The 72,089-nt window shown below is 33.6% G+C and overlaps 5 protein-coding genes, 2 non-coding genes and 1 pseudogene across 7 annotated transcripts; all 8 read left to right on the forward strand.

Annotated features, from left to right (window-relative positions):
• The first annotated feature begins 11,611 nt into the window (after positions 1-11,611).
• Positions 11,612-13,199, forward strand: LOC115230126 (T-complex protein 1 subunit theta-like). Its single transcript, XM_036499515.1, has 3 exons — positions 11,612-11,818; positions 11,849-11,989; positions 12,404-13,199. The coding sequence occupies exons 1-3, from the start codon at positions 11,618-11,620 to the stop codon at positions 13,127-13,129; spliced, it is 1,068 nt and encodes a 355-aa protein (XP_036355408.1). The 5' UTR covers positions 11,612-11,617; the 3' UTR covers positions 13,130-13,199.
• Positions 13,200-16,447: 3,248 nt separating this feature from the next.
• Positions 16,448-17,127, forward strand: LOC115230131 (alpha-actinin-4-like). Its single transcript, XM_029800348.1, has 2 exons — positions 16,448-16,638; positions 16,669-17,127. The coding sequence occupies exons 1-2, from the start codon at positions 16,504-16,506 to the stop codon at positions 16,975-16,977; spliced, it is 444 nt and encodes a 147-aa protein (XP_029656208.1). The 5' UTR covers positions 16,448-16,503; the 3' UTR covers positions 16,978-17,127.
• An 850-nt stretch (positions 17,128-17,977) lies between these two features.
• On the forward strand, positions 17,978-19,253 carry LOC115230127 (60 kDa neurofilament protein-like). The gene is made up of 3 exons (XM_029800344.1): positions 17,978-18,231; positions 18,413-18,599; positions 19,104-19,253. The coding sequence occupies exons 1-3, from the start codon at positions 17,978-17,980 to the stop codon at positions 19,251-19,253; spliced, it is 591 nt and encodes a 196-aa protein (XP_029656204.1).
• Positions 19,254-19,984: 731 nt separating this feature from the next.
• LOC115230128 (deoxyhypusine hydroxylase-like) lies at positions 19,985-20,918 on the forward strand. Its single transcript, XM_029800345.1, has 2 exons — positions 19,985-20,255; positions 20,662-20,918. The coding sequence occupies exons 1-2, from the start codon at positions 19,985-19,987 to the stop codon at positions 20,916-20,918; spliced, it is 528 nt and encodes a 175-aa protein (XP_029656205.1).
• A 358-nt stretch (positions 20,919-21,276) lies between these two features.
• On the forward strand, positions 21,277-21,350 carry Trnai-aau. The gene has a single exon. It is a non-coding gene; the product is annotated as a tRNA-Ile (tRNA).
• Positions 21,351-40,415: 19,065 nt separating this feature from the next.
• Positions 40,416-41,674, forward strand: LOC115230130 (annotated as a pseudogene).
• Positions 41,675-52,921: 11,247 nt separating this feature from the next.
• Positions 52,922-59,302, forward strand: LOC115230129 (phospholipid phosphatase 2-like). Its single transcript, XM_029800346.1, has 4 exons — positions 52,922-53,091; positions 58,492-58,654; positions 58,827-59,042; positions 59,087-59,302. Exons 1-4 carry the CDS (start codon positions 52,922-52,924, stop codon positions 59,300-59,302), a joined length of 765 nt encoding a protein of 254 aa, XP_029656206.1.
• Positions 59,303-64,905: 5,603 nt separating this feature from the next.
• On the forward strand, positions 64,906-64,977 carry Trnah-gug. Its single transcript has one exon. It is a non-coding gene; the product is annotated as a tRNA-His (tRNA).
• The last annotated feature ends 7,112 nt before the right edge of the window (positions 64,978-72,089 follow it).

Consider the following 72,089-nt stretch of genomic DNA (forward strand, 5'->3'; position numbering starts at 1 on the left):
CCTGAGCCTGGGCAACAGGAGTGTTGGACGAAACGGACTATTCAGTATTTTAAGAAGAACTTTTTAAAATTGCACTAGAGACCAAATTTCAGCAATCATTCGTTGTTTTTCAAAAAAAACAATGGCTACTCGCGCGATAAATATATTCTTCAAAAAATGATGGTTATTCTGGTAAGAATCAATAAATTAATGAATAGATTCTTGTAGTGATTTACTCATTCTCCAAATTTGGAATTGTTGATATTGCAAAGACAAAAAATGAAGAAGAGATTACTGAATTGTTTCGGAAAATTTTTTATGGATATCAAACACCAACAATTCTGCATACCGACAATGGTAGAGAATTTAAAAATTCTAAAATGCATGCGATGTGCCTCGAGTTGGGCACTAAACAGATATTTGGTAGACCTCGTGCCCTTGGATACAAGGTCAAGTTGAAAGGTAGATACAAGGTAATTTAACATTAAGATTCAATCAATCAATAAAAAAGTGGATTTCGTCAACAAATGCTTCAGTCTGTATAAACAAAAAAACTACAAATATGAAAATAAACAATAAAATATTAAAAATATCAAAAAGATGTGAAAAGGAATACATATGAATGGAGATTAATTAATTGATGAAATAAATACAAATTCACATGCAAAATAAACTTTATGCAGAATATTTTACAAGTAGTCAAGTTAATCAATCTTCAAACAAATAAAAAACGGAAATATTATAAAAATAAAACATTTATAGCACGAAATAATGAAATAAGAATTAAAAACAAAAGCACAACAAAAGAAAGTAATATAACACGTGTAATAATTTATTGTATTTAATTAAATAAATTAAAAACATTTAAAAAATAAAATAAAAAACTTTTAACGTAAATCTATTTGAATTCAACTAAGAACGTTTTTTCAGCCGGTTCAAATAATAACATATTACATATCCCTTCTAAGTTTGATGGCATACCAAATTATTGCCTTTACTCTCATTCGATTAAATTTTATTAAAATAAAACATGTAATTAAATTTTAATATTATTTTTAAATTTTGAATAGTATATATCATCATGGACAGGCGCTATGTGGAGAGATTGTGGACTGGTGTCGATTGGCGTCGAATATTTAACTACAAGCTAAAAACAATGCCCATAACCACAGTCCTCCCCGACTCAATCAAACCAAGTATGACCACACCTAATTATAGCCGACTATATCGACGTTGAAGAAATTAATAAAAAGCCTAAACCCTCTGCAAAATGGACACATTCTTATGATAGAAACACACGCCATTACTTAGCCTCGAGCTTAGAAGAGGCAAGAAGTCGTCCTCTTTTCAAAAATGGCTATTTATTTGACCATTCTGTTGTTTTAAGGGAAGGTATCAGTAACATGACGAATATTGGCAGGAGAACCAATAGCTCAGAATCTGACGAACACATTACTGTGCCACACATCACTAAAAACAGAATCAACATCCTATTTAATTGTGGGTAACCATCATAAATAATTTAATAGAAACAACAATTAAAATATTTAATATTAAAATCAAATATATATGACACAAAAAATGAAAAACTCCCAAAAAGACACAATCCAGCTTATCAAATCTGGAAATTCAAATCAGAAACTGGAATTCCCGCCTCTCGATCATTGTAATTATTTCCCGCCATTATCCAAGTCAAATCCTGTTGGAAAATCTTCTGGGCCTTTGCCAAAGCTGTTCTCAGGCCTCGGAAAAGGGAGGGAGGGTCAATCTGATACATAACTATAATTTGTCCCTTAATCTATCTCACAATCCTCTTGTGAGAGTAAACGGGACTTTTCCATTTGTTTTAATGTCTAAAAGTCCACTTAATATTAATATGGAGAATTTAATTGGTTTATTTATTATTTTTTAATTAAATATTATTTAAATAAAATATAAATAGGGTCGGCTGATGTGGAGTCAAATATTCCTGATATATACCCACTAAACCCTACAATTGATCTCATTAAAGAGTGTCCCTCAGGTATATGAGTGATTGGCCTATTAGTAGAATATGGACTAATCACTGACCACAACCCTTTGTTGTATCCACATACTATATTTGTGGACTGTTCTGAAGATAGACTTCAAAGCGGTCAAAGATCGGCTAATGCTTTGATGTATTGCCACGCGATTTGTCTGAGTATTGCCAGGAGGAGATATGGAGTAGTCTTAGAGGGACTGATGAGTAGGAGGGAGTCACTGGCCGTCTGGCTGAGCCTGTGACTGTTCAGTGTATAAGCAGTGACGGGATTCGATTTCACTTTATGGTGTATCAGATGAGGGCAGTGGGGTCAGGGGAGGTTAAGAACGTGGCTGTGGTGGACAGTCAGAACATGCTATTCCATAAAGTCCTCCCCAATAAGTCAATGTTGAGGAATACAAAGTACGAGAATTTGAATATTACTGTTTTCGACAAATTACTCTCATTTTATTTGGCCTAATATCATTTATTTTAAAATATTTTATTTATTCTATGTTGTGAAAATAGACAAAAACACTTTGTAAAATACCAGAACTGTAGACTCCACCTCATTCATTTAATATTGTTGGCGGGAAAATTTTGAAATTTATTTATATTTTTAATTATTTAATTTGTAAATTATTATTAAATAAATAGTAGTTATTGTGGTCCAAGATGGACACTCAACAGAATTGTGTCAATATGGGGTACAACGGTGACCTGTCTCTTAATGGAAGCGTCGTCTATGACGGAGATGGCAACTCCTGGCTGGTAGTCTGCACTCCTTCGACCCCCATTGCCCCCCAGCCTGGCTATGCCCCTTTCAAGTCACTCAACGATGCCCTCAGACGTCTACAGGAAGTCAAATATACTCTGGACAGACAACAGCCCCATTCCACCACCCCTGAACACTCCCCGACACCAAATCTGGGGGAAATAGCCCGGGACATCGAGGACCGACTGAGGTCTACATTGTGGAGAGTGTCGACTGTATAATGACTGGTTTATTGGTAAGAGAGAACAACACCCGGAAGATGAGGTTATGCTCAGTCGACAGTATTTGGAGGACGAGACTGCCTTCGTGATGGAGGAACGGTGGAGAATACTCAAAGAGAGCTCAGCTAAGGACGACTTGATTCCACTATCCTCTATGACTCACTGCTATAGAGATAAATAATCTTAAATTGTTTTTTAATAAAAATTGTTGAGATTGGGATTCGATGTTGAGAACATCTTGTTTACGGGTATTAATCAGCAAGTTATGTGTTATAAAAACATGTAAAATGAAAAAAATTACATAATTTATTTGAAAAAAATTTATTTGAACTGCAAATTGTTATAAAATTGCCAGTCAGATCTATGCATTATTGAAAGTTTAGGAGACGATGTTGATCCTGATTTATTTAGTCTTACAAGAAACTGAAAACTTTGTTTAGACTCACGTCGTCGAATTCCTCAATGGTTTATAGAATGTCGAGATTGTCTCCATGCGTTTAAACTCATTTAAGAAAAAATTTGAACAGTTTTTAGAAAGGTTATTTTTAGTGAAAGTGGAAACCACTTTGGAACATTTAGTTGATTGTTTTTTAGCATGAAATTATGTGTGCTTTTTTAATTTACTCACTAAATTTTGCACTGTTTGATATTACATTTCCGGAATTTGTTTCCGAAATTTGTATTAATAAATTTCCTACTTTCACTCAATTTGAATTAATTAAATGGTGTTTAAGCATAGTGGAAAAATTTAGAACAAATAAAGCAGTGTTTTAATTAAAATTGATTAAATAAATAAAATTGAAAATAGTATAAAGGTTGAAAAATATTGTTTGTAAAAAAAAGAATAGAAAATTTAAATAAATATACAATGTACAGACGTCGAAGTTTCTTTTAAATTAAATATTAAGTCTTAATTTAGAAATTAATGTTTATAAATTATTTCCATGTTTAATATTTCTATGTTTTCGGAAGTATTTTTCGCTTGCGGAGAAGTACCAATTCCTACTTTTCACAGTTGCGACTTCCGGTTCCTTGTGTGGAAAGGCAATCAGCTTCGTTCAGGAGATCAAGTCTTGGATATCTACATTTACAGGCGACACCCGCGAATCGAGATGGTTTTTTGAGCGGATATCTCTTCGATAGTATGCTCTAATTCTTTCTCGATCGCGTCAGCTTCTCGCCTGGCGAACTAGAGATGTAGGTTTATTAAATTAATGTCGCATCTTGATTTTTTCCAAATTCAAAAATATTAAAAAATCATATTAAACTCAGAATTGTTTTTATTTTCAATATATGGGTGATTAATAGCTTATATTAAGCTGATAAAGATTATTTTATCGATAGTCGCATTTTTATAACTTTTTTGCAAAAAAGATTTTTCAAGTAAAATAATGACATACAGAATATTGAGTGATCTCATGTGTAGGCCCTAACTGTTTATTAGTAAGCACATTCACTGTGGATGGTCATATTTATTGACAACAATTAATGAAATATATCAAAAGTAAAGTCGGGATCAATTCATAGGTACAGTAAAATATATTAAAACACGCAAAAATACATTTTTGCTCCACTTAACTTCTCTTTACTTTGGAAAAAATTAACATTTTTGCCAAATTTTTAGAATTGTGCAGAGCCTTAAAATTCTAATCAATACGTTTACTTCAATAGTCTTCCAAAAAATTATTTTTTGATTCAATAATTTTTATTTTAGAATGGATTTTAATAAAATTAGTCATATAAGTATAAATAAAATAAAAATTTTTAAATGTATGCCATCGTACTTGTGCTGACCTATTTTGTCATAAGTGATAAGATTTACATGGATAACTCAGAAAATCAATCTCCAGAAGAATTGGAATGGCAGAAATTTATTCGTGATTTCAGTTATATATTGTAATCTACTATTAAAGACAGAACATACACTGGGGACGAATTAATTGAAAGAAAAAAAATTTTCATGAAAAACTTGGAAATAATAAATGAACACAATTCTCAAAAAACAAAGACTTTCGAAATGGGAGTCAATCATATGGCTGATATGGTTTTCTCCACTTGGTAGATTTCTAGAATGAACAAGAACTTCAAAATTTTCACGGTTTTGGGGATCAAATGACACTTTAACCTTTCAGTCTTTAAAGAACTAAATATCTTAACTAATAATTTCTCTAATTCTAAAATATTTTTTGGGTTAATTATTTAACAAATTCGTTAATCATTATCCTATTACATCAAATTCGTCATTTCCAGTGAATTGTGATGATGACTTTAAATTTCAATTCTTAGTGTATTCAGTTTCAAGTTTATTACGGATACTCTTTTTTAAAATTCATTTCAGTTTCGTAGCTGTTTGTCTCCAAAAACTCGTCATTGCGTATTTCATCCGAATAAATCCTTAGTATGTAGCGCCAGATTATAAATGGATAGATATGTAACAATATAATTTAATTATTTTCTTTTTTTGGATAAATTTGTATTATTTTGATTAGTTTTAGATCCTGATTTGTGTGTTTGCTAAAGCAAAAATCAGAAATGACAACACTAAAATATTGTGGTCTTCGACTCCTGACAACACTAAGATCCTTGGCGTGGTCTTCGACTCCTTAATGACGTTCTCAAGTCACGTGGAGGAGGCCCTAGCTAAAGGTCTTCGGAAGTGGAACGTCTTGAAAGCTCTGTTAAAGAAGAGTCCCTTCCCCCTGAAAGCTGTGTCAGCAAGGTCTACCAACAAGTGATTGCCCCGACGGTTGAGTATTCATGCTCAGCCTGGAGTTTGCAATTGCTTGTTCGAAAGCAAACGTTTGAACTCACTCAGAAGGAAGATTATGCTCCACACTGACACCTCAGTTGGCAGCCTTGCTTCTGAGGAGGCGACGCAGAAGAATGGACAGGGTTTCCTATGTTTCTGCAAGGAACTGGGAAACCCATTCAAGGAAAAGGTGCCCCATGCAGAGGAATTTCAGTCGGTTATAAAGAAATGAACTCCGATTGAGTTCCTCTGCAGAAGGAAGAGAAGGCGTTTCCGGGTTACGGTTGGGTCATCAGAAGATCATGTAAGGAGAGTATGGCTGTTGTTGGAGGCAGGGATCACCTAATTAGTTAGTTCTGACCTATCTTTCTCGGTGATCTTGGAGTTAATAATTTTATTTACTTCTAACAACAATATATATGTCGTCCATCAAGGCGCTCAATTCTATCATTTTGTGGGGAGTAAGAAGCTTTGCAAGTTCAAAGAAACCGAAATAGTCGAAAATGAGTAATAGTGAAAGTCGTGAATTAGTCTATACCAGTGTTTCTAAATTCGTTTTCATTTCGCAGCCCAAAATTTTAAAAACCAACTGAGCACCCCCGTTTTTATTAAAAAAATAGTCAGATTCTTTGAAATTTCGCTTTCTTTTAGTTTTAATTAATTCTTCGGAACGCGGTTTTTTGTTTGCTAATGCAATTCTGAGATTTTTTCAGGGCTAAGAAAGTTTCTATTCTTATTTGTTTATATATAGTAGAGATAAAAATCCAGATTCGCATAGTCAAGTTGTTGCAAATGGTACCAGAACTTTTCTTTGCAAGTTTAGGAATCTAACGCAAACCGAACCAAAAAACCTCTAAAGAATTGATTGGTTACAAATTATTAGTGATTTAGATGCTTGCAATTCAATTAATTTGTTTTTAACAATCTTTTCTATCATCTATTTTTTATTTTTAAAACAAATCGATTAATGTTAATGTATCAGAATTTTTAATAACTAGCTCAGCAGTTCGCTTCGCTCACTGCGAGCTAGCTCCTGCGGAGGCCCTGCTCGCTACGCTCGCAGTTTCCTTAATAACTATAAATTTATGTAGATATATAAATGCGACCTGCTTTGATATAACCTTATTCTAAGGCCTGTGGATAAACGATGTTTGCAGTCCGTCCATCCTTGGCAAATATAAATAAATTTCTCTTCTACCTACCCTTGAGCACCCCACATACAGCTGGCCATGTGAAAAGCACTCGTTCTCTAAAAATAAGCCTACTACCTTTAAGACTGTCCCTGGGCCTTGTTTATTGTCATAGCAAAACTTATCTTCAGCGGAAATTGTAGTCTCTAAATCTATCGCAGGCCCTTTCATGGTCCATAATAACGTCGACCGATTTATATATTCTTTCTCTGCCAGGGATTTTCATTAATAAATCTAAATTTATATTAAGTACCTCATCATTAAGTGGAGCTAATATAGCTCGTTCACGCAGCCAGTCGAAATTCACGTAGTGTTCAGATAGTTCGGAATAGACGGCATTGAATAATTCTTCTGCTGTTTCTACGAAAATACATAATTCTTCCGGTAGCCTAATTTTCTGGTCGTGCATTTCTGAAGTGATTGCCCCATTTCCAATATCTAGAAGGATTTGTGGGAATATGCTATTAACGCCTTGTAAATGTGCATGTACATTTACATCTAAGCTTACCTTTTTCACGTGTGTCCACAAATATGACGATTTGAGGCAGGCATTCAATTCATCCGCAGGCGTCCCTCTTTGAATAATTGGCAGCGTCTGTCTAAAATCACCTGCCAATACAACTAATGCTCCCCCAAACAAATGGTCGCTACAATTCTTGATATCTCTATATGTTCGGTCAACTGCTTGAATGCGCCTTTATGAGCCATCGTACATTCATCCCAAACAATTAACCTAGAATGCATAATTCTATTACCCGTAGTTGAGTCTAACAGCAGTCCTGACCTTGTTCAGCTGTTGTCTAAGTTCCCTCACCATTTAAGCACATCTTCCCTCGTTTCTCTTTTTTTGTTATATGGTTCATATTCTCTTGTTTGTTAACATTCTCAGATCTCTCTTTATAGGACATTCTTATGATTTTGTAAACGCGAATCAGTAATTTATATTAAATTTTCTACGTAAATTTATTTAGTGAAATTTATGTAAAGTGTATTATCCAATCAAAGCCATTATACTTAATTGCCTCTATGTTTAAAGGAATTGAAACTTTAGCATAATCGAACTTGTCTGTTTCGGTAAAGAAAATGATAATCAGCTTCATCTTTGTAGTATTATAAGGAAAAAAATTAAAGCCTGTTAATCAAGGAGATTTAAATATAGGCAAATTGAAATTTACATGACTAATTTAAATTTTATTTGCCTCTATCTTTTAAGAAATCTAAACAGTAGCATAATCGAATTTGTCAGTTTCGGCAGTTAAAAAGGATCAATTATGTAAATCTCTAATAATTTGCTTTTCCTTTTTAGTGGTTTTCAAAATCTGATAATTGCACAGTCTATTCATGGTCGATAACAATTAGAGCTTTTATTTTATTTTTTAACGAAAATTTAACAAAAAAGAATTTATGTCATCGAAAAAAGATAGCTAAGCTAATTAATGGCCTCACGAGGCTTGAAGGTTGTGGAGGACCTCATCATGTGAGTCGAGGACTTTCTTGTCGTTCATTTTAACAAAAACGCAGAAAATATTTTTTTTTAATTTTTGGCTTGAAGGTTTTGGGGGACCAATCATGTGAGTCGAGGACTTTCTTGTTGTTCATTTAACAAAAACGCAGAAAATAATTTTTTTTAATTTTTTGGCTTGAAGGTTTTGAGGGACCACATCATGTGAGTCGAGGACTTTCTTGTTGTTCATTTTAACAAAAACGCAGAAAATAATTTTTTTTAATTTTTTGGCTTGAAGGTTTTGAGGGACCACATCATGTGAGTCGAGGACTTTCTTGTTGTTCATTTTAACAAAAACGCAGAAAATAATTTTTTTAATTTTTTGGCTTGAAGGTTTTGGGGGACCACATCATGTGAGTCGAGGACTTTCTTGTTGTTTATTTTAAAAAAAACGCAGAAAATAATTTTTTTTAATTTTTTGGCTTGAAAGTTTTGGGGGACCACATCATGTGAGTCGAGGACTTTCTTGTTGTTCATTTAACAAAAAACGCAAAACGCAGAAAATAATTTTTTTAATTTTTTACCTTGAAGGTTTTGGGGGACCACATCATGTGAGTCGAGGACTTTCTTGTTGTTCATTTTAACAAAAACGCAGAAAATAATTTTTTTAATTTTTTGGCTTGAAAGTTTTGGGGGACCACATCATGTGAGTCGAGGACTTTCTGTTGTTCATTTTAACAAAAACGCAGAAAATAATTTTTTTTAATTTTTTACCTTGAAGGTTTTGGGGGACCACATCATGTGAGTCGAGGACTTTCTTGTTGTTCATTTTAAAAAACGCAGAAAATAATTTTTTTTAATTTTTGGCTTGAAGGTTTTGGGGGACCACATCATGTGAGTCGAGGACTTTCTTGTTGTTCATTTTAACAAAAACGCAGAAAATAATTTTTTTATTTTTTAGCTTGAAGGTTTTGGGGGACCACATCATGTGAGTGAGGACTTTCTTGTTGTTCATTTAACAAAAACGCAGAAAATAATTTTTTTAATTTTTTGGCTTGAAAGTTTTGGGGGACCACATCATGTGAGTCGAGGACTTTCTTGTTGTTCATTTTAACAAAAACGCAGAAAATAATTTTTTTAATTTTTTACCTTGAAGTTTTTGGGGGACCACATCATGTGAGTCGAGGACTTTCTTGTTGTTCATTTTAACAAAAACGCAGAAAATAATTTTTTTAATTTTTTACCTTGAAGGTTTTGGGGGACCACATCATGTGAGTCGAGGACTTTCTTGTTGTTCATTTTAACAAAAACGCAGAAAATAATTTTTTTAATTTTTTACCTTGAAGGTTTTGGGGGACCACATCATGTGAGTCGAGGACTTTCTTGTTGTTCATTTTAACAAAAACACAGAAATAATTTTTTTAATTTTTTGGCTTGAAGGTTTTGGGGGACCACATCATGTGAGTCGAGGACTTTCTTGTTGTTCATTTTAACAAAAACGCAGAAAATAATTTTTTTTAATTTTTGGCTTGAAGGTTTTGGGGGACCACATCATGTGAGTCGAGGACTTTCTTGTTGTTCATTTTAACAAAAACGCAGAAAATAATTTTTTTAATTTTTTGGCTTGAAGGTTTTGGGGGACCACATCATGTGAGTCGAGGACTTTCTTGTTGTTCATTTTAACAAAAACGTAAAGTTATTTTTTTTTTTAACAAAAACGCAGCGAAAATAATTTTTTTAATTTTTGGCTTGAAGGTTTTGGGGGACCACATCATGTGAGTCGAGGACTTTCTTGTTGTTCATTTTAACAAAAACGCAGAAAATAATTTTTTTAATTTTTTGGCTTGAAGGTTTTGGGGGACCACATCATGTGAGTCGAGGACTTTCTTGTTGTTCATTTTAACAAAAACGTAAAGTTATTTTTTTTTTTAACAAAAACGCAGAAAATAATTTTTTTTAATTTTTTGGCTTGAAGGTTTTGGGGGACCACATCATGTGAGTCGAGGACTTTCTTGTTGTTCATTTTACAAAAAACGCAGAAAGAAAATAATTTTTTTAATTTTTTGGCTTGAAGGTTTTGGGGGACCACATCATGTGAGTCGAGGACTTTCTTGTTGTTCATTTTAACAAAAACGCAGAAAATTGACTTGAAGGTTTTGGGGGACCTCATCATCGAGGATATTCTTTCTTATTAAAATTTTTTGACAGGAAGGTTCTTAGAGGATATCAACCTTTTATTGTGCCTCATTATCGAATAACTACAAAAGGGAAGGTTTTGACAATTTGATCTGGTTTGTAACAATTTGAATGTGGGTGTGCACAGACAGACAGACAGACACACAGACAGACAGACAGACACACAGACAGACAGACAGACACACACCATACCATTTTATTATTAAGATTATACGAAGAAAATATCCTTCAACTGAATTTTTATAAAATTCAAAATAATTTCTGATTTCTTTGTTAATTTTTTTATCAAAAATCAAGTCGGAATCAATATCAACTTGATCAAAAATTGGCAAAACTATTGTCTGAATACTGCAAATCTACAAGAAAAGTTTATTCTTGAAGGCATTTAGACTGTTAAAAGCATTAACAAAAGGTCTGGACCCAGAACTGTTGTCACAATTTCCAACGAACACTTTTTAATAAGCGTTTCCGCAATAGTATGCGATTTCTTTATTGCTAAAAGTAACAGTTTGTCAATGGATATAAATACATGTTTCGGAAGCGTTCCTTTAATATCTTCTCGGACTTTTTTAGCCTTGAAAAATTCGAAATCCTTTCCTGAATAATTTCACTGTTTTTTTAATATCAAATCATAATTTAAGTTCCCGATAATCATTTCTCTTTCTGCTTACCAGGTCCCCCAGTTTAATAAGGAATTTTTAAATTCGTTCATATTAACCAAATGAGCAAATCAGAAATATATAAGAAAATTAAAAATAATTTAATAATTGATTATAAAATATTAAATCCTAGTACAACATCGTGTCCACGTTGTGCACGTTAATATAAATTTTAGTAGATAAAAATGTCACTCCGAGTACCCGTCCCTGCAGGAATTGAACGAATGATGAAACAAGGCTCCCAAGTATCAATCCCCCAATAACCCATCCCAGCGTCACACAGGACTAGAAGACGGAGTATATCGCAACATTGAAGCATGTATTCAACTTGCAAATTACATAAACACAACTTTCGGCCCAAATGGCAATCCTACTAAATAAAAATTCCCAGGAAGAAGTAAAATGGTGATAAACTATCTCGAAAAATTATTTGTGACCTCCGATGCCTCCACAATCGTGAAAGAACTCGACGTCCAACACCCTGCCTGCAAATTAGTCGTGATGGCCATCCAACACCAAGAACGAGAATGTGGGGACGGGACAACCCAAGTGCTCCTTCTTTGTGTCAATCTTCTCGAAAATGCAGCCAAACTTTTAAAATCAGTTCGATTTTAGTTTTTTTGACATCCAAAGGGACTTCCTCTTAAAGATGTGATTTCAGGATTTCAAAACGCTTTGGATTTTTGTTTAAAGACCCTCCCCGGTGTTTTCACGGTGAAATATTTTTTAGAGTTGGTTGTGGACTCCCCGGTGGATCTCAAAGACAAAAATTCCGTGATTAAAGCCATCCGTACCCCAATATCCTCAAAACAGTGTGGATTGGAGGATTTGATCACAGATTTAGTGGCCGATGCCTGCAGTATTCCAAAAAGTGAATAAAAACGTAATTTAGTGTCAATTTTGCCACCATCTGGCAAGTTCAGTGTGGACAATGTGAGAGTTTGTCGCATTCTGGGGTCGACGGTGGAATGTTCCCGAATAATGGAAGGGATGGTGATCGAGACAAAACCCGAGAGTGTGGAGACAAGTGTAGAAGGTGGAAAAATATTGATATATTCGTGTGCATTTGACGTGGCACAGACCGAGACGAAGGGGACAGTTTTGATCAGGACAGGAGAAGAGTTGGTCAATTTCAGTCGGAGTGAAGAGAGGAGTATTGAGGAGGTGAATGTGGCACTATATTTGTAGCAAGTAAAGGCAATTGCTGAGACTGGTTGTAACGTGGTTGTGTCTATTGGGAAGGTTGGGGACATGTATCGACATTTTGCGAATAAGCATGGACTCGTTCTTATTAGATTTACCTCAAAGTTTGACCTCCGTCGACTTTGTTTGCTGACGGGAGCCACTCCTCTCCCAAGATTGGTGGTGCCTGATCAGGGGGAGTTGGGGAGGTGTGATTCTGTCCATTTTGAGGAGATTGGGAGCACTCATGTTGTCCTTTTCAAGCAGACAAGTTTGGTGTCGACTGTCATCCTGCGTGGTTCATCTGACCATATTATGCTGGATGTGGAGAAGGCAGTGGATGATGGGATCAATGCCTTCAAGTCCCTCACGAGGGATAATCGGTTATTGCCCGGGGGAGGGGCTGTGGAGTTGGAATTGGCCAACAGACTGAATGTTCTGTCGTGTCCTGGTGCATTGGAGCAGTGTTCATTGGCCATGCTTGGAGTGGTGAGACAGATTGGAGACAACGGGGGACTGAAGGGAACAGTCAATGCATTACTTGGTGAGCATGTGAAGGGGAGTGTGAATGCGGGGTATATTGCGGAGGGGGATAGTCTTCGAATGGGGGATGTTGTGGAGGCTGGATTGTTTGATTTGTATAACACTAAGCATTGGGTGATAAAGAATGCATTTAATACTGCTATTACTATTTTGAGGATTGATGAGGTGAGGGGTGTTTTGTATTTGTAGGTCATCATGTCTAAGCCAGCTGGAGGACCCCGACCGAGGGAGACGGGGACTAATGCAGTGAGAGATACTGGACCGGAAGAAGACTAGATTAGTCCATTTACATTCTTTTGATTCCTTTAATGCTTTTTGGTTATATTCTTGTCTTAAACTTATGATTATGTTTGTGATAAACTAAAGTTCATCATTTGTCCTTTAAAAACAGTTAATTATTTTTTATCAGTTTCAAATGAATAATAAAATATAGTATAATGTTAATTATCATATTTATGATATTTCAAAAGTGCTAGTTCAAGAGCCAGAGAAGACTCTTGGGTGATATTAAAGGGCCGCCATTAATTAGTTAAAGAAACTGTGTTTTAGCATGTTTTTTGTGCCAATGGTGTATTTATAAGTTCATATTTGTCAATTGATGAACGCATGATATTTGCTAAATTTAAATACTGTCGATATTAATCGAATTTTATGTTTATTTAATATTTATCACATCCCTAAAAGAGGATTAATTTCATAAGGTTTTAAACAAATCTTTCCTAAGTTTTTTCCAATATTTTAAAATTTCTTTACGCTGCTAATAATTAACTTGTAGTTATTATCAAATAGTTTTTTTTGGAAAAAAAAAATAGTAAAAATTTTTGTCATAAACTTTAGGACTGATAAATAATTGAATTTTTGATTGAATAAAACAATAATTAAAAATTATATTAAATTAAAAATATTTTAAACTTTAAAAATAAAAATAAATACAATAATTACAGCGTAACTGTCGCGTTATTCGTTGTCATGAATTCAAATGAAGAATGTTGGGACAGATCGACCGTTCTCGATCCTACATGGGAAAGACAACAAAAACGTGTATAAAATCTAAAATCCTTATCATTCAAAAATAATGCTCTTATTTATACCTAAAATCCACTTATTAATAACTCATTTAATCCATTCTAATATTTTAATCATCATATTTAATTACTTATATTATCCCCTGAACTATTAAATTACCCATATTAAATTATGACGTTATTATTAAATTCCTATTTAATTTGCGGTCAAATTCCTTAAGATAAAATTCTTTTTTGATTATAACATGGACAAAAATTTCAGTACATAAATTATTTTTATACAAAAATAACTTTGCTGATACATATTTTATTTTAATAGGCCTTCACTCAATGGTGTAACTCACATTTGAAAAAACTTAATTTAAAAGTCGAATGTTTCGACACTGATTTTATGGACGGACGTCTTTTGATTAAATTACTCGAAGTGATCTCCAACGAGGGACTCCCAAAGCCGGAGACTCGCGGAATGAGATTTCACAAAATTGCTAATGTCAATATGGCACTCGAATTTATTGAGAGTAAAGGAGTTCAAATTGGTCTCCATTGGGGCGGAAGGTGTTTTCTGACATTTAAAATAGAAATTGTGGACGGAAATTTGAAAATGACTCTTGGAATGATTTGGACGATAATTCTCCGTTTTGCAATACAAAATATTCAAGTAGAAGGTATTTTCTATACAACCAAACCACAGAGAGTTCTGCCAAAGAGGGACTCTTGTTGTGGTGCCAACGTAAAACCGCGGGGTACCGAGGAGTGGACGTCAAAAATTTCCATTCGAGTTTTAATAACGGAATGGCTTTTGGGGCTTTGATTCATCGCCACAGACCAGATTTGATTGATATTAACAGCTTTGACGTAATCCGACTGTATTACACGATTGTAGTGTTCTACTCCTCGCAAGAATCTAAATAATGCATTTTCCACAGCAGAAAAACACTTGGATATTCCCCGAATGTTGGACACTGATGGTTTGAGTATTATTACGTAATCCTGAGACCTTTTACAACCGGGGGGTGCGGATGAGCATTCAGTCATGGCTTATGTCTCTTCTTTCTACCATCGTTTTACATCCGATCAGAAAGTTGGTTATTATTGACATTGAACTAAGGCTACGAAAGCAGCGGAGAGTGTCAGTTTGGCATTAAAGGTGAATCAAGAAAGTGAATCAATGATGGGAGACTATGAACGACTGAGTAGTCGGGTAGTCCGTTCATGGCAGTGACATTCAGTTACTTGATTGGATTCGGCAGACTATAAATTGGTTGAATAGTCGTCCTGATGAGAACTCGGTCGACAAGGCTCTCCAAATTTTAAATTCATATCAAAAATATGGACTGACAGAAAAGCCGTCCTACTATGCTGAGAAAATAGAATTAGAGACGGTTTACAACACACTCCAAACCAGATTAAAATTGGCGGGAAGGCCATGTTTTCTGCCAACTCAGGGGAAGCTCATTTCGGTAGTTGAGGTTGTGTTTATTTAAGGATATTGAACGAGAGTGGGGCAAGCTGGATGTGGCAGAACTGGGATTTGAGGATTGGATATTCCAGTTGATAGAAAGGTGTAAGTTCAGTCGACATGTTTAGATTGCGATTTCTGTCTCATTTGGTGAATAAATTTTACAAGCGTTGTGTGGCATACGAAGTGTGGCTTACTGATAAAATGACAGAAATGCCTAAAATCAAGCCACGGAGTATCACCGTGGGGAATATAAAGGTATTCTGTCCCGTTAGGTCTTTCAGCCAATGCTCAATATGGCAAAGGCAGTGAACGAAGCACTCAGAAGGGAGGACCAGGGGAGTGACCCTCTCAGAGAAATTTCCGAAATTGCAGCCTTTCTTAGGTTTTTCTACTCTTTTAATGGCCAATAGGGAACAAGGGTATTACGACATTGCGAATATTGACAAGACTGAGAATAAGTTGATAGAACAGCACTCCCTTTTATATAAGACTAGTCAGACTGTGATTAGTCGACTTGAGGTATGGATATTGGCTCTAAATTAGAATTCTCAAACTATTTTGGAAAAGGCCGACGTACTGCTCATGGAATATGCCAAGCGAGTAACGGTTAGTATGTTTATATATATCAATTATAGGCCTTCAAAAAGTGGTTGGATTCTGTAAATGAGGACATGGAGGACACCCACATAGTCAATAACGAGGACGAGGCACTGCAATTGCAGACATCCCATCGAGAATTCGAACAAAGTCTCCCATCTGCCAAAGCTCGATTGGATCAAATTCAGTCACTTGTTACAGAAATAAGCAATTTAAGCCAAGAATCGACCATTTCTCCTCTGACGGAGACAGTCTACACAGTCGTCAGTATTAAAGTTGTGTTTATTCAGTAATTTCCGTAGTCCGTTGTGGCCGCCTTCGACAAAATGAACAAACTGCGAGAGGAAAGATCAAAAGAACTCGAAAGGGAGGTTCAAAGTCAGAGATATGTATTTCCTCATAATTGAATCACAAAGATCAAAGAGATCAAAGAAGACTTCCGCAACTCCTCAAAAGCAACAAATGAGTGGATTATAAGGATGGCAGGCGAGGTGAAGAAGGTCGAGCAAATTGGATCGAGTGACCTCCAGCCTGAGTTGGACTACCTGATTCAATGTGAGCAAAAAGTAGCCGAATTTGAGCCCCAGTTGAGTATTCCAGAAAGGCATTATCAAGTATAAAGAACTGTGTTTACTCAAACATAGAAAATTGTGGATGTGAATGTGTTTGACACACGAAATTTGGGTTATAGTATTCAAAAGTTAAAAATGGACTACGAAAAACTCCGGTCGTACATTTCAGCCCAGTACAGGGAAATAGAGAAGGAGAGATTAGCCAGAGTGGCTTCGACCGGAGTGTCTCAAGAGGAGATTGAATATTTCCAAGCCTCATTTGCCCATTTTGATGCCAACAACGATCACAAACTCAACTTTGAGGAGTTTCGCAGCTGTCTTATTTCAGTGGGATATGACCCTGCTACTGTGGAGAATGTATATTGGTATTGTAGAGTGTAGGACACTGCTTTCGCTGATTTAATGAAGAGGTTGGACAAGGATAGGATGGGGTATATCACATTCAGTACATATCTCGAGTTCATGAAGGATATTAACGAGTCGAGGGAGACTGTGGAAAATCTCTGCAATTCGTTTCGTGTGTTGGCCAATGGGAAAGTAGGCCTTTGGTGGGATTATTCATAGCCTTACATAACTGAGAAACTACTGAGGGATAATTTGGAAAGAGAACAGGCTGATTATTGCATTAGAAATATGTCTCCTTACAGTGAGCCCACTGATGAACCAAACCCCTTGGATTATGTCTCTTTTGTATTTTCGCTCTTTGGAGGATCCAGTGACTTGTGATAATTCTTATGAACGCAAAAACTTATCGCCTATATTAATTGTTGTCTACTAATTTACTGTCGGATTATATTTAGATAAATTTGTTTCTAGTTTTTTGGTGATTTTTAGTGTCAATTTTGTATTGCGTAATATACTTTGTGTTTGCACTTGATATTTTTGTCACATGCAAACGTAATATAATTTATAGATACTTGGAATTTTTATTTTAAAGATGAATATGATAAAGAAATTTTGGGGATATTTTTTGATTTTCATAAAATTTAATCAGTTCAGGTTCAATCAAAACAATTTTTTATTGCAAAAAATATTTTAGCAAATAATCAACAAATCATTGTCGTATCATAATTAATTGTGACAAGCGATCTATATATAACAGGATTATTCGATATAGATATTATTACAACTGATTTATGCTTCCTAAATCTGACACGGCTGCAAGTAAACAAACCTTTGGTGAGAAATACCGACCAAAGTCTCAAAATCGTACAACTCGTCTTCTGAACCCGGCTAGTTCTTTCAGCATGAAACATGGCCCAGAAAACCGTTTGAACGTTAAGAGTATTGAATATGGATTTGGAGTATCTCAAAGACCTTCGCAAATTCAAATTCTGAAGTTGAATTGTTTAAAAATTCGAGAATTCAAGAAAAAACTGAAATGAAAGAACTCAACAGCCGTCTTGCCCATTACATCGAAACATCGAGATATAATGAATCTGAAAATAAACGACTAATGCAGGAACTTCAAAGAATCAAGGAAATAGTCGGCAAGGAGAACGACTCTATCAAAAATATGTACGAAACTGAACTAAGGCAACTGAGGACTTTGCTCGACAATTCCGAACAAGAAAAAATGAAGCACATATTAACAACCCAGACCGAAAAAGATTCCTTCAACGAACTTTTGGAAATGTTGGTTTTTTATTTGTATTAAGAATTGTTTTGTCACTCGCTTATCAATATTAACTTTTTTGGAAACATTTAGGACTAACAATCACGCATTTGATAACATCCACACTAATGGCACTTTATTGACGTAAAAGATATATTTAGACTTTATTACGATATTTTATTTGCTTTAATTAATTTAAAGGTTAAAAGAATTTGAAGAGTTGGAACGAGAGCTAAAAGAAAAAATTGAAAGCAAAGAAAATGACCTTTTAAAATGCGAAAGCGAAGTTTCGATGCTTAAAAGACAAAATTCCAAACTTTTAAGTGAAAGACAACGCGAAAAAAACAAAATTGAAAAAGTCAGAGCAGATCTGGCTCGTGTAAAAGCCGTAAATAGAATTCTAAATTAACCTTAGGACCTTGCAAATGAAACGTTGACTCGAATCGACATTCAAAACAGATTTCAGTCGCTTTGTGAAGAACTAGAATTCATTAAAGATATTCACAAAAAAGTACATTCTACCTCAAACTACATATCTGTAGGAAATCAAAGACCTTAGTGACGTAGCAAAAAACAGCCCAATTGGTCAGTGCCGTGAGTGGTGGGCTAATGAGTTCTCCAACTGCATAGCCGAAATTCAGTCCGAGTATGATGAAAGACTGAGTTCAATTCAGAATGAAATGGAGTCATTTTATACTTGCAAAGTGATTTTTATTCGAATTTCAATCTTAAGATTCAAGATGTTCAATATGGACAAAATAAAAATATTGTAGAAACCGGTCACATAAGAGATCAGATCTCATCAATAAAATTTGTAAATTCTGATTTGAAGACAAAAAACAGTCTAATAGAACAAGAAGTTGAGTCTAACATTTGTCGTTATTTATTTTAGAAAGCAATTCTCAATGCTCAAAACAATAATCTAAAACGAGAACTAAGTGAACTGCATTTAGAGTTTGACAAAATGATAATCGAAAAAAATACGGAAACTGAGGAAATTAGAAATGTTATGGAAAAAACTCTTTTGAACTACAGACAATAACCGACCACAACATGTCACTTAAAATGGAAATCCTGGCATACAGAAAACTGATTGAATGTGAAGAAAAACGGTAAATTTATTATTTAAACTATAAAACAGTAATGATGGAAATAAACAATCAACTCTTTCATTGCCTCGACAAGACTCGAGAATGAGTTATAAACTAAAATAATATTTTTGTAGAACATTCTTCTCCTGTGAAGCGTTCAACCTACCAAAAAAGCACCAAAGGTCCCATAACAATAAATTCTTGTGATGTCGACGGAAAATACATTTCAATCGAAAACTTAAATCCAATGAAGGTATATTTAGTTATTTTATTTAAGGACGAAAAATTTGGTGGATGGAAGATAATTCAGACAGTCGACGACCATGAGGTGCATAGTTATACTTTTGGTGACTACACTCTCAAAGCGGGGTCAAAAATGAAAATTGTCTGTGAGGGGACCAATCCAGAAAGTAGTACCGATCTCGTTTGGCATCATAAGAGTAAATTGGCCATCGGAGATTGTGTAGTCACGTCGCTTGTAAATGACAAAGAAGAGGTTGAGTTAATTCTTTATGTATTGAGTAGGAGAAAGCTGTTTACACGCTCAAGACTATTCATAGTTCTGATTAACAATAATATCAAAATGTAATATTAGTTGATAATTAACTAATTAATAATATCAATTTAATATAAAATTTTTTAATTTACAAAATAATATATTTCTATTTAACGTGCATAATAAATGTCTTCTTGTGACGTTACGAGATTCTCAGAAATTATACTTGACACAACCAGACCAATTTCCGAAAGATTTTCAACTCTGCTTAAACTAGGAACTATTCCAGGAGAACAAAAAATCGAAGCAATATCAAAATTATTTTCTGATAAGTCAATTCTTCTAAAACACGAATGTGCCTATGTTTTGGGACAAACACAAAATCCAACCGCCATACCAGTTCTCATCAAAAACCTAAAAGATGAGGACCAAGATGTGATAACAAGACACGAATGTGGTTTTCTCTCTTCAAAATAATTCCAAGGAGAGGCATTAGGGGCCATCGGATTATCAACCCCCGAAGTTATTTGTGCCCTTGAAATATACTCGAAATCAGATTTGATTGAAGTTTTATATTTAATGGACTGTAGTTGGCAGAAACGTGTCAATTGGCTCTTGAAAGATTGAATTTTGTGAAAAGTGGAGGATCAAAGGGACCTTCCGATTCATATTATTTGTCAATAGACCCGGCATATCCCTTTGATGATGGACAATATTCACTGGGAGAACTCGGAGACATTCTTTTGGATGACAAGGAGGATCTCTATCGAAGATATCGTGCGATGTTTTCGTTGAGAAATATAAATTCTGACGAGTCGGTAAAAATATTAAATTTGGGTTATTTTTTGTGAATTTACAAAAAGGTTTAAAATGTGGTTCTTCTCTTTTTCGTCATGAAATTGCGTATGTTTTGGGACAGCTTCAAAATGAATTGTCTATTGATGCTTTGAAGGAGAGCTGTGAATGTGAGTTGGAGGCTCCGATGGTTCGGCATGAAGCAGTTGAGGCATTGAGTTCGATTGGTCTCCCACGGGCTATGGATGTTCTACGGGGTATTCTAAAGTCTGATACTACTGAATCTGTTGTTATTGACAGTTGTCTTGTGGGATGTTCTTTGTGATTTCTCCTTATATTGTTGACAATAATAATTGTTTGCTTTATTTAAATGGAAAATAATGAATTCACTCGGAGTTGTTTAGCTCATATTTTATGTTTGGAAAAATCTGAATTTGTTTAATTAATAATAAGGATTCTGAGAGGCAACGTCTTCTCGACCATAAGTAGTTTTAGATTAAAACTAACGTAAAAAAATTCTGACATTAAAAAACAATTGCATAATCAGTATTGTTAAATGGATAAAAATTTGGCATTTGAATAGAAATTAATTAAATTAATAATTCTGTTTTGTTTTTTATTTTCGATAGAATTATAAATAAGTATAATTTAAAAATCCTAGAAAAAAAACAGACCTTATAACGGCCCCGGTAGCTCAGTTGGTTAGAGCGTCGTGCTAATAACGCGAAGGTCTAGGGTTCGAGTCCCTGTCGGGGCAGTTTTTTGTACTTTAAATAATTTTATTTTTCTACATTTTTAGTCAAATAACCAATATGATTTTTTCAATTTTTTGAATATGTTCTAGCATCTGCTTTGTTTTAGATTGTAATAAACGTTATTTTTGAGAAAGTTTAATCCAGCACTTCTCACTTAGTAAGAACTTTTTTCTTAGCGACGAGATACTTTCCAATAAGATCAGTTGTTTTCATATAAACCTCAATGAATTAATTTTCTTAAATAACTCATTTTGCAACCAGTTTGTCCTATCTCATTGTATATGGAATTACAAGAGGTTTATGATGCCCAAGAAACTAATAATCCACTCATTCCTATCTGTTGTTGAGAATGGTTTGAGAAAAAAGCAATCAATGCAATATTCGCTTTGCCGTACTTAAAAAGAAATTGGAAAGCACGCATGTTAAAAAACGCTGACATCAGAGCCCAACTACAAGATACCTCCTAATTTGAATTGCAGATAGATAACCATAAACAATTATCCATTATATCTACTCTTGCTATTTCTAGAGAAAAATGTGGTTCAGAAAAGCACAAATGAATGAATTTTTTTTTCAAAGTTTTTTTGAAAATAAAAGAAAAATGTTTCCATTATAAATTTTTATCTCAAATGTCTGAAATAATTTGACATTGAGAGCACTAATTAATTTTTGATTTTTTGTACTCTGATTTTTGAAACTATATGGGCACAAAGTGTCACACTTTTCGTCAGTGAATTTTTTCGTTTCATATCAGTTTGGACCTGATATAGTTTGATTTTAGCGAGTTTTCTCTTCATTGACTCTTCTCAGTTACTTTTAAGTCAAGTCTTGTTGATAAAGCCTTTATATGCGCATTTTCCAGCATAGATGATATTTAAATTTAACAGAGTAGGTATCACAATGAATTTGGATGCTTACATTTAATAATTTAAAATAATGGAAATAATAAACTGACAATTCTTTTTTGATATGACTTTAATCACATTCGAACAAAACATTCCAATAAGATGGGAAAATCAATTTACTATTTTGTAAAACTGAAGGGAAATTACGATAATGAAACAAATTTGAAGCATAATTTTATTAAGGAAGCATTTAAATCAAAAAATTTTTATTTTTCACATATAATTTATAAAGAGATTGGTCTTTTCATATCAAATAGCAGAATTGCTTCGTCACGGGGCACTCAACGACGTCATCTCGAGAGCACTCAATGCTGCCGGTTTCCCGAATGTACTTAAACCAGTCGGTTTGGACAGAGGGGACGGCAAGCGCTTCGATGGATGACAACCTTCCTATTTCGAAATGGCAAATGCCTGATCTGGGACGCTACGTGCACAGACGCTTGGTCCCCATCGGCAAAACTCTCATCAGCATCATCTCCTGGATCGGCCGCGGCTTTGGCGGAAGACCACATGTCGAGAAGTACAGACAACCCGCCGCACAACATTCCTTTGTCCCTTTGGCTTTCGAGACCTTCGGACCGCAAACAGCCAAGTTATTGAAGGACGTCGAACTCCTTATCGCGAATTCCTGGACGTAAATCCCCCTGACTGAGACAAAGGATTTTGGCTACGCGAAAGCTATCCGTTTGACCGGGACATAACCGTTCTCTGGCAATGCTCGTAGATCGAGTTCTTCTTTCCTTGCGGACTTTTTTATTTTCACTTTTAAAATGATTACATTTGGCTGTAATAGCAGAGTTAACTACCCAACATGGGTATCTCCACACACTTGGTGAAAATATTGTTATTTCTTCTTTTAAAATTTCGTTAAAAATGTGCAAAAATCGTTCAAAGATAATAAAAACACCACTCTCAGTAATAATACAGTTCGTTCGAAAAATTGACGAAATTTCTATTCAAATTGAGGACATATTGTGTGATAAATTGAGAAGAATTAAATTTTTTGAAAATGCTGCTTTTTCTCAAAACATTTATTTATGTTGAAATCAGAAATAAATTCCCATTTTCATAATTTAATAAATATTCAAATTCCACGATGAATCTATACTATTCGAATCCATAATGTACTGATCTGGAATCTAAAATCAAATATTTCGACACATATTTGTGTTCAGAACTAATTGCGATAATGGACAACATCGAGAGTGATATATCCAGAGTTATCCTTGATTTCGAATTCCTAAATTATAATTCGTGGACCAGAATAAAAACTGCCCGTGATCTCCACTTAATTCATCGATTTTTACAATAAAAACATTAAATTGATTTGTAATTGATTTGTAAGGATTTGTAATAAAGAAGGAATTGAAACCAATGGTTCATCGCTTTTGGAGCACAAATGATCGGATTTGTGTTCTTCAGATCAACATGAATAAGCTTTTCCCATCTAAAAGCTTACTATCCATTATAAACGTATACGCACCCCACAGTAGATGAATTGAAAAAGACCCCACTGAGATAGACTTGTTCTACTCTTGCCTCTCTGAAGCTTATTCTGAACTTGTTCGCCAAAGTGGGATTACAAAGAAACCCGGATGAAACCTTCATGGGAAAACACAAATATGAATCAACCCCGTCAATTGAATTAACGTTGCGCGTTGTTATTCTTATTGTTCTCTAATCTTTTATTTCTTTCTCTAATTTCCTTTCATATTAATTCTAATTCTCTTTCATATCAATTCTTATTCGTAGGTGTTATTTTATTTTATCAAGTCAATTGTATTTTATCAAGTCTCTATCATCCCCTTATTTTTTTTTCCCAGTAATCCTTTCTCAATCCATTATCTGTTTCGATGTTGTATTCTTTTATGCATTTTCCTAATCCTATTCCCAATCCTGTTTCTCTCTGCATCATCTGCAACATGATTAACAAAAGGAAGAGAGGCCGATCTTGCTCCTCTTGTACGCAGTTCTTTTATCTTTCATACGTTTCTCTAACTCGCCGAACGTCAGAACGCCTTCCAACCTGGGTCTGTCGCGCCTGCCTTTCTGACGCCTCATCATTGCCATCCCCTCTTGCGATTTCTGGGTCTTGCCATTCTCCTAATTCCTTCCCTTTTCCCGATTCCATACCCAGCACATTGAAAAAAAACTAAAAAGTCTGCAGATTGAGTGTCTTTTATCAGCTATTAAAAAGAAAACTCTCCATTCAAAATGATAATGAGACTTTCGATATAGAGACATCCTCAAAATGGATTGTTCTTTCTTCTGCAGGACAGGAATATTTTCTTCCGCGAGCTGGGTTCGAAATGCCGACATTGCAAAACTTCTAAAAGGACAGTCGACCAGGCGATATAACGAAATTGTTAAATACATACACATGCATCTATGCAGAAAAGTTGGATTCAAAAAATCAAAAAGGTTAAAGACTCACTCTATCCAAAGCGTAATTACCAACGATCGTGATGAAATACGAGATGACACTACTATCCCTATCGAATCAAAAATTCAATATAACAAGCCGGAAATTTTCCTATACAACAAAAAATTAAACCAGATATGGCTAATAGAGATTGGAGTGACGTGTGTGGATAATTCAAAAGCAGTTGAAATCATAGACTTATAAAGAAGATGGAGAATTACACCATTATCAATGACAAGTACTGTAAATTTGCAATAAATTTACAGACTTTATCTTAAATCTAGTGATCCCAAGTTAGTCATATCCCTCGATAATGAAACCGAAATGGAGCTTGTGGCAAAATCATTACATGAGTTTTCACATGGAGGAGTAAATAAAATTGAATATGAATGTCGACAAAGATATTTTACTGTCAAGAATGACATTATCAGAAAAGTCAGTCGAAATTGTGAAGTTTGCAAATTTTGACGTCCTTTAAAAGTTCAAGATTTTTTGTAATTGTAGATTGGAGATATAAATCACCATGTGTTTGCTTCTTGTCCAAATGAATGTTTTCAAATAGACATAATATGTCACATGCCCTGTTCGTTACCATGCCCCGCTCGTTACCATTGCTCTAAATTTTTAAAATTTCAATTTAAAATATTAAATGATTGAAATATATTACTTATTAATTTAAAAATTAATATATTATGGATTTTTATTTTTCAATGCTTAAACCATTTCATTAAAAAACATAAATTAAGCATGCTGTTTTATCTCATGGTTATGGTTAGGGTATAGGTTAGGGTTAGGGTATAGGTTAGGGTTAGGGTGAAGGTTAGGTTTGGGTGAAGGTTAGGTAGGGTTAGGGTGAAGAGGGAATGGTTGGGTTTAGGGTTTGAAAAAATTTAAAGTAGAATTTTCGAATGGAGATACAAAGATTGTTCACATGAAAAGAATCAAAAAAGGACAAATTTAATTTTTCGTTTTAAATTCAGATCTATATATGATTTTAACTAAAAAAACTGGATAAAGTTTGAGTTTTTATAAGAGATCTACAGATGATTTTAACCTATCTTTTTACATTTCAAAAAATGTTTTAAATAAAACTAAAAAATGGTTAGAGTTAATTATAAAAACTATCAAATTATGTGCCTTTAAAGCGTTTCACACAATTCACATTTTTAAAATATGTTTTAATGTGCTTATCAGTCAAAGGTTTGTTGTATAAAAATATTATTTTAATTTATTTGTTTTAAAGCATCTTTTAGTATATCATTAAATTGTACTCTAATTAACTAATATATAGGTTGAATTTATGTCGTTGTGATTGATTATTAATTTTTCTAAAAAATTGAAAATTCATTAATCAATTATTTCTCAGAAATAATTCGGAGGTAAACGAGTGGGGCATAGTATCCCTGAGGCATGTGACATTATAAATCTGAAAAGATTTTCACACTAAACGAAAATTTCAAATGGATTTTAACGGTCATTGACATTTATAGTAAGTTGGTTTCTTAAATTTTTTTTATAGATTTGCATTTGCACGACCACTTTATAATAAGTCTGGTAAAGAAGTGTGTCAAAACTTGAGATCTTTGTTTCGCCTAAATGTACCATGCAAATTTCTTCAATCAGACAATGGGTCTGAATTCAAAAATCAAGAAATAACACAACTATACGTTGATTTTAACATCAAACAAATCCACGGAAGGCCTAATAATCCTCGGGCTCAAGGAATTGTCGAAAGATTCAATCAAACGATAACCAGGAAGTTGTCAAAAATGATGGACAACAGTAAAAAAAAGTGGGTGATAAATTAGAAAATGCTTTGTACAGTTATAACATATCTGTCCATTCATTTTCTAACGAAAGATTTTACTCTTTGTGGATTTATTAATAAAATGAAATTAATTGAAGTTAATCTTAATTCAAGCTCAATGTAACAGGCTGCCCATAGGTATCGCGTGGCCCATGTGACATAATAAAATCAGAGTGTTAACGCGTGTACTGTTGTTCACTCTGGTTTATTTTTCTTTTATTTATTGTATCATTGAGTATTTATGGGCTCATATGAAGGCTGAAGTACGTAAAATCCATGTAAAAAAATGTAGACGAATTAAAGCAAGAACTTCTCCATATTTGGAAAAATATTCCAAAGCGTTAAAAGTCAGCGGCGAAAGTTTGAAGTAACCCTTCCTCCTTTCATCACCCTGGCGAATGATTTAGCTTTCTGTAGATCTATTTCAGCTAGTGAATGGATTAACCTGGTAGAAGAAGAATATGGTTTATTTAATACAATAGCTCCAAAAGAAAAGTGGCCGAGGAATTAGAGCTTAGGGGGCTTGATAACGAGAGCCACGAAGGTCTCAACTTCGGTTTTGTTCCAGGAGACTGTCTTATCTCCCTCAGCGAATTCAAGTTTTTGCCAGGATCGCGTCTATCGTGTCAACACTCCGCTCATGCAGGTTTTCCAGCGGACTGCTGAGCTCCAGGCCGAATGCCAGTTTGATGGCAAATCGTCTGGTTTTTTCGAGTTTGGCGATTAGAAGGTCCCTTTCATCAGTTTGGTACCAGCCCTCCGAACCATAGATTATTAGTGGCTGAACACAAGTCTGGTAGATGTGTAGAAACGTTTCTGCGCTTAGACAAAACGCCTCAGTCCTTTTAGGATTTTCGCTCCTTGTTTCCGCTTTGCATGCACATGGGGTTTGTATGACCCGGTGGGGTCTATAGTTACTCCCAGGTAACGTAGGTTCTTCGATATAATCAGGTTCCCATAATCCTCGAAAGTCGGTTTTTTGTCACGACCCATTGAAATCCAACAAATGGTACTTTTGTCCCGAGCGAGATTCAAGCCTTTACCATTGCACCAGATTTCAAGTTCCTCCAAGTACGGTTCTATTCTGCTCCAGGACAACCTTCTTCTGTGTCGGGGTCCCCACATCGAGACATCCGTAACCAAAATATCGTCCGCGTAGATAATTAGTCTGCACGTAGGAAAATGTGGTTTCGGGACGTCGGCCAGAAATATATTGAAGAGCAAGGGGCTGAGAACCGATCCCTGAGGAACACCTCTCCTCAGATTCACGGCCTTCGATAACAAATTTCCACAACAAATGAACGATTTTCTCTCGCACAAGAAGCCCTTTAGCCATCTGACAGTTTTTCGCCCAGCGCCCAACTCCGCTACTTTATTTAACAACCCCAAGTGCCAGACACTGTCAAAGGCCTTGCAGACGTCCAGGCAGACCGCCGTTAGGCAGGCTTTATGGAGTTTGGCCCGAAACAGTTCTTCCTCAAGAAGCGAGAAACAGTGACCGGTTGATCGACCAGGTCTAAAACCCCACTGTTCTTCCGCGAGTATATTATTTGTTCCACGTAAGCCGATAAACGATTGAAAATAATTCTTTCCATTATCTTCGACGTTGTGCAGATAAGGCTAATTGGCCTATAACTTCCTGCCTGCGTATTTGGGTATATCTCATTATCAAATAATTGTTGTTGTGGTTATGAATATCTCATTATCTATTCTTGTACGCTCGATCAACACCACAATTGATCCGATCCAAGCCGCAAATGTAATTTGCGAATCTCCAACCGCCTTGAGGGCCCGCATTTCGCGGCGCCATAATGGTTCTTACGAACTTCTTTTTAAGAATGCTGAGGACCGTAACGACTTCATCCTGGATTGGGAGCGGAATCTCCCTTTTGGTCCTAATGGCCACTCTATTGAATACTTGACACCTCGGAACTCAGAACTAATTATACGAAACCTGCCTTATTGGGTAACAGACAGTGCCTTGGTCAACATGCTATCCCGTTCAATCTCTCCGGGTACCAGATACATATTTCTTTGGACCTATGGTAACAAGGATTTATATAATTCCACAACACCTCCTTTCCGAGATAAAACTGGAAAAACTTATTCTATCCGTCAAAAAACGATGTTGTGAAATTTTTACGGCAAAAGGAGGGAATATCAGATATTAATTACGAAGGCGTTATTTTTGAATCATTTTTTGGTCCATTAAATTCTTGTTTTTTTCTATTTTTGTTAAAGAAATACAAATAATAAACAAAAATTGAAAAACAAATAATATAACTTTATGTTATCTTAAATGATTAATTGGGAAAAAATGAAAAAAAAATTTTTCAATCACTATAAAAAATAAAACATTTTAAACATGATCGTCTCATATCAGACCAGAGAAAATAAAATAATATATAGTATAGACAAAGAAGAAATACTTGAATTAAAAAAGATTAAATCATTGTATAATATTATCAATCAGATTGCAGAAAATCAAATATAATAAGAGATTCTACAGATCGAAAATACAATTAATCAATTTTAATACAAATATTAACTGTGAATATCAAAAAAATGTAATTATAAATATAACAAAAAAATTCATTGCTACAAAACAACAACCACAAAGCGTGCTTCCGATATTTAAATTTATTTTTTAAATAAAAATTCGATAATTTAATTCTATTATAATTAATTCGAATTTTTTGCCAGTGCTCAGGCCAGTGTAAATATCTGTGTATTTCAGACTCTTTTAAGTCTGCCCAGGAATCGTCGGTAAGGCCGCGACTCAACTCCTCACTGACATTGTTAGGAGAATTTTCTCTAAAACAAACGACCCGAAGGAGCTCTTTCAGCGAATCTCGGTTGCCGTGCTCCGCGGAAACTGCCATTCAATACACATTGCGGCGTCATTGAGCTGACCTTTAGATCTCTTTCAGCCACCTATCCTAGCTAGTATTTAATCTTTTTTTAAATTTGTAATTACTGATTAAAAAAAGAATTTTTTATAAGGTTTCCGAGCTTTTACGTTGAAAGCGCAAGGATTAGTGTTGACTCTCAAGCATTAGTGTCGATGAATGTAGGGAAAGTGTTGATGAATTAATACACCTGTTAATAGTATCCGGACTAATATTTAATTCAAATTCAGAAAACACCATATCTTTTAACTTTAATAGTGTCAATGATAGATTATCATTGGCCAAACCAAAAATATATTGCTTATGTAAATCATTCAATTTGTAAGAATAATCATCACTACGAGCTTTGCTCTCAATATCTCTGGATTTTCTCAAGACAAAGTATTTGGCTTATGGAGGATTGAGGCATATTTAGATAATCAATTATTTCTTTATTAGATTTTCCATTAATTGAATGTTCAAAAATCAGTTTTCTTTGTCGAAAGGGATAGTGTATTTGTTTTTAGTCCATATATAGCTCTTACTCTAACACAGAATTTCCTGAAAACGTTAATCCTTGCTTATTTGTGGATTAAAAGCTAATTTTTAGAGCTTTGGGATTATGCTTGATGCGTCAACATTAATTTTGGTTCTAGATTCTAGAACGTTTTACACTTTTTGGAAACATTCTTATGTATAGTCCTTAAATATCTTATACATCTACAAAATACAAATTTATTATGAAAACAGGTTCAACAGCACAGTCAGAATCATAATTATTCAGCGTAAAGTTTCATTTTATATCTGTGTAATTAGGTGAAGTATTTCTGATTTTTATTTAGTTCCGTTAAAATTGGGATACAGTCTAACCTCCGTTTGGAATGAGGTCTTTTTGGTAAGGATTTTATAAATTTTTTAATAAATTTTGGAAATGTTCCAAATCCCAAAAATCTATCAAAAACAGATGTTTTCCATCCCTCAAGGTCCCTTCAAAAAAGTTAGACTGTATTTAATAACTCACTATCTCCTATTATCAAAACTTTTATTTAATTACACAAACAAACACTATACTTGATTAACATCATTTTCTTTACACCATTTCAATATAAACTTAGCAGTCACGTGTCTTTAACAGATAGGCCCAAATTAAAATTTAGTTATTGTGTCCTGAATTAGTAAAAGTATCGGGATTAAAGGAGAATCAGCATCCATAAGAGTGCACCAGCCATGAAATAAAAACTTATATCCACTATTATATATTACACCCTTATTCCAAAAAGGGAAGGGAAATAGAAGCAATATACCTTTCCTGATTCCATCATCGACCTCTGCGCCACTAACCGTATCGTTTCGAGTTGTAGAATTAATTTCTTGGTTTCCAATGGTATTGGTCGTATTTTCTTCATCTTCAAAATTAGTTTCTCGGTGTTCACTTGTATCTTCTTCATTATCGGTATTTTCTTCATTTAGTCCCAATGTCTCCAAAATAGTTTCTCTTTCATATCTTAATTCTCTGAATCTTTGATTCAATCCTCTACTTGGGATAACATTTCTATAATTATAAATAAAAAGACTACAATTTATTTTCCGGATTTAAAATACTGTTAGGGTCATTAATATCTTCAAAATTCATTATTTTTAGTAATTTGTATATGATAATTCCAGGTTTATATGGCTTATATTAAAACACTGAATATACTTGACATAGGGTATCGTTAAACATTTGATCGCCTATAAATGTGTTATATTTACCTTAACCATTCGTTGAACTATCAAGGAATACATTCAATCTTCCAACTCTATTAATCACATGATATCCTTCATCACTAGTTGAACTACAGTTTGACTGACACAGAGTTCAAACTCAACAATCTCAACTGAAATATCTTCTCCTTGATTGACAAACGAAATATTCACCAATTGAGACAGTGACTACGGCAATTAAATAATCATTCAACATTTTTGACTACATCCAACATGAACATCTGAATTAAAATAAAAATAGATTACTCTATTCCCATCATATTTCACCTTTAGTTTACCGAGACCTATTTGATGTCAATAAAATAATACTTGATGTGTATTGTAGCACCAACAGCACAGTCAGAATCATTATTATTCATCGTTGAGTTTCATTTTATATCTGTGTAATTAGGCTAATTATTTGCACATTTTTATGTAGTTCTTTAAAATTGGGTTATCTCATATTTAATCTCTCTAATCTGACTAACTCTAGCAGAGGTGCCGTTGAAAACGAACTGATAATAAAATTCCATCATTTAATAATTATTGATTTAGGATTTGTGGGCATTCATGAACACCTGGACTTCAGTGCCGAAACTAGCACGGAACCTGTAAAAAGAACGGCCATTGAAAATGTCCAGCCTCGTTCTGTTGATGACAATTAAAGTCTCCCTTATCTGAAAACGAACTCAAAATTAGACGCAGTGAAAGCAATTATCTTCTCTATGAATGTTGAAGATAGAAGACAGTGGGCGGTATCAGTTTGCGAAGCTATCCATTCGAGGCTAGGGCGTGTCCCTAGAGGTAGTTGGAATGTAATACTAGAGAATTTTAATTTTAAATTTGAAGATAAAATCTTTTTGTCCGAATATAGAAAGTTGGAAAATAAAAGGCAACTATCTTTTGCTGATGTGGATGAGTCCAAAAAACGGCTGATTTCTCGGGAAGTGGGTGTGATACAGGACTGTTCGCTTGCTGCAAGCTAACTAAAAATTTATATATAAGTGCATGAAAATTAGTTGATAGCTAAATTTTCAAAGATTAAATTCAAGGAAACAAATTCTTGCTTCCCATATACATCCGAATGAAATGTAGCACTTATTCACCCAATTCTGAAGTCCGGGAAGCCTAAGGACAATCTTGACTTATATAGACTTATCTCTCTATTAAGCGTCCTATCTAGAATCCCTGAGAAACTAATACTAAAACTAATCCAATCATCTCTCCACTTGTTACATTTCAACATGGTTTTAAGAAAAGACCATTTAAATCTTCATATCTGAAAAAAACTCTAATTTTATCTACGAAAGCTTCAAAACCAAGCCTATCTAAAAAAAATTCTTTGCTCAGTAGAAATACAAAAGGCGTTCGATCCAGTCACTAAAAAGAATCTTTATTGAGCGACATTCCAATCCCTACTCACCAGGACGACATCTTACTCTTCTATGCTGATGATATCATATAAGATCAACGGACCAAAATCCACTCAAAGCAATCCAAAGACTTCAGAGAAACATCCACAACATGTTTTTCTGTAATGTACAAACCAACTGAATCTAAGCTTCGAAAAATGCATAACCACTCTATTCACGACAACAAAAAATTATCCAACTTCGAAATCAATGTTATTTTAAAAGGAACAAGAATTTAGCAGACAAATACTAGGTGTGATCTTTGAAACTAATTCTCATTCTCTAAGAATATTGCCAATCATAAATTAAACTATCGAGAAGATCAAACTTTTTAAATTCCTTTCACGGGAATACAACAATCCTGATTTAAGACTATATACAAGCAAATATGTCGAGCGCAACATTGCTTATGCTTGTGGTGGCTGGAAATCATTTCTGGTCCCCTCCAAAATCTGCAAAAGATCTCGAACCTACAGCTGAAGTCTATCTCCGATTTTACTAAACGGATTATAAAGCCAAAAGCTTTTGAAAAGCTTGTAAGGACGACGGGTTCTAGAGTCAGCTCAGACCTTTGGATCCTTGTCCAATCCGAAGATGCGTCGGATCCCTGGCTGAACACAGAGAGAAGATGCGTAGAGTGATTGGGAATGACGGGATCACCTAAATAATTTGTTTGCCTGCTTAGACGGCGTTTGTTTTCCTGCTAAATAAAATAAATAGCTAGATCAAAATGGAGCATTTAAAATATTTCTTAAAGTGGCCAAAATATTTCTTCAAATACAGTGAATACTCCCAAATTCGCCATTTTTGGTTCCTTCATTTTTTGCGGCGAATTTGAGAAATGGCGAATTTCAGAATATAATCAATAATTTTTGAATGCGAGTAGAACTGTTTAATAATTCGAAAATAGCCAAAATTGACGTAATTGAAAAAATTAATTTTATTTTAACAAAGAACTATGCTTTTTTATCAAAGTAATATTCCATTCCTGTTTGTTTTCTCTTTATATTTTGATGTTTTTTCTCAAATCTTCGAATTGAAGTAATTAGACGCACATCTTCGTTTTCGACAATTTCGATTAGTGATTTCTCAATTTCTCTTAATTTTGCACCAATCTTATTTCTAGTGAAATGAATTATTGTTTGTTCATTTGAAGGAAAATTTTTATCTGCAGATTGTTTTTTCAGGATCTTCATTATCGAAATTACTTTCTTCGCTAATTGCAAATTTTTTTATAAGCGAATTAAATTGCATTTTCTTCTAAAAAATTTATAGAAATGAATTCTTCAATTTGAATAGGATCATAAATATCTGTTTTAATTATCAATTCATCAATTAAATTTTTATCTGTAAATTTTTCATCAAAATCTATTTTTTTCAGTTTTTTGAAGTAATTTTCAACAGTTTTTGAGCATACATTTTCCTAAGCCATTTTTATAAAAAAACTAAATGTTTATAGGATTCATAAACCGAAACTTTGTCAGTTTCCAAAATTTTAGTGAGATAAAATAATTGGTGCCTATTAAAGTGCACTTTAAATGTTTTGATAATTCCCAAGTCCATTGGTTGAATTATTCTTGTTGCATTTTTAGGAAAGAACATAATTTTTATATTTTCAAGATGACAAGGTATACAATGAGAAGAACAATTATCGATCAAAATCAAAATTGACTTTTTTCCTTCGTCAAAAAGTTGTCAAAATTAATCAGCCATTTACTAAAAATTTGGCCCGTCATCCAAGCGCTTTTTGAACTGTAATATGAAACAGAGCATTGATAGTCGTAATTTTGGAAACATCTTGGCATCTTTGAGTTTCCAATTAAAACAGGTTTTAGTTTGTGATTATTTGCACACAACATTACAGATACCTGATCCTTAAAATTTTTATATCGTCCAAATTGTGGCGAATTTCAGAATTGGCGAATTTCCATAAACTAGAATTTTTTTTAAAAAAAGGCGAATCTAAGAATTAGCGAATTTAAGAATGGCGAATTTGGGGGTATTCACTGTATTTAAAATCAAACTGCTTCCAGCCAGCCACCGTTGTCAATTTTAATTCTCTGATAATGTATCTAATGTATCTATAGATGAGTATTGGACAAAAATTGATTAATGATTGCCAGACTCAAAACGCCTCACTGCGTATTGTCGGCAGTTTCCGCGGAGCACGGCGACCGAGATTCACTGAAAGAGTTAGTCCACTCTTGGAAAAACCAGAAGTGATTCTGTTTGTGTCCACAGCCCATCCCACCCTCGGCTTTTGACAGGGCAATGAGCCCAGCAGAGAAAAGAAGCTCTCTGGCAACGGTTGGAATGGTGCCGATCGCAAGAAGAGCACAAGCGCCCCTTCTTGCGGGAATTGGATAATTTACATGAGACACAAGTTTTCATGTGAGAGATGGTAAAATGGGGTGAAATAAAAAAAGGAACGATTAACAATTAACAAAATAACAACAATGAGTCAATACATATTTTAATATGAATACATATATTAATATGAATTCTAGTGATGAGTGCTCTAGTGGTATAATATCTGTATCTGATAACATCGATGAATCCGAATATTCTGTTTATAATACAAATTTGTTGCAACTGTGATGGACAGGTGGAACGTCCATCTAAATTACAACAAATGCGATATAGCCGAGGTGAAACTAGAGAGGGGCATATTACAGGGCGACAGCATGTCTCCGCTGCTGTTCGTCCTCTGCCTAGAACCGCTGACTGCCCAATTCGAACAAATGTCGATCGAACATGAAGGAGGGTGTTTTAGCACCAACCATCTCATGTTCATAGACGACATTAAGCTGTTCGCTCGGTCTTCAGAGATCCTTCACTCAATGGGTAAAGTCCTGAAAGGTTTCATGAAGGCCGTGGGGTTGGAGCTCAACTACAACAAGTCGGCGACTAACACCCCTGTGTGTGGTGACCTAGTCAAAGTCTTGGAGGAACACCAAGGATATAAGTATCTTGGTGTGGTTGAGAGTCCAGCCTCATTAATCACACCCGAAACGAGAAAGTGTGTAGTGGAGGGTGTGCGTAGTAGGGCGGCAATGTTATGTAAGACTCGGCTTAATGCACGGAACTTATTTCATGCCTTGAACGAGTATGCCATCTCATTGCTAAACTATTACGTTGGCCTGATCGAATTCGAGCCGAGTGAGTACGATGAAATGGACCTTATTGTCCGAAGAGTACTCCGAGAGAATCATGTCCACGTGTTGGCAAGCAATAAGGAGAGATTGTACTTGTCTCGCGGGCAGCTAGGACGTGGACTGAGTAACATCGTACACTTAAGTGAGCGAATTCTTACTAAGATGCACGACACCTTGTGGAGTGGGTCGAGTGTATCCCAAAGGAAGGCTGCCATCCTTGCTGCTGAAAAAGCGCGTGGTACACACCTAGGGACCATAAAAGGCTATGTGTCGGCTAAGTATGGTCTAGGTGCTACCCAAGTTAATGTGAAGGAGTTGATCAAACTTCAAAAGGAGTCTTTAATTAAAAAGATCAACTTAAAAGTCTTTCACAAGACTCTCTTTAGCAGCCTGGACAACCCGCACATTGACGTATCGTCGTCATCTACGTGGCTGAAATATGGGAATAACTCTCCCCGATCAGAAGGGTTGTTCTCATATTTGCAGGATAGAAACTTTTTTAATGGTCAACGGAAACAGTGTAACCACTGTAAGAGTAAGGCAATGACCGTTGACCATTTAGCCACGAAGTGCGGGAGTATGCTTTACCATGATTACACATGGAGGCATAACGAGGTGGTGAGGTCCCTCCATCTTTTGCTCTGCAATAAGTACGGCTTGAGGCGGTCCAGAAAGTTGCGAACCCATCGAGTTCAATCGGTGTGTGAGAACTCGCGGGTGTGCATTAAGGTGGATACCCCCATACGCACCTCGATTGTTGTCCAGCACAACAGACCCGACATTGTGGTCCACGATAAGGTCACCGGGGAGATTGTTATCGTGGAGGTATGCATCACGTGCCTAGACCGTTTGCAGATAGTGGAAGTGGAGAAAAGGAGGAAGTATGACCTCCTTGCAAACGAGCTAGGACTGATGCACCAGTGCAAAGTCCATGTCATCCCGTGTGTGATGACATGGGATGGACTGGTCACCAAATACCACAAGCGGTACTTAAGACAGTTGGATGTAGATAAGTCTCTACAGGCTTATATACAGTCAACTGTTCTTAAGAGGACTCTGGAGAGTGTCTCGTTTGATGCTCGCCGATCCAGCCCTTTCCTGACGTTTAGTCAGCAAGAGGCGCTGGACTGCACCTTCTCGAAGGTCTACAGTGACAGAGAAGAGGAGGAAGAAGGGGAGGAGGTGCGTGGAGTGCCGCCTTCTGCTCACTTCGAAGGCTCTGGACTTAGTTAGTAAAATTACTTAGTTAATTAGTTTCTTTCTTAATAAATACTGTTCATCAATTAATTGCTTCCCCAATCGAAATTAGCACACTCAACAAACTTGCTTATAGAATAACCAAAAAATCGGTTCCTTGTCACAGTCATCACTTTTCAACAATACTATCTGGTTGCTACAGAGGTTTTTCAGAGTGGGCCGCAAGGTTTGGACTATGGTCCGACTGAGTATTGCATGTCTTCACTATTAACTCCCATTTGATTAGAAACATCGCAATCCTGTCCAGGACAGACAACACCCAGGATGCATGTTTCTCCAATTTTCGGTTGATTACAAACCCCAGGTCGTTGTAAAAGTAACAAGCAAGTAATCTGTTAACCTAAAGCTTCTATATTCTGTTATTTTCGTTTTTCACAAACAACAGATGGACACCTTGTGCTGTTCCAGATTTCTTGCAAGTTGAAATTTTTGTACATGGGATTGTCCCGGGTTAATTATTATCAAAATAAGATATTTTTGAAATGTGATGTGAGTTTTATCGAACTTTGAATTTTATCGAATCTTAGCTATGGTTCATTTTTATCAATATTTTAAATCTGATATTTCAATAAATCCAAGTTATTTAGTTAGTAGCTTCGAACTGTTAAGTGGCCCACAATGTGGGCCGATCGCTCTAGAGATTTCAGAGCGCTGGGTGTGGTAATGACTTTGCCGGTGATCCAGAACAAGAGAACAAATGGTGGAAAAGATCTTTAACATCAAAAAAGAGATGATGGACTTAATGTTGGCTCTTCAAAGTATAGGCACTTTCAGTTAGGTCATGAATTGCTACCGTATCATTTGTTTACTAAAAAATAAAGCAATAAAAATAAATCAATGTGATTATTTTATAAAAAGTACAGGAAAACTTTATATTTAAACAAAAATATTACGTCAAGTTTCGTTTATTAGTGGAATATTTTCATATTTTACCATTATTTAATTAGAATGGAAACAACTTACATTGAATCATTTAAAATTCCAAAATTGTCATTATTGAAAAAACCAAAAAATTTATCCAATTCGAATTCTGAAAATGTTTATTAATGTCAATTCTACCAATTTTAGAAATACAAAAAAGAAATCAGTCGGCCCATGATTACAAATTATCAAAATAGTTTCTGTAATTATAAGAAGTTTTTTGTTAAAAAATCTAACAAATATGACCACATCTTACCTAAAGTACCAATAAACGTCAAAGTGTATTTATAGGTTGAAAGTAACATGAACAGTATGGTCACTTTTATGACAAGCAGTAGGAGAATTCAACGAAATGTATTAAAAAGACCTTGTTTGAATAATATCAACGATTGTCCTCCAAAAGCGTATTATCCAGAAGCAATTACAAACAAACTAAAAATGCGATCTGACCCTTCATTTAGAACTAATTATCTCGAATGTGAAACAAGTAACAAAGAGATGTTTAATCCGTGGGGTAAGATCATTTCAAGGAAACCGTCATTTGTTAAAATTAAAACCAAAAAAGGAGAAATTAATGAATTAGAAGTAAAACTGGAATTATCATAAAGTAGGTACCCCATTACCAAAAACCCGAAATAAAAAAACTACTGAGACAAGTGAAATCATAAGAAATTTGCAAATAACAACTCATATTAATTCTTTCTGGCAAATTCCAGATTTTACTAAATAATATCTACTAATAAGAATAAATTTAAAATTTTTGGTCTGATTTCCGCTAGTGCTCTTTAAACCTTGAAACTGTTGAATTTGGCAAATTTAGATTAAATACAATTTATATAGAGTTAAAAGATTCTTAGATAATTTGAAGGTCAGAGATTTTTTAAATGTTTTTATACAAAACTAGGGGATCATTTGAACGGAACTTCCGTGTTCGGCCACTCACTTCCAAAATATTAAAGGAATAATTTTGGGAAGACTCTTATCAGAGAATCTTACCAATCATGACAGTTTATTATTTTTTAATGGTTTTAAAATAAATCAAACATTTTTTTCTGATTAAACAATTAATTGCTTACCTTTTTCAAATAAATTCCAATGCCTAGGGGCAATAAATCTGGTTTAATATATTACAAGTAAAATCAATACTATGTCTCTAATAGACATTCGATTAGAAGAGAAGTTTGTGAACGGAAATAGTTTGGTTTGAAAATATTTTTAAATTGGCTCAGTTATCGACGATTGTGTTTGAATTTGGACCCAATAGATATTTTACTGACAAAAAAATATTTATAGAATAAAAGAAAGACTTGGTAGAAATGAGCGAAGAGAAAATATCTGCCGAGAAAAAAACAGATTTGGTAGAAATGGAAGGAGAGAAAATATCTCCAAAGAAAAAGAAAGATTTGGTAGAAATGGGCGAAGAAAAAATATTTAATGAGCAGAAGAAAGATGTTGTAGGAATGGCCAAAATAAAAATATTTAATGATAAGAAAAAAAATGGGCAAAGAGAAAATATTGACTAAGACGAAGAAAGATTTTAAACAAATGATGATCAAAGAGAAATTTTCTACAGACGAGATGGAAATTTTAGCACAAATGATTGTAGATACAATTTATACTGAAAGTAACACAGTTTTGTAGGAATGGTCCGAAAAAAATGTCTAATGAGAATTGAAAGTTTTAGTACAAATGATCAAATGAATATCTACAGAGATAAAGGAAGTTTTGGTACAAATGGCCAAAGAGTAAATATTTACTGAGAAGGAAGATTGAGTACAAATAGGACAAGAGAAATCATTTAGTCCGGAAAGTAAAGAATTCAAACAAAAACACTAATTGTATCAAAGAGAAAATTTTTACTGAGATGAATGAAGTTTTAATATCAATAGATAGGCTTTCCAAATTATATAACAATCTCAAATTGATTCATAATGATTTATTAAAAATAAAAGTAATTAACTAATTAATTAGCTGGCTAAGTCCTAAATCTCCGAAGTAAGCAGATGGTAGGTTTCTATGCACCTACTTCGCTTCTTCCGCCTCTCGTTGACTAAATGCCAGGAAAGGACTGGATCAAACGAGATACTCTCCAGAGTTCTCTTAAGAACAGTTGACTTCATATAAGCCTGTAGAGACTCATCTACATCCAATTGTTTTAAGTACATCTTGTGATATTTAGTGACCAGTATCCCATGTCATCACAGACGGGATGAATATACTTTAAATTCAAAAATTACATAAAATTTATTTTTAGCTTGTACTACATAACACTGTCGATATTTCAAAATATATCCTATGCAATCTGAAATAAATTATTAAAAAGTAAGATAAAATGACGGTTGGAGTTATGTAAATTTCGATTTTCAACGATTAGCTTTACAAGAATTTTAATTATTGACCCAAGTTTTATTATGATGTCAAAGCTTCAATCAAATCTGTCATTATTAATTTATCTCTCTCGAAATAGCTTTTACTGTCGACGTTCGTACATAATATAGTTTCGAGTAATTGATTTAATATTTTCCTTATAAACAACGCAATAACCAACAATAAAAAAATGGCCGAAGAAGACGTTGCAGCAGTAGTTATTGACAATGGGTCAGGAATGTGTAAGGCTGGCTTTGCAGGGGACGATGCTCCCAGAGCAGTATTCCCTTCAATTGTAGGACGACCCAGACATCAAGTAAACCTAGATTTTTTGAATATAGGGAGTTATGGTTGGAATGGGGCAAAAGGATAGCTATGTGGGTGACGAGGCTCAGTCAAAAAGAGGGATCCTAACTTTAAAATATCCAATCCAGTCTGGGATAGTAAATAATTGGGATGATATGGAAAAAATATGGCATCAAACGTTTTACAACGAGCTGAGAGTTGCTCCAGAAGAACATGCAACTTTATTAACTGAAGCTCCTTTAAATCCAAAAGTAATTTCGTAATAAAAATGATAAAAGGCCAATCGAGAAAAAATGACTCAAATCATGTTCGAAACATTTTCGACTCCTTCAATGTATTAGCAATTCAGGCAGTCCTTTCCCTCTACGCTTCCGGACGACAACGGAATAGTCTTAGATTCGGGAGACGGAGTTACTCACACTGTCCCCATATATGAAGGATATGCTCTGCCACACGCAATCTTACGACTGGATATGGCAGGAAGGGAATTAACAGATTATTTGATGAAAGTATCACATTTATCTTTATAAGCATAGATTTTAACTGAAAGAGGGTACTCATTCACAACAACTGCGGAAAGAGAGATTGTTAGGGACATAAAAGAAAAACTGTGTTATACTGCCCTTGACTTTGATCAAGAGATGTTGACAGCCGCATCGTCGTCATCACTTGAAAAGAGTTATGAATTACCTGATGGACAGGTTGACGTGATTTGCTAATTAATCAGATCATTACAATTGGAAATGAACGTTTTCGTTGTCCTGAGTCACTGTTTCAACCATCTTTTTTGGGTAGAGAATGTGTGGGGGCACATGAGGCGACGTTTAACTCGATTATGAAATGTGATGTGGATATTAGAAAAGATCTTTATTGCAACACTGTTCTCTCCGGGGGGACAACTATGTTTCCTGGTAGTCTTTAATATGTAAATTTAATAGGAATTTCTGATCGAATGCAAAAGGAAATTACAAACTTAGCTCCAAGTTCGATGAAAATTAAAATTATTGCACCACCAGAAAGAAAGTATTCGGTGTGGATTGGTGGGTCTATTTTGGCTTCTCTGTCTACATTTCAACAAATGTGGATAACTAAGCAGAGTATGACGAGTCGGGTCCTGCAATTGTTCATCGAAAATGCTTTTGATTTGCCTACTAAATTATTAATTCTTAATAACACTCATTATAATTTTAATTGCTTACTCAACAGCATAAAACGTACTTATTCAATGTTTTGATACAATTTTGGGACCGACGAAAAAATGGCGAGCAATAGAATTTTTAAAATAATCTATAAACTTTTCAGAAAAAAGTGACTAAAAAATCAATTTTTTTCTTAAAATAAAAGAAAAAATAGTGACTATGTTCACCATTAATAGACTTTTATTTTCTTTCATGTAAGCAATAATACGACGTTTTTCATTAATAGAAAAGTAGTGCGCTTTCACATGTTTATTCAAATTTTATTTAAAAATAGTAAATAGTTTACCCAAACAATATTTTCTTAGAGAATATTTTGATTAAACTTAAATATAATAAAATATGATTTTTACTTTTAAAATAAGTTAAAACAAAATTGTTGCTTAGTATGAGCTTTGCCCGAACATATTCGGCTTATTATGAAGGAAAACGTCAAGAAAAAGAAATATTGTTAATATTATGTTAAATATAAAACTATCATAAAAATATTCATTTCAAAAAATCGTAGAAACCTTCCCCAATTCGATCGAAGGAAGCACGACACGACAGAAAAATTAATAAATGAAACTTTAAACACATTTCAAATCGAACAGGAAATGAAATCGCTAAAAGAAGTTTTTTAAATCATAATATTTGTAGGAAAATATTTCAAAACGAAAAATTATCGATAAAAGACGTGAAAGATTATTAGAAAAAGAATGTAAATTAAAAGAATCGTTTATCAAATTTGAAAGATATCTTTCAGTATATATTTCCTAAAATAAATACATCAGGAAAATTTCAATAAACAAGAACGAGCTAATAAAAAAATTTCCGAAGAAAAATCATGTTCTAGACAAAAAAACAGCGAATATTTACTGTAAATCAACTTTCCAATTACACCAGATTGCTATACGAACTCCAAAAAATCCAAGATTATAAGAATTACGTCATTGAGTTAATAAATGATAGAATAAAATTTAAAAACTTTATGGAAAAATTTAAAGAAGCTCACAACAACATGTTTTCTAGTTACGACGCGGCCATTGCACATCACAAAGTACTGACAAGTGAACATAAAGTTAGTTTTGATGACTAAAGTAGGATTTACTTTCAATAAATCAAGAAAATCAAAAAAAATTAGAAAAATTAAAAAATGATTTAAATTATGTTTTAGAAGTAATTTTAACAAAAATATGTTCAAGGACCACAAAGAGAAGATGTTAGTCTCAAACAACCAAATATCAAAACTTTCCAGAGCTTTAGAAATTGAACAATCAAGAAGATTGGAGTCCGAGACTGCCTGGAATCATATATGTGACACTTCGTCAACAAAGACATTGGAAATTGGAAAAATAAAAATGTTTTAGAAAATGGTTATTTTAGGGTGGTTCACAATATTTATACTTTGCTGAAAACTAAAAGAGGAATGATCTCCACTGAAAATCAAGATTACAATAATCAGTTGAAAAAAGTTTTATTTTAGAAATTTATTTTATAAATAAACTAGATTGGTGAATATTCAGTGCATATGACTGGTTTTTTGGAAGAACATTTTCGTGAAAAACTTGCGTCTACATTCATTAAAAAATTAAATAAGGATATTTCAATGTGATGATAACACATTTAATTCATTTACTAAAATATTTCAATTAATAACTCTTATTATTGATATTTTATTAAATAAAAAAGATTAAAAAAATTATTTTTAAAAATTTAAAATAAAATATAGACAATTTTATTCATGTCGTCGTTGTTATCACGTTTTAGACCAAAAATCACAATCTTGAGGCAATAATATCTTAATTACTAAAAAGTCTATTTAGAACAAGTGCTAATATCAACTCATTAAACACACCAAATTCGGACAATGAGCCGAAAGCATATGCCCCGACAATAATCAAAATTGCCGATCAGATCTCTGCACTGACATTGCTAGAAGTCTCGGATTTAAATTCTTTATTAAAGGGACATTATTCGAATTTTATTTTATTAGGAACGTTTTAATATTGATGACACTCCACTTCATTTTGCACAGCCCAAAAGTGCCCCACAACAACCGAGGTACAAAAAATTTATTAAATAAAAATAATTTAATTAAATCTTTATAATTATTATAAATAATAGGAACAATCTATTGTTGCCGAAAAATCATCATATTCAGTAAAATTGATAGGATTTGATCCAGCCAAGAAAATAAATGTCATCAAAGAAATAAAAAATCGAATTTCCGACATGAATTTGGTTCAGGTTGAGGTCCAGTCTAAATTTAGGCCAAAAAATTTGTTGAGTCACTCCCTCAAATTGTGAAAGGAGATGTCCCTAAGACAGAGGCCGAGGAACTAAAATCAGTATTGGAAACCGTAGGAGGGATTATAGAGATTAATTAATTTTTTGATTCTCATAACTTATTTTGTTTTTATATGTTTTTTATTATTTATAATGTTATTTTTTAAGTTGAATAAAGTTATTTGTAATAAATATTTAACACCGACATGTTAATTGTTGTTGATACAATTATTGTTTTTACTACTCAAGTATACTTTATTATCCTTAAAATAGATAATATTCTTTTTATGCTCCTGGGTGTTTTTCCTTCAAAAACTATTTAAAGATTATGAGGTAATCAAATTGTTTTAAAACTAATAGATTAGAAATTTTAGTGTAATTCTCATCTTTTCACTGACATTTGCATTTTCCTGTACACTTTTTGAACTTATAATATTCGAAATTCTAAACATTCTTTCGCAAGAGTTATACCTTATACCAACAACTAATAGTTCTCGATACTTTCACTGGAAGTTCAGTCTAATTATAATGATTCTTCTACTAATATTCATCATTCCTCTACACATGGCCCACACTTTGGTCAACTCTTTGAACTTTGGTGATTTTATTTGTATATTAAACATCAAAGGGAGCCGCAATTTTCGGCATTTGATGATTACTTTGATGTGGTCGGTTATGTTTTGTGTTTTCTGGAAGGTCGGAAATCCGTTTCCTTTCATCTCCCAAAGATCGGGTTGGCTGTTTGGAAATAAATTTAAGGGATTTTATTCTTAGAACAGACTGTGGGGAGAGTGGGAATCATAGGGGTGGCTGTGATTGCTCTCCTCTCCGGAATTGGGGTCATTACGTACCCCTACAATACAATGTTCTATTTTTTGAGGTCCCTTCCATTTTTTATTTCAGTCGAGTGGAGGAACAGGATGTGGAATTGGCGCGAAATCAGGTCATTGACAGTCTTCAGTTTCTTGTAAATAAAAAACGAAGGTTTTTGAATATTTTCATGTTTTTTTAGATTTTTATTAAAGTTTTCAAAAAGTGGAGTAAATAAAAAAAATTCAGTTTTTTCTTCATTTTTTGGAGCAGTCGACAATGAAAAAAGTTGTCAGAAAAATACTTAAAATTAGGAGAAAGTGAACTGGAAATTGAAATGCTGGAAGATTGCTATCAACGGCATTATTTGGAGTACCGAGATTTATCCAATCGGAGAGTCGAGCTTATTTTTAAACGATAGTCACGTTTTTTACGTTCGAGGACATTGAAAGGAATATATTTTAATGTGGTGGGTTGGTTGTTCTTCATTTACTGTTGTTGGAAGATATTTATTGTTGGTAAATAATTATTATTTTTGCAGACTATTGCAAATATACTGACAAATCGAGTCGGGAAGGTCGATCCTGTGACAAACGGAATTGGATTTTTTGTGAATTATTTTTCGATTGATTTGGATGTCCGTGATTTGATTTTTCAGTTTTTTAGATCAAATTTTGGTCCCAGCAAGTTTCATTTATGGCGGTTGGAATTTTGACGGTCACTTCGGTTCGAGGACTTTTGTTAAATCTTGGAAAATTTTTGGCGGGAACGTCAAAATTGGCTCCATGTTCTGACGCCGTTGTGTTGGTGGTGGCAGAAATAACGGTTTGCGGTGACAAGAGTGATTGGCAGGGAATGTATTTTGTCTCATCTGTCCTTTTGATGAGGTCAACCGTCCCTCCCCAGTACAGGACTATTATTACGTCTATTCTGGATGGACTGAGGTTTGATTTTTATCAGCGATGGTTTAATATTATATTCCTTTTTTCCGCAATTTCGACGTTTCTTTTTCTTCTGAACAGACATGATGTGTTGCGTTACATTAATTACGATTCCCGCTAATTTTTTTTATTATAAACCAAAGTTGATTTTTCCCCAAAAAAAGATTTTTTGGATCAGGCTTCAATGATACAGTCTCTTCTAACAGAATTGAATGCATAGCCTTCATGAATTTTAAAATTATTGATTACAAATTTAGAAAAACAGGTTACAATACAGTGAACAAAAATAAAAACTGAACACGCTTTTTCTCATATATTTACAATGGGACAATATTACAAATATGTCTCAAATTAATTATTTACATGAAATAAAGTATTTTACGTTTTTTAGTTTTTTTGAGAAATATATATTTATGCGCTTTTTAAGAAATCAAAAATTCAAAACCCAAAAAAAACTGAACAAATTTAATTACTTAAATATATCAAAAAAAGGTTTTATTTTAAAATAGTTCAAATTCAATCATTTCTAATCTCTCTACATGGCTATCATTGAACATCTAAAGAAAAAGGCAGATAATTGCATATATAAATCTGAAAAATACAGAGAAATACAAGATATCACCAAAATATTGCTCGGCATGATATCGAAAATTATCAGAAGCTATTCAAATAAGTGCCATGGTAGCAATTCGATATTATTTACTTGAAAAAAGCGCTTTGTTATTGCTGAAGTGTGTTTCTTTATTTCAAGGAAATAATTAATTTGAGACATATTTGTAATATTGTCCCATTGTAAATATATGAGAAAAAGCGTGTTCAGTTTTTACTTTTGTTCACTGTAAATAATAATATATTAATGAATCGTTTATAGTAAAATAAATTTTTTCCCAGTAGGGGGTTTATTTCATTAAAAATTATCGTATTTTATAGGGATGGAGAAAATATTTCCCCAGAAGCAAGGTTTTCCCCATTCGAGGTCGCACTGTAAAGTCATTTTGAAAACACCAAGGGATATTCTGCCACCAGGAAATCGACTTGTTTATGAGCAGGTTGTGATTGATTAGCAATTGAAGCAACACTCACATCCATCTCAAGTACACAACGTACATTGAGTATCTATATCAAAGCTGACTTATAAATTATTATAAACATGGAAATTGTCCTCAGAGACGTAAAACCAAAGGAAAAAAACACAATTCAAAAAATCCTTGATCAAAGCAAATTCGTAGTGTTCCGAGAACAGCAACAAATAAAGTAAATTCCAAAATAATTTCAGAAAACTGAAAGACGGATTTGAAATTGTCAAAAAAATGAGAATTAATTCCACAAAAAACGGCAAAGAATGTGATATTTGTGGACTAACGACTGACCCCCGAGCAATGATGTACTGCCAAAACTGCGATATAATTCTATGTATAAAATGTTACCACAATATATTTTCTGCACGTGGGACAGGAATGTGTGACTGGTGTGTCAAATCCTTGTATTAATATTGGCAATATAATTAGTGATATTCATAATAAATCTCAGTGGCAACATTATTTTAAAAACGTGTCTTTACGGTGTCTTTATTTTGGTTTGTTTTATTGACTTTAATTTCATTAGCTGACAATAATCTCATCAGTTTTAAAAATGACCACGTCGACCAGAATTCAAAAAAGTTTTATTTAAAAATTGCATTAATTTTTAGTAATAATATATTTAATTCATTTTTAAATGAAATGACCAAAAAAGTACAAAATAAGAAAAAAATCGAAAAACCAAAAATTAACGCACAACTAACCCTCGACGATCAAACCGACAATTTTTGCGGAAAAATCCTCGTTCGGGTGACTTACGACGAAAACACGGAAAAACTGCGGATTTACATAAACAACATCGAACATCCAAATGATTTAAATTTCAAAAAAATGTATTTATTGAGTTAAATGGAGTAAAGAACAGTCATAATGTATCTTATGCCGGATGTTGATTATTCCACAAAGATTGAATATAAATTGAACAAAAATAATCAAAATGTGTTATTTAGTAAATTTTTTGAGGTTTGAATATTTTTTAATGCAAAGTATTACGTGGCATATGATAAAATAAATTCGATCAGTGTCTTTATTCAGTTTGTTCAAAAACGACGCTGGAAAAGCGAATTTATACGATTTGCAGAAATACATTTTCCAATGATAACTCAAAACAGACAAAACTGGTATTATCTGGAGAAAACAGTGACTTTAAACATAAATTGTAGTCGCGAATAAAACCAAAGTCACGATTTTCTCTAAGACTGAGGTTGGTGATTTCCGTGGAGGAAACTAAACTTTCCGTCACCGTAAAATCACTTTTAGGAGTGAAGGAATCCAAATCAGTCCGTTATAAATTATCAATGTGATTATTACCTGCATATTTAGAGTTGTAAACGAGACTATTATGGAGTCGGAAAAAGAGTTATTTGGTCAAAAATTGATTGTGTTTTCTCAAAAGTTTAAATGTGGCCATTTTGACCAATATGACAACTTTTCTGTCATTATTTATAAAATTAATGGACCAAAGACTTTGTTTGTCCGGGAAGTCATTTCTTTAAATGAAAGTATTTTTTATTTGTTTATTTTATAGCTTTGTTGCCTCATCAGATTATTATTAACTCAGATTGTACAAATTCGTTGACAAATATTTTATCAATGCAGTCTTCAGCTGAGCTTATTCTATTTTTAAATTCAATTAATCATTAAAACTAATTCGAAATCCTTTTTAAAACAAACATTTATTATAACTCATTATTCCTGGCCTGCCTTTCCTTCCATGCCTGGGGAGCATATTTTGGCATCTGCCTTTCCACTGCCCTCACAAAATCGCTCTTCTCTGGACATTGTAGACACGTGTCTTCTGCATTCCAATCATTCAATATTTTCTTGAGTTGTTTAATCGGCATTTTGTTAAAATTAGCAGCAACCAAATCAATTGGCTTGTCTATAAATTTATAAAATGGTAGAAAACCGTATTTTAGTGAGCAAATAATATCATTTTGGTTGTTCAGTGATTGACATATTTTTTCTGTGGGGAGGTATGAGAGAGGACGAGTTATTTCGTTCAACATGGAGGTTGCTGATGTCTCACTTCCCCCCACTGCGTAACACTTGAAATTAGATTTTTTATTTTTTACAAATCGGGATTCTTTTCCTGTGGCTTGCTTACAAAGGCTGATTATTTTGTTTTTTATCAAGTCAGGGTCACTTTTTTCAGACTTATTGAGAGATGAAGTTACTTTTTGGAGAAACGTTTGGCACACTTTTATATATTTTTTATTATTTTTACCTTCACAAGTTTGTTTTGCCTCAAAAACTGTAGACAGACACGACAATATAGTCAGACACAACAAAACAGTATACATGTAAGTCACTAATTGGTCAATTCAAACATAATAATTTATTATATTCAAAAATAAAAAACAAATTTTATTTTATAACCAATTAAACAAAAACACCTATTCTTCCTCATTAAGCACATTTTTAGTCCTCTCACTAACAAACTTAACAACTCCCGGCCGACTATGAGCTCTCCGATTAGACTCCCTGAATACCTAAAAACAGAACAAATACTTTCTTTTATTAGCCGCCTTACTAATCCTGTGTTCCTCCGCCGTTCGGTATATAAACCGGGGAATGTGGCGATGTCGAGCAATCCTTCTCACCTGAGGGAAATCCGCGAACTTGTCCTTCAACGACTTGTTATATTTAAACGCTATTTTCTCCCGTGGTTTCAACTATTTATAACTTTAACCACCCAAAAATACAATTCCAAGTTTTTCCGAAGCCACAGCCTTCCAAACCCGCACATTCATATCGTCGGAGGCAGAAAAAATGTATTTGGAATCCAAAGACCAGCGGACTCTGCGGATGTTCTGCATTCTCTTGGTGTGGTATATTTCCCGCGACCCCCCCGAATTGACGTCGAATATTCGAATGCTCTTGTCATACCCCGCAGAGACCAGTTCTCTACCAGTCGGACTGTAGTCCACGTCCAGTACTGCAGATACGTGTCCCATATGTACATTATATGGCACTTTTAAATTCCGGACATCAAATGAATATATACTTTATTAATTAATATTATTTTACTTATAATCTTCGTTGGCTAAACATAGAATAAAAGGTTCCATTGGGTTCCAACATATTCTATTTGATCTCATTCTTGTGGTGATCTTTCGTAGTGGACTAGCAGCTCTAATATCATACAGAGTTAAGGTCCTATCAGAAGCCAATGCAGCCACATAATTAGTCTAATTAATTAATATATAATTAATTACTTCTGTATGATTAAATCTAATATCATCTATACAATCTGCCCCCCAGGAATACTCCCTCAGAGGCTCGTCTCTACAGGCATCCCACACAGAGACAGTCTCCCCACAACACACAAATATATCATCCTTATAGTGATGATCCATTCCTAATAGTATATCCTTATATATAACATTCAGAAATATACTTTATGTAATATTCGATGACTTATTCCCTCTGAATCACACTTGTACCGATTTATAGCATTGTCTCCTCCACACTGAAATAACCCAATGAGAAAGAACTGATAAAAAGTCCCCGTGGAGACCATAGCAGACTGAATAGACACATCCTTCGTGGGCATTCTTTATATTCCTCACACAACATTTCCTTGGGATGTTCCATAGGCGGATCTGTGCTGTGAAATATTAGTTGGGGACCTCTCCGTCGTAGGATCCGGTGAGGAGGGAGGACAGTGAGGAGTAGGAACAGCACATTGTACTGATTGAGTCACTGTGGCCTGATAAATCGCAGAGAAATGGTTTGGCGAATACTCGTTCGAGTTTTACGGCGTTGAGAGCTCGGGTGTATTCTCGTGCCATTTCAAATGGGTGTTGTTTGGAGTCGTAGTTACGGTGGACTGGTGGGGGTGAGATGGGGGATACTTTTTTGGATATCTTTCTTGGTTTCACGTGTGTATTCCTCGGAGTTTCGGTTTAAAACGTGAATTCTCATTTGTATCACAAGACAAGAAGAATTTAAACGTGTTTATTTTTTTATTATTTTAATAATGTTTCAAAAAAATATAAAATACATTTTTGTATTAATAAAAGTTAACGTTGAGTTAGCCCACTAAGAGAGAATATATTAGAGAATATATGATCCGGAGATCAAAGTATCCAGGAACCCTTTGAAAAAAATAAACACGTTTACATCAACTCTTTGTTTCCTCACAGAGAGAGCCTGCTATTTCGGAGGAATTAGAAACGACCCCTGTGAGCTCAATCAGTTCTTTGAACGTGTCTCAACAGCTGTTTTTAAACGAATAACCAAAAAGTCCGCCCTCTCCTTTATATCAATCAATAATGATACATTAGGGTGCATTTAACTTTGTTTGACTGTTTGCTTAAAAATATAAACTGTTCATTGGTCAGGTCGGTCATGAACAGTGGAACTGAATGATCGACTCAGTCCTTACATTTATCTTGATCAGTTAGAAAAGATAATTTTTACGTATCTCTTGAATCGCTAAATAAATTTTATTTAATTTTCGACTTAATTTTATGAAAAATGTAAGAAGTGAAAGGAAAACCGGCGAGAAAATATCCAATTATTGTTTTTAATTAAAGTCTGGTGTTTAAAAATGATACTGAAATCATAATCACTAAAATCGTGAAATATGTGTCAGCAACATATATTTCAAAAAAACAAACTATTGATCCACTACGCTTTGAAAAAAAAGATAAATAAAATTAAAAATGCCAAAAAATAAATGTTAAACTAATTTTAAAGAGTCCCGGATAGTGAACGTTTACTTCCGTGTGGTGTTGTATTCCGGGAATCATTAAGACGGTTTTTGTACGGATAGCTTTTATGTCCATCATCTATAACAGGGGTGTCAAACATGCGGCCCTCAGCGTACTTTACCAAACATAAGTGCGGTCTGATTTAATGGCTATAAAATGCAAAGAATTATTTTTTATTTTTTTACATTTAATTAAAATTTTTAATCGTATTTTTAAATCTTGTTTGTTAATGTCACATGCTTCTTCTGGAATAAAAAAGAAACCCTCCTTGAAAGATGAATGGAGAGTGTTTCAAGATAAATGGGAACTTCTCTATTTTTGCACAATGGTTGATGGAAAAATACATTGTTTCATATGTAACAAGTTTATTGCTATACCGAAAGAATACAACCTAAAGAGGCATTATCAATCTAATCATCTATCATACAATTATTTCGAAGGTATTAAGTTGCTTATTAACCAAGAAGGTCCAATGCGTGTTTCAAAGCTAAATGAATTGCGAAAAAATTTATCTGCGTTACAAACTCATTTCACAAAAAATCATAATCGAAGTACTGCATTAGTCACTGCAAGCTATGAAATCAGCAGAATGCTTGTAGTAAATGGAAAATCATATTGTGATGGTGATTTTATCAAACAATGCCTTGTAAAAACAGCGAATATTATTTGTCCAGACGACGCCCACTTGTTTAAAGATATTAACAAGAAATACTGTTGCCGAACACATTAATGAAATGGCATTGAATTTGAAACACCAATTAAAGTCTGATTTGTTAAAATTCGAATATTTTTCAATTGCAATCGATGAAACAGTCGACGTCGTTGGAATTACACAATTAGCAATCTTTTTTAGAGCCTGTGATTCAGATTTTAATATTTATGAAGAATTTCTCGAACTGGTACCAATGCACGATACTACTACAAGTAAAGATATCTTTATAAAACTTCTACAAATTCTTTTTGAATATGGGTTTGATTTGAAGAAGCTTGTATGTTTATGCACTGATGGTGCTCCGAATATGGTTGGACGACATGCTGGCGTTGCCGCCAATTGCGAGCTGAAATAGAAAAGGTAAATCCCGGGTCATCATTTGCTCATTTTCATTGTATTATTCATCAGCAATATTTGTGCTCAAAGATATTAAAAATGGAAAATACCATTAGTTTGGTCACGAAAACAGTAAACTATATTAAAGGTCATCCCCTCAACCACCGGCAGTTTAGTAAACTGCTGACAGATATTAATAATCAGTTCAGCGACATTCCTTTTTATACTCCAGTCCGCTGGTTATCACTTCACAAAGTTGTTAAAAGATTTTATTTGTTGAGATCGGAAATAATTTTATTTATGGAGATGAAAGGGCAAAACACAGACGAAATGAAAAGTCAATCTTGGATCAAAGATTTAGCATTTGCAGTGGATATTACCACACATATGAACGACCTTAATTTAGAATTGCAGGGCAAAGACAAGCTCATAACTCAGTTGTCAGATCATATCAAGTGTTCTATTTCGAAAATAAAATTATGGAAGTTTCAGCTATTACAGTATGAAATTTTCTAAAAAAATTCAGCAAACTCTTTTTCTTCGTCTTAATTATCCATAAAAACTAAATATAAAAGTTATTTTTCATTATAATGCCAATTTTTAATTTATTAAATTTGACCATTTTGATCTACCTGCAGTGAAAAGAGGCCTTTATTTATTTATAACTTTAAATCAAAAAAACAAAGATTAGTATTTCGTCAAACTTCCTTTACAATTATAGACTGAATATTCTTCTGGCATCGAATTATATAATTCCCTAATAAAACTGTCATCAATTGCCTCCCATTCCTCTTTCGTAATTTTCCATAAGTCCTGTACTGTTTCAGGGACCTTTAATCGTATTTTTGACTTTAGCAAACACCAAACATGCTCAATTATATTGAGATCCGGTGATTGACTTGCCAATACTCTACTATAGTAATGCCACTGTTATTTAAAAAATCTCTTGTAGATTTGGATGTGTGGCAAGTTGCCCCATCTTGCTGAAATTTGTAATTTGATGTATATAAATCATTTAGTCCTTCAGATATAATAGATTGATAACGTGCAGAATTTAGTTTTTCATTGCATAATATTAAACTTCTTTTGCCATCAAATCGTATCGCTCCCCATACCGTTATGCTAGGGGCAAATTTGACGGTTTCTGAAGTGTATTTTTTTTCATATCTCATTGAAGGTGGTCTTCTGACATATTCTCTTGAATTGAAGAGCTGAATTCGACATTCGTCCGAAAAAATAACAAATTCCCAGGCCATATTAAACATCGACTGACACCAATATTTTCGAGCCATCATATGTCGACACGTAAGTCAAGGTTTTTTGACAGCAATCCTCCCGAATAAATTATACCTCCTCAATGTACGTCTAACTGTATCTATACTCACGGAATTATCAAAATTGATCGATTTTTTAAGTTCAAAAGCTGTTTTTTTGGGATATTTTTTAGATGTCCTGACAAGAATCCTTTCTTTTCTAGGAGATAATTTCCTCTTCGCTCCAGTGTGAATACGGTCAAAATAGCCAAAACCAGATATGTAACGTTGAAATATTTTTTGGATCGCACATCGAGAGATTTTAAGTTCTTTTGATACTTGTCGCTGACTCATTCCATTTTTCAAAAAACTAATAACTTTTTTACGATTTTCAAAAGATACACGAGGCATGAAATAGAATTAACACGTTTTAGTTAGATTTAAATGGATATTTAACAAAAAAATGTAATTAAATCTAAATATATTTTAAATAAATAAAGTGCCCTCTTTCATTGCATGGCCTAGAAAAGGTCAAATTTAATAAATTAAATAAAATTGGCATTATAATGAAAAATAACTTTTATATTTAGTTTTTTATGGATAATTAAGACGAAGAAAAAGAGTTTGCTGAATTTTTTAGAAAATTTCAGACTTTAATTTTCGAGTATTTCTATTTTTGGAAATATTCTTTAGGTGGCCTCTTTTCATTGCATGACCTAGAAATGGTCAAATTTAATAAATTAAATAAAATTGGCATTATAATGAAAAATAACTTTTATATTTAGTTTTTTATGGATAATTAAGACGAAGAAAAAGAGTTTGCTGAATTTTTTTAGAAAATTTCATACTTTAATTTTCGAGTATTTCTATTTTTGGAAATATTCTTTAGGTGGCCTCTTTTCATTGCACGGGACTGTAAATAAAGATTTATCTCATTTTCCTACGTGCAAAGAGCTTAGGAGTACTGTTGATGCATATAATGTAATGAATTTTTCTTAGTATGAAAGACAACTAGAATCGTTGTTAAAGGAATTTCAAGAAAGATTTAATGATTATTCGTCTTTTGAACAACAATTTTCATTATTCGCATCACCATTCTCTTTTAATGTTTCCAATGCAGATGAAAGTTTACAAACAGAACTATTGGAAATCCAATCAGATTCTATACTTAAAGCTAAATATTTGGAGGTTGGAATACCTGCTTTCTTTTTATTCCTGGAAAGTTTAAAAACTTTAAAAAGTTGTCAATCCTCTGGAAGCAACTCTCACCAAAATTAAAGGGCGATAATTGAATAATTTAGTTTCTCTTATTTTGGTTATTCATCATAATAAATATCAGAACTAATCTTCCCTTAATGAGAAATTATTATAAATGCGGCCCTCAAAGCGAAATGAGTTTGACACCCCTGATCTATAATGAAACTTGTCTTGGCTAATGTGGGTACCTTAAAAAAGGGATGGATGATGATGTCAGCAATTCCGTTTTGCGAACTACCAAGACGCTTTTTCGGATTTTTGACAAACAACTAGAATATAAAATCGACATCACTTTTTCAGAATATCTATTGTTTCACAATTCATTATTTCGGAAAAGTTAAGTTCGAGTAAAAAATAATCAGGTTCTTTATTAAGTATTGCTTTTATAACAGCATTGTAGTTTTTACCAAAAAATGGAAACTAAAAAATAAAAGGTAAAATTGAAAACTCTTTTAAATAACATTCGGAACAGACAGACCCCAAACATCCAATGATCAATTGTTCTGGTATATTCTTCTTGTCTAGCAACTTCTGGAGCGAAATAGTCCACAATTCCCACAATTTCTTTAATTTTTGAATTCATTTTCATGTTTGGTTTGACATTTTCAAAGTTAGCAATTTTAGCGTACCCGTCTGATTCCACAGAAATGTTTTCCAGTGTTAAGTCTCTGCTAAATTATAAAAACTGACATGCCTGTGCATAATATTATGCTCGTGGAGAAACTCGAGACCCAGCAAAATACAAACAGCGTAGAATTTTAAAAATCGGAATGTCACTGTGGATATCATAGATTCTAAGTTTCCAAATTCAAGATATTCAAAGACAATGAACGAAAAATTCTGAAGTTTTTTTAATATATTAGAACCTTTGAGTAAAAATGTGAATGAAGATGAGACAAAAATTTGTTTTGTGACTTTGTTGCTAGATAAAAAACATAAATTTCGTTTCTTCTAGCCTCATTCATTGTAATTCGGTGTTTTTCCCGCTCTTCTTTTTTGATGGCATATAATTTCCCATCTTTTTTGTATTTATGCAGAGATACCTAAATAAATTATTATTGTCTGCATTTCATACATTTCCGAAGTTTCCCCGCTCAAGCAATCTGATGTATTTAAAGTTCTCAATATACATATTTCTAAAAGTAGTGAATATTTTCTGCTATACTCTGTGAAATAATTTCTACTGATATTGAAATTCGTTTTTGACCAACGTCTTTCAAAAAAGTTGATTTTTTTCTGTATAAGAATATAAAACTGTCTCCCGAATCATAAGATGAATTCAAACAATTATTTGAGCAATTTCCTTTCCCGCAAATGCCACCTTGTAATTATTAAAATAAGTTTTTAACCATTCGAAAATTCCAATTATCTCAGATCGTCATGTTTATAGTAAATCTTCAATGTTATCTGACTAATTATTTTGACAAAAATTCTTAATAAATATATTCTTTTACAATCAGTACATAATTGCTCCTCTATCATTATGCTAGTAAATTAATTTTGAAAACAATAAAATAAATTAAACTTAGAAAGTTAATATATTACAAAAAATGTGAAATTCGGGTTTCTCATGGGGTGATACACTCATTTACTCTTTTTAATCTTCACAAAAATACTAGGCGTCCCAGCTTTGAGCAAAACGGCAAATAAAATACACGCAAACCTCTCTAATTTACCACCTCTATGATTTGCTCTCTCCCTTTTATCAAAAAAATGAAATTCTGTTTTTCTCTTATGTTTTTCTATTTTTAACATTTTTCTATTTCTTACCACTTTTTCAGGCTTATTTAAAATTTTTAATGTTTATTAATTTAGTTAATTGCTTAATTAATCTTTTAAAAATTGGACGTAGGTATAATCAAGTCCTTCAAGTGAAATTTCAAAACATTTTTTGTTAGAATCGAACATTTTTCGAATTATTGTTAGTTACATAAAACTATCAAAAACATACAAGGAACTGAGAAAATTGAAAAAACATTAATAAATTATTTAACTGTCTTTCCTGAAAATGTTCTCAAATAAAAACTTATTTTCTTAATTTTGACTAATAAACCCGTTGGAAACAAAAAATAGCAAACTAATTAAAAAAACATGATAAAATGACAGTCAATATGATAAAGTGACAGTCCTTGTCTTATTGTACATATAATGTTTCAAAAAAATATTAAATACATTTTTTGTATTAATAAGAGTTAATGCTGAATTAATATGGTCTTATAAGACCTCATTTGATTTGTAGTAACTCCGTGATTTCTCGGAATAACCAGAAAATTTACTGACTCCTTTCACCGTGAGGATAATCTCACATCCATCAGCAATGAATATTGAAAGGAGAGTCATTGACCAGCCAGATTCAGGAGAACTTAAATCAAAGTTGTTTGAGGGACGTTTAAACTAGAAGAAATCATTTCTCCTTCGGTCGTAATTCAAAGACAAATGAGACATATTTTAGCATTGGAGGTTATAATTTGAGACTTTTGGATTTTGAATATTCGACAAATCAAATATTTTGATTGATTCCTTTTTAAAAATGCAAGTCTTTTGCCTTGAAAGTGGATTTTGTATCTTTTTAAATGCGAGTCTAAATGCCAACGACTCCAAACGAATTCCAATCAGTTTGCAGTAGAAAAACTATGCCTGAAAGAGGGCAGTTTGAACTAACAAACATGTGGCCGTATTTTTTGTCACCATAAAATGAATTGCTCCTAAAAAACGTATTTAAATTCTGAACACACTCAGTTTCACTGGGTATACTCAGAATGTAGTAAATCAGTGCAAACACAACTAAACTGAGTAAGTATATAGAAATGATAAAAATAAATATTGTTAGACAAGGATGTCAGAAAATTGACAATAAAACGCATTTTCTGAAACGGAAAATTTTACTTTTAATTTTTCCGTTTTTTAATTAATTGAAGTCTGTCCTGGCCTACTTTTATGATGAACTTTGAGTTGAGAACGGCGATCGAGAACCGCTGGAAAAGCCAGTCCGCTTCCCAAAGATCATGAGTGCGGATGGAGATTTTGGCCCCGAGTTTGCGGAGGAAGTTTTCTGTCTTTAAACCAAGAGAACCAGACGTTTTCATCCCTTTGTATAAGTATGGAAAAATGATTTTTTTGAACTAGTCAAAAATTATGTCAAATTTTTGTATTTGAGAATTCGTGTTTGAAAATGAATTTAATTAAAAAAATTATTTTATTTTGGTCATTATCCTTTAGATTAGTAGAGATTTTTTTTATGTTTAGATATTATTTTCTGGCTTATAAATAATTAATAAATATTTTGTATAATTTTTAAATCAATATTATATCTATGTCATCGGATTGTGGTTTTATTAAAAAAGCTTCATGCTTAATACTATTATGTTTATTCGGTACTCTCACTAATAGTATCATTTTAGTACTGTGCATTGCGCTTACAATAAAGCTTACCATTAAACCTTACGCACGTGGATTCTTCTGTGATGACCAAAGTCTAAAATACCCTTACAAACCTTCTTCCATCAAATATTCACTCCTTCTTTCATGCGGGGCGCTCATAAATATTTTTTTAGTTTGTTTTTATTAAATAATTTTTCTAGGTTTTAGTGTCAGAATTATTACTAAGCAGAGTAAGTGGAAAATTTAAACTTTCAAGAACTCTGAAAGTTATAATTCTCAATTTACTGACTTTATTTTTCACCTACGGTTTTGCGTAAGTGCTTTTATTTTTAGTAAATGTGAAGCTTTGCTATAATTTATTGAAGTTATATACTGGTCGTCTTAGGCCTAATTTTGTGAGCGTGTGTTCGCCTGATTACACGAAAATGAATTGTTCTGAATACGTTCAGAATATTGTTTGTCTCAATTCTGATATTGACAATATCAACAGTTCTAGGTTTTTGTTTTTCGACAAAAATTTCAGAGTTTCATTTCCCTCAGGTCATATGGCATCGGCCTCGGTTTTTGCATTTTTTGGGATTGTATATATTTTTGTGATTTGTAGTATTATTTATACCGCAGAATTCCCCAAAATCAAAATTATTTTATTCGGGCATTGATAATGGTTGTACAGTTTCTGCTCTTTTTGGGAGCAGTTTGTGTTGGAATATCACGTGTTAATGACAATAAACATCACCCTTCTGACGTATTGGCTGGTTTTCTTTTAGGGGTCTTTGGGGCGTATTTTACTGTTCTGAATTCTATTTTATGTTTAGATTAAGAAGTGTGATTTTCCAAGTGAGTTGACAGTGGAAGTTGAAAATTCAGATGATAATTATTAAATTAGTTTTCTGTGATTTTTACTTTTAAACTAATCATATTATTTTTCGTTATTGCAATTGTTTTGTAGATTTGTTTTTCAATCGGATGGTATGCTCCAACAATCGTGTTTTCTTATCTGAAAAACAAACTTTCATTGGTGTGAGGTTTACTGACAGCCACGCTGTCCAGAAATTTTTTTACTTCCAGCTTTGATTTTTTCGACATGGTCGAAACTTGGCTTTAAGAAAGGTTTTAACAGCGTTATGAGGGGCAGCAAAGGAACCCCAAGTACACCTCCATACCGCTCTATGAGCTTCCTTATTTTCAGAGATCGAGTCGTCCTATCATAAATGAGTACTCTGCAGGATGACCCTCTCAGTCCTCTGCTTTTTGTCGGGAATTCGACCTTGTCTATCTATCTACGAGTCGGGGGAAGCATTATTTTTTAAATTCTGAAAATTTGCACGCAGACTCCTCTGCCTCAATCGGCACAATTTCTGTCTTTTTCTAAAAAGCTATTTTCATATACACAGGCTTCTACCCTCATTCTATTTATTCCCATTTAGGGTATTCCGACTACTTGTCATCCTACATAAAAAAATCAACATGTGTCTTATATTTTGAATGGCATTTATGTCATCGCTGTTTTTGTGAAGCATTATGATTTTGTCAACTCAATTCTCTTATCTTGTTAGTTGATCTTGATTTATTGAAGATGAGCATCAATCATACACTTTTTACAAGACATTACCTTCGAAGCGGTTGTATATAGCCTTAACAGTTAACACCATTATTAAAAGTGATTTTTTCATAGAAAGATAATAACGAGTTGATATAGTAAAAAAACATGTTAAAATACAAAGAAAGAGTCAAAGATGTGATACTCAAACCCTTTAGAGCTAATTAAAAGTCTTTTGGGATAATCAGAATATTTAATGAGAATTCGATGAAAATGAAAGGTAACAAAGAATCAGGACTTTGTGGTTTTGTATAAAGACTTCCTGTTATGGAGGCTAATTGTGCTTCTGGTGAATTCTCAAGATATAGGAAAAGCTGATAGTATAATGTCAAATTCTGCTGACATCTTTAACATCTCAGACATCTTTAATGAGGACCCGTTGGCCTGATTTCAGAAAACAAGCCCATAATCAATAAAATAAAAATTTGAAATATCTGATTTAAAATATTTCTATAAATAATATTCCACAAAATTTAATGTTACGAGCTCACATCAAAAATCCAAAAAATATTTTAATTTAATTAGCACTTTCATGAGAGTCATAATATTTATAGCCCAGCATGTGCAGCAAAAAATAATAGAGAACTAGTTGAGTTGCGTCAAGCTCTTCTGTTCTTAGGTAGATTCTTCAGAGAGTCCAGATCGTCACTAGATGCCAATGTTTTCTTCACAGTTTTCAAATCATTTTTAAAAGCGATCGGGAAGGTAGTTTTCTGCCAAATATGTCCGCTTCCTTCACTCACTCATAGTCTTCCTTCTTGCCCACTCATCTCACTTCCCTACACTAATTATACAACTTGTAGGGCTATCACCACTGGCCTCGCCAACCACACTACTTGTTTCGCTTTCACGTCCTTGAATATCACACAATCCCTCACTCACTGTCTTTCGGTTCACTTTCCTCCTCATTGTAGCACATTTCCCTGTCATTTCCACACCAAACAATCCAGTATATTCCACCATCTTATATTCAAGCAGATGTCTCTCGGAACTATTCGTCGTTTCTTCCAAACTATCTCCTCTGTCATTGATTCTATCAAACATGAGTTGAGCCCATCGATCATAATTATACATTGCTATATCAATTATCATGTCATCTTTGCCAATTCACCAAATAACAATAAGCTGGTACGTGTAGTCTATGGTGTCTCAGAGGGCGGTCAGGAAAATTAGATGATAGAGAAGCTTTGAAACAACACTCGGAACTCGCAGAGATATCATAATCTTCGATTTTGTTTTATCTCTCTTCGAAGACCTTCCTTAGAAAAGGAAAAATATGGTAACTTATGCAGGTGATGAACTATTAAAGATGTACGGGTGGAATTTAATTTACGACAGAGAGATGAGACACCGGAGTGGATTGGCAAGTGGTTAAGGGAAAATGTGAGGGAAGGTGATTTCTGGATATTCTAGATTTTACAATGCATTTGTGGATGTTTCCATATTGGAATATTTTGGATTGGTCGTATACTTAAAATGGAGATTTTTGTTTTCCAATTCACTCAAAAAATAAGGAACCCGGATTTGGAAGGAGATAATTCTTAATAAAGTGAATTAAAACTTGATCTGGACAACCTGGGAGTTTGTTGATTTTCGGTTCGGCCTTGGAATGTTCAAATTGAGGTTGATACCTACGAAACGAGGAACTAAATGCGAGAAAAGCATTGATTTATTTGTGTGCAGAATGTGAAAAGTCATTCAAATTCATTGAATACTATTGGGACGTCAGTTCGACATTTAAACAAACCCACAGAAACTAATCGCCATTTGCTAAAAAGGTTTTTGAATGACCAATCAATTCAAAAATGCAACTGTTAATGCCATATCCTGATAAAAACTCCAAATTCAGCCTGACGCCAAAAATATAACATTGCTAAAAAAATTTTGGTGTATAGTTTATCATGGGATGTCTTATTCGTATAGCTAAACTTTATATTTATTAGAAATTTCTAATTTGGCTATTTTTAATGGTAAGCTTAATAGATTGTGATTAGTAAAAAAAAAGCTTAATAAATAAAGCCTAATAATTAAGCTGATAAACATGTTTGATGTAGTTTATTATGTTTTTTTTGTTTTAAAGGAACCGATATAATTAAAAGTTAGCACAGCCATCCATCCGAAGTAGACCCCACCGACATTATCGACGTTGCGTTGTCTCTCACGATAGCAACAGAGATCGACTGGAGAAAATACCGTGTCTCACGTGTGTCGTGGCTTTTTAATGTGGCTAAGCGTCAAGTTTATTATTGTTTTTATGTTTTTCTTGCGGTTTTATTTATTTTGATTTGGAAAAAATAATTCTTATGAATTTTAATTTTTTAAATTTCATCATTTTTTGAATTTATTTTGATTTTATTTCTTCCAAGTCTATTTTTTTACTATTTTGAGATTTTCTTTTTTATACTTGTATATTTTTCTTTTTATACATGCGAAATCTCAAAAATGATGACTTAAAGGAATTTCCTCGAAGGGAATTTTTTGTTGAATAAGTCATCAAATTGCCCAATTATTTTCCTAGCTTTTTTTAAAAATTCTGACATGATAATGTATGATAATTAACACGCCGATCGTCGCGTCCAGCACAAGCTACCCATCCCATGGTGGCTACATATCACCTGTCAATCTATCATAATGTCTGCCACAGTGACTGTCAAAATTAATTGCATTGGGTTCTAATCAATGACCGTTTTAACAATAAAAAATGTATTAAATTTTAGGGTCTATGTTTTTGAATCAAATTATTCCAAGTGTATCGTTGCCTATCTTAGTAATGATGTTTTTCTTAGGAGCAGATTCTATCGGCTTAAACAATATCAGATATGTTTTTTAGGGGAATTTAACGATCCAATCATCACAGCAACGTATCTGTGTGATTAGATGTCATGACGACGTCATTCTTCAAACCTAATCCGAGTTTCTGGCACAGACAACCGCTGGGAATCAAACCCAGGACCAATCAGATTAATAGCAGATATTAGACTACCCAGCTATTCGCCTCTGGCATTGGTTTCTAATCAATTATGGTTTCAAAAATGAAGAATTATTAAATAGAAGTTTATCCCTGACCTTAATCCGTATAATAACGCGTGATACACAACGTTAATGTCATTTTCGTCGAATTTCCATTTTCGCTTGTTTTTCATTTTTTTGCTGCTTTCGTTATATTATCGTATTTTAATAACAAATTTTTCGTAATATTTTCATTATCGGTTACTTCATTTCCAACAATTTGTTAAAATCAGAAACAAAATTAGATGCAAGTAGCTAAGAGAATAGTCGCGATCCTCCAAAAATTGAATTTCTTCCTCAGCATCTTCTCTAATGAATGGTCAAAGAGCTTCTGTTTCTACATCAATTGGTGCATTAATGCTTTTTATTCCCATAATGATATTGAAAGGAATATCCATTGTTGTTACATGTTGGCCACGTCCGAATTGCTTTCCATACTTCCGCTGTTGAACGATTTCAGTTCACGGCTGTAGGGATCCGATTCCATTTCAAACAAATGTATCTGTGTTCACTAGTCTTCAATTCCTTGTTCAATGGTTGGATTTCTTGAGGCGATTTATTTCCTTGCTAAGGTCGGCAGCATGAGGTTGGCGTTTAGGTATAGCCATTGCTCTTACTTCCAGAATAGTCTTCGTGAAGAAGCCGATGGCCTTGTCGAGAAAGCTAAAGCTGTACAGATTTCAATTCTTTGATTTCGAATTCAAGATCTCCTGGAACTATGACCAGTTGGAACCAATGTATAGAATTAGACGCAGCAGGAAATTGAAAAAACATTTGGTTGTGTCAATAATGTCGACACAAAATGTCGAAATCAGAGTTGACACGTCAATTATGTCTGAAACAAAATTCAATAAACCTGACATTTTTGTCTATGATAAAGAGAAAAAAATTAATTTAATCGAAGTAGGCATTACCTCACAAAATCGTTTGAAGTGAGTTGAAGTAAAGAAATTTTACGACCATTTTGCAGATGAAGTGTCGATACTCTATGAAGCAAAATTAAAGATTATTTTAATTGTCTTGACATGTGATGGAGTTTTCTCAAAGTTAATTAAAAGTTATATGGATAAGTTATCCATTAAAGAAAGAACTAGGACATACATTCAGTCGGTTGTGTTGAAAAAGATGCTGGAAAGTATGCTCATTGAACGCAGACATTGAGTGAAAGTAGACAAAGAAGAGTACGCCTCTACCGCAAATCAACTTGCAGGAGTGGAATGTCTCGAGGACATTGAGCTGAACAAAAACCTTGACGCAAAAATGAAACATGAAATGAAGATGTGGCAAACCTTTTTTTCAGGCAAAGAAGAGAAATCACTGATTCTTTTTAGTAAAAACTTATTATTATACAGAAACAAATTACACAGAAACAAAAGGCAAGCAGATACTGCCCCCCCTAAGAACTGCTGAATTCTTAATTAGATCAATTTAAAATAGAATTTACATAATGAAGTCATAGTCCATACATTTACATAAAATTAATCCAACAATTAAAAAGTTTCAGTGATGTATCACTTCTATTATTTACAAAATTGCAATTACTCAGCAATTTGTTGGTACTCTGACTTGAAATGATCTAACCTAAAATTGATTATCTAGACGGCCTTTTCAAAGTACAGATTCTCCTCTAGAATTAGCAAACAAGCTGAGGAACTGATGTTCTTACAAGTAATTAGAACATGTCATTAAATGTCGTATAAACTTAATAACGCATTCTAGTGGGGATTCTGAACAATATACTGAAAAAATGGAACGTCTCACAATGTTTAATTATTAGAGAGATTTATTATAGCGAGTAAGAAAATTAAACAAAGGCCTACGTAGTTTAGCGGTTAGAATTCCTCGTTGTGGCCGAGGGGATCCGGGTTCGACTCCCGGCGTAGGCATTTTTTATATGTATCAAATTTGTATCAAAATTATTTTTACATTTAAAGACTAAGTAAGGTTGGCAGACAATGTAATAATACCAGTTTTTTTTGGAAAAAATTAAATGCTAGCTAGGGTAGGTGGCTGAAAGAGTATTCAAGAGCCTATAGATCAGCTCAACTACGCCGCACTTCGTATTGACAGGCAGTCTCGCGGAGCACGAGGAGAGAGATTCGACGATAGAACCAATATAAAATAGTATTGGTTTTCATTATAATAAATGATCTACTGTAATCCGAGTCGATACAAACTTCTCGACTGATAATGCTATCGAATAACAAGCCAGACATATTTGTTCATGACAATCGAGCAACACAATTACTCTTCTTGAATTAGTGGAGGTCACAAATGAAACACCCAAATGAAATCATTAATTAATAGTCAAATTATAATATATCTATCTCCTTTTTATCTTGTAAAGCAGTTTAAATTCGTTGGAGAAAAATTTAATACAAAATTATTGGATGAAAATTCATCATCATCTAAGTTTTCTAGCATCTTTTATACAAAATTTACCTGAAACATCTGAAATTTTTTTAAATATGTATACAAATGCAAACAAACAAGTTATAAATTACCTACAGTTAATTGTAATGGTCTTACGAAACGCTCGGCCACCCTCGCAAATAGCAAAGATATTCCCAGATATTTTCTACATTCAAATCCTCAGATAATATGTATAAAAATCATACAAACTCTCACTTTCTTTAAAATTTAAAAAAATTGAAAAACTTTATACTCATGAATGACTGTGTTTTTGTCGGGAACTCCTCCCAGTTTTTTAAATTGTGTTTCGTTTATTATAGAATGAATAGTTGTGTTATACATAAAAGTGCTTCGTTTAATAAATTGAATCCAGTTTTTAATTGAGTCTTCACTCATCAGCTCAGAAAGCGTCGTCAAGTGGATTGAAGTTGAATTGTTTTCTCTATACCCATGTCAAAACGCAGACATTAGAATTTCATCTCAATACAATCATCGAGCATCTCTTCCAAAACTCTTGAAACCGCCAAAAGATAAAAATCGGCCTGTAAGAAGTTGGCTCTTTTGCTGGCTTTCCTGCCTTCCAAATCGGTATTATGTGACATCTCTTCAAATTTCAGGAAACAATTCGTGTTTATCGACGCGTTGAAGATCAGGGCTAGCGTCTCCAGCACCAGAGGACCCAGGGGATATAGAATCTGGTCCTCTGGCTCCCGACTTCCGCGTCCTGACTATCGTCCGACGAACATCTTCAGAAGCAAATAAGATCCAGTTTATGGGTGGTACTGGTTTAATTTTCTTTAATAGATCTTTGAATTGATTCAAATATTTAATTTTAACAAAAAGGCATATTTATCGACAATTCTTTGGCAAGATAATAAGTTTTTGTTATCCTTATAGAGCAATATTCGCACTTTTTATTCGATAGAGCAATATTCGCATTTAAAACATTAAAATCACAACGAATAATTGTAGAAAAATATTGTTTTAATTTCAACAATTTTTTTTAAAACTTAAAAAATAATTGACAATTTCGGAATTCCAAATTTCCACAAAATTTAAAAAATTCCTTTAAAAATTAGCAAATCAGAGAATCGCCAAAAATATGACGAAAATTCATAAGAAATTAATGACGTAAAAGGTTATCATTAGAAATGTTAAAAATTCCTATTTGAACATTTTTTCGGCAGGAGTGGCATTATCAGGTGCTGTGGCCACTTTGAGGAACGCGATCAAATCATCACGGTCTTCCTTCTTCTTTAAGCCAGCAAACACCATTTTTGTCCCCGGAATATAAGCCTTTGGATTAGTCAAATAGACATCCAGTGTGTCTTCTCTCCCAAATATAGCTTAATTAATAATCAATGAATTCTCACGTTTAGATTTGTTGGCAGCTGTGTAGGTGTAATTTGGGGACTGGCCTGGTCCTCTACCGAAGATACCGGAAAGATTTGGCCCGGTTTTGTTTTTACCCGTGGAATGAGTCGTATGGCACTGAGAACAGCTTTTGACAAAAAGAGCTCTGCCTTTTACTGGGTCACCCATTCTTTCAAACTTTATAACTGAAAAGGTCACACTACACACGCTACTATTTAAATAATATATTATTAAAAAATATATAATGAGGAATAAAATTCAAAATAAAAAAATATATTCTAGATATACAAATACATATTAAATTATACTTTAGTCGCGGTGATTTTTGTTATTTTTAAAATTATAATAAATCTTTTAGTGTATATTTATGATTATATTATTAATTGAAATTTATTTTATTAATAATTAACAAATGTGGATAATCAAATAAATAATACATTTTCATAATGTTGTTTATGTTTGTTAATCACAATGGCGGAAATTGATATCAACATCGCCCAAATATGTGCTATTACTGGTGAATAACCATCTTATCTTTACCCAAAATAGGCCTAGACCCACAAAGAGCCATAGAAGCCTTACAACTAGCAGACGGGGACATTGAATTAGCAATTCAAATGCACTTTGATGGCACATTAATGCACGAATCAGCCTTAAATCAGACCGAAAGTCCACCAAATGACCCTCCCAGTCCATACCCTAATTCATCATCTTCTCAGTATTTAATAAAACTTAATTTCCTCAGAATCTCTGAGTCGTTACCTCAACATGTTCCTCTTTCAGAAATGTATGACCCTGCCTATGAGAATGAGATACGAAAAGACATCGAAGACCGACTTATGTTCAAGCCCGACCCCCAAATCCTTTTTTCTGGAACCTTAGCCGAAGTATTACCTCCCAATCAAATCTCAGCTTAGAATTGCTGCCAAGGAAAAGAATTGCTGGATTCTAATAAATATTCAAAATTGTAATTTTTTTGAATGTCATTCTCTAAATCGAGACTTATGGAATAATCCTCTGGTCAAGAATATCATCAACAGTCATTTTATGTTGTTTCAAGTATAATATATATATTATGAAGACATATCATCAATTGAGTTGTGGGAATGAGTTGGACAGTTCGTATAATAGTGAGAGGGTGTATCCTTTCCTTGCTATAATTGATCCCCGAACACGTGAGATGGTCAGGAGGTTGAGGCAAACGAGTTGTGAAGATGTTGTTTCTGTTTTATATGACTTTATTGAACAATATCCGAAGCCTGGCTGTGTTTGTAGGCCATCGGATATAAAGCAGTCATATATGGAGAGGATTGGAGAGATGTCAGAGGAAGAAGGTTAGATTTGAGTGTTGTGTATTGTTTTTAGATGTAGCTGACAATGTGGGGACGTATAAAGTCATATTTCTGGATATGAATGAGTATTTGTTGACTGTGAATTACGGGACGACTGTGAGGGTTGAGTTGTTGGGTGAATTGGTAGAAATTGCTCAGGAAGATATGTAATTTGGGAGTCAATATTGATGGGTATAAAGTTATGAGTGGAGTCCCTGCTTTTGATTTGACTGAGATGGACTATAATGCTACGTTGAAGGATGTTGGTCTTCAGAGAAGGCATAAATTGTTTATTCAGAAACGTTGATATTTTTTTGTTGATATTTGTAATTGGGAATTAGATAGAGTATAGTAGGTGTGATATGTATATTGATGTTATGTAATATTTTGTGGAACGAGTATTCATTTTAGTGTTAATTGAATTATTTATTTTTAATTCAATTGATTTGTAAGATTAAAAACTCAATATTTTTTGACTATTTATAGATTTAATTGATGTAATTCATATCATAAAAAATTGTAAATGTAATTCATCCGATGTAATTCATCCGGTGCCGCAGTGATAACACTAATTACGGCGTCACTCGTCAATCCGGGTGCATATTGGATGGATGGAACCCTCGTAATTCATATAAAAGAGTTTTAAAATATTTTTTTTGTAATTTTTTAAAAAATGAAATTAAGAATTATTAAAATTTTTTATTAAAAACCATAAAAATGGTATAAGGTAAATTACAGAATTAATGATATTATTTTTGACTCAAAAACTCACTGGGCTCTTCCACTGCTGAACAAGAAAGATCATTTTGCCATGTTGCCTGGATATTTTAGTAACATGTACATCAGTATGCTTCAAGAGAATGAAATCATTTGTTGATGACATATTGTTAGCATTTCGGATTGGTGATATATTCTATCTATTTTGTTGTTAAACATCATATTTTCATGACGTAACTTTAGCGGAGGGCCTGTTTCATCAATCAAACTATAAGTTTATGTAAATAGGAAAAAAACTGGTTTTGCAGTCACTAAGTTTTTTTAACGTATAGCTATTAATTTTCGAAATGAAATAAAGAGTTTGAAATTGATTATATGTGTAATTTTTTTTACTTTTAAAAAATTTCAATAATCGGCGAAATTAAAAAAATTTGAATTTTAGCATGTGAATAAAAAGCCGGTTTAACAAAAAGAGTTAACAAAATCAACAGTATGTATGTTGTGTGGTATCCTCGATTAATAAATAGCTCGTATGACCTTTTAGGCATACTATCAATTAATTTCCGAATATTTTCAGATGGCAATTCGTTCCAAATTTTCATTAATTTGACTTGAGATCAAGTTTATTTTTTGCAGGATTTAATGAATACTTTTGCTTCATTATGCTCCAAACATGTTCCATTTGGTTCATGTATAACTCTTTCATGAAGCCAGTCAAAATTCCTGTAGTGTTCTAATAGTTCAGAATATACTGAACTGAATAATTCTGCTGTATTCACATATATACATAATTCCTCCGTTAGCCTAATTTTCTGATCTTTTAAATCTGAAATAATTGCCTCATTTCCAATATCTACAAGGATCTTTAGAAATATGCTATCGACCCCTTGTAAATGTGCACATACATTTACATCTAAGCTTACTTTTTGACATATGTCCACAACTATGAAGATTTGAAGGAGGCATTCAAATCATCAGCAGGCGTCCCTCTTGGATTAATTGGCAGAGTTTGTCTAAAAGCACCTGCTAATACAACTATTGCTCTCCCAAACAACAGTTTTTCACAATTTTTGGTATCTCTATATGTTCTGTCGCTGCTTCAAATGCGCCCTTATGAGCCATTGTGGATTCAACCCAAACGATTAACTTAGAATTCATAACTCTATGACCCGCAACTAAATTTTTTTCACAGTATTGTAAGAAGGATTTAACGGAATGTTGAATGTGCTGTTCGTCCGCCATCTAAAAGAGTTAAAGGAATTCCAGAGGATGCTACTGCTAGTGCTATTTAATTGTCGCTTCTAACCTTCGCTAAAAATAAATTTAGAAGATAAGTCTTACCTGTACCACCCAGTGCATCAATAAAAATAATAGAACCATTTTCTTATTGGATGACTAGGTTAATTTCTCTGTATATTTTCAACTGATCAGCTAATAATCTATGTTCTCTTTCCTCCACAATTGTTCGGAGTTCTTCTAAATTATAATGTTCATCTAAAGTATTTATATTATGAATATCGCGGATTTTAAAACCAAATTCACTTAAACTCTTACCTACGACAGATATTAACAATCTGTCTATCATGATTAATCCAATGTTGAAAATCTCTTCATCAAAACTGGATCTATTCTTCTCTTTTAATATATCTTCGCACATAATTTCTCGATGACCTTCCCATAATTGCTTAGGATTTACCTTAGTCGCGATGGAGAATCTGCAATCGCGGCTTCTGTTAAAGTCTGATTCCAGTGATGGTCATTCTCTAAAAGACTTAATTTAAAACAGGCTTCTCTGTATGTTTCGCAGAGTATACTATTAACAGTCCGGTGACCAGTAAATAATTCTGGCCCCCAATTTTGTGAAAAAGTAACCTAACAAAATAACATTCAAAATTATTCGGATGCACGGTATATACTCTACCGGGTAGGGTAGAGTCTACCCAATGCTTCCGTACTTACAATATTGTTATGCCCGTTTACTGGCTCTCCTCTTATCCTTCTTTATGTTTCTTTCTGGCCACATCCCACGTATAATATCTAGGAACATCTGTCCGACATAATTCGAAGTAGGCCATATTCGTTAAATTTCTTGGATTCATAACTTGATTACGGGTAGTTTCTTCTGTAAAATATATCCTTTGCCTATTTTCCAAGTGCACCCCTAAATGCATTACTAATGGATATCTTTCATAAATCGGATATCCAAAAATTCTCCATTTTCCTTTATTACTGCAGATAAATCGTCTATGCTGGAAAAAACTTGGCTCGTCATGTTGCTCAATTGTAAAAATTGCTTGATCCGACCCTTTATTAATGTATTTACATACACATTTAATGGATCTAATAGAATTACAAAATCCAACATTAATATGTGCATCAAAAATATTACTTAACAGTGGATTATAAGGCACCACCTACTTGTTGTCAACTGTTGTTTCATTTTCTTTTCCTTCTTGGAGAGTTACAGTAAATCCTTCTTCAGCTGCGCCCCTTCTCTGGTAAAGCAAAAATCCATTTTCACCAGTTTGCGTATTATATATTAAGTTTTTAGGGTACCCCTTTGAACAATTACAATCTTTCATACACGGTGATGATCTGTTATACATGCCACATAGACCATGATCATATTTCTTTTAATGATCTCGTATAATTCTCTATCTTCACTTGGATTTAGAAATTCTGCCCGTATGCAATCGTCTATTTCTGTAGCTCTAATTTTAGTTACTAACCATAACAATATGTGTATATGCGGCAAACCTCTTTTTTGCCACTCTACTGTATACATGAGGCATCTTGTATTTCCAAATATCTGTCCCTTAGCGAGAAGATTTATAATGTTATCGACTTTCTGTTTAAAAGCTTTTGCCCTATAAATATGTTATCACTAATTTCTGGCCATTTTGGATTACATGTAAAAGTGATAAACAAATCTGGTGTTCCGTAATTTCATTGCATCTTGTGTGCATTCATGCATATATCTTGGTCCTCCTGTGAATCACGACGGCAAAATAACCATTTGACCTACATCAGTTAAATTACCATAATTAATTATTCCATCTCTTAGATGTATATACTCTTCTGCTTGGAGTTTTTCCTGATTTAAACGAATATAGAGAAGTCTCCCTGCCTCTATCGTTGCATACATATCTACAATAAACTGATTA

The sequence above is a fragment of the Octopus sinensis genome, unplaced genomic scaffold (assembly GCF_006345805.1).
Source record: "Octopus sinensis unplaced genomic scaffold, ASM634580v1 Contig14516, whole genome shotgun sequence".
NCBI lineage: Eukaryota > Metazoa > Mollusca > Cephalopoda > Octopoda > Octopodidae > Octopus > Octopus sinensis.

What these genes read in the sequence shown, in the direction of transcription:
- LOC115230126 (XM_036499515.1), top strand. Translation starts at nt 11,618, where the DNA reads ATGGTGATAAACTATCTCGAAAAATTATTTGTGACCTCCGATGCCTCC. An exon ending in CAGCCAAACTTTTAAAATCA is followed by an intron (nt 11,819 to 11,848) that starts GTTCGATTTTAG and finishes TGACATCCAAAG; the next exon opens with GGACTTCCTCTTAAAGATGT. An exon ending in ATCTCAAAGACAAAAATTCC is followed by an intron (nt 11,990 to 12,403) that starts GTGATTAAAGCC and finishes CTATATTTGTAG; the next exon opens with CAAGTAAAGGCAATTGCTGA.
- LOC115230131 (XM_029800348.1), top strand. Translation starts at nt 16,504, where the DNA reads ATGGCAGGCGAGGTGAAGAAGGTCGAGCAAATTGGATCGAGTGACCTC. An exon ending in TTCCAGAAAGGCATTATCAA is followed by an intron (nt 16,639 to 16,668) that starts GTATAAAGAACT and finishes ACTCAAACATAG; the next exon opens with AAAATTGTGGATGTGAATGT.
- LOC115230127 (XM_029800344.1), top strand. Translation starts at nt 17,978, where the DNA reads ATGAAAGAACTCAACAGCCGTCTTGCCCATTACATCGAAACATCGAGA. An exon ending in TTCAACGAACTTTTGGAAAT is followed by an intron (nt 18,232 to 18,412) that starts GTTGGTTTTTTA and finishes ATTAATTTAAAG; the next exon opens with GTTAAAAGAATTTGAAGAGT. An exon ending in ATCTGGCTCGTGTAAAAGCC is followed by an intron (nt 18,600 to 19,103) that starts GTAAATAGAATT and finishes TATTTATTTTAG; the next exon opens with AAAGCAATTCTCAATGCTCA.
- LOC115230128 (XM_029800345.1), top strand. Translation starts at nt 19,985, where the DNA reads ATGTCTTCTTGTGACGTTACGAGATTCTCAGAAATTATACTTGACACA. An exon ending in GATAACAAGACACGAATGTG is followed by an intron (nt 20,256 to 20,661) that starts GTTTTCTCTCTT and finishes ATTTACAAAAAG; the next exon opens with GTTTAAAATGTGGTTCTTCT.
- LOC115230129 (XM_029800346.1), top strand. Translation starts at nt 52,922, where the DNA reads ATGAAAAGTCAATCTTGGATCAAAGATTTAGCATTTGCAGTGGATATT. An exon ending in CGCTCATAAATATTTTTTTA is followed by an intron (nt 58,655 to 58,826) that starts GTTTGTTTTTAT and finishes GTAAATGTGAAG; the next exon opens with CTTTGCTATAATTTATTGAA. An exon ending in GTCATATGGCATCGGCCTCG is followed by an intron (nt 59,043 to 59,086) that starts GTTTTTGCATTT and finishes TGTGATTTGTAG; the next exon opens with TATTATTTATACCGCAGAAT.